General features: G+C 36.3%; 2 protein-coding genes across 3 annotated transcripts; both read left to right on the top strand.

Annotated features, from left to right (window-relative positions):
* Positions 1 to 29,202: 29,202 nt before the first annotated feature.
* On the top strand, positions 29,203 to 54,222 carry LOC149811509 (uncharacterized). The gene is made up of 5 exons (XM_089993797.1): positions 29,203 to 29,787; positions 32,149 to 32,199; positions 53,236 to 53,369; positions 53,642 to 53,742; positions 53,827 to 54,222. The coding sequence occupies exons 1-5, from the start codon at positions 29,353 to 29,355 to the stop codon at positions 54,003 to 54,005; spliced, it is 900 nt and encodes a 299-aa protein (XP_089849923.1). The 5' UTR covers positions 29,203 to 29,352; the 3' UTR covers positions 54,006 to 54,222.
* A 15,567-nt stretch (positions 54,223 to 69,789) lies between these two features.
* On the top strand, positions 69,790 to 71,698 carry LOC149811508 (putative auxin efflux carrier component 1b). Of its 2 annotated transcripts, XM_089993131.1 has the most exons (6): positions 69,790 to 70,471; positions 70,578 to 70,785; positions 70,868 to 70,953; positions 71,048 to 71,205; positions 71,318 to 71,394; positions 71,483 to 71,698. In XM_089993131.1, exons 1-6 carry the CDS (start codon positions 69,790 to 69,792, stop codon positions 71,547 to 71,549), a joined length of 1,278 nt encoding a protein of 425 aa, XP_089849257.1. In that variant the 3' UTR covers positions 71,550 to 71,698. The 2 variants fall into 2 exon arrangements, with proteins under 2 accessions (XP_089849257.1, XP_089849256.1); XM_089993130.1 differs by having other exon boundaries at positions 71,048 to 71,394.
* Positions 71,699 to 72,089: the final 391 nt, after the last annotated feature.

Below are 72,089 nucleotides of genomic sequence, written 5' to 3'. Positions count from 1 at the left end.
ATCAACTGAAATCAGTTGATGGCGTTTGGTACTTTTCTGAAACAACTCTCCAGATATCGAGATCCATGGATTGCAGGAATATTGTCATTCTTACTTTCCAGTATCCATAGTTTGTTCCGTTGAAGAGAGGAGGACGGACAGACGAACTTCCTTCTTTGTGCTGAGATGTTGTAGTTGTCATGCTAGATGATGGTCAAATCAAAGTAATAGCAAACCTGTGCTCTGATACCAAATGAAAGTGCACTAGGATCGAGGCAACGAGCACTAGAGGGGGTGAATAGTGCTTTTAAGACTTTCTGCGGAATATTGAAGGATTTTGCAAATCTCAAAGCAAACACACAAAGAACACAAGATTTTATTCTGGTTCGGTCATACCCGACCTACATCCAGTCCCCAAGCAAAACCCGCTTGAGATTTTCCACTATCAACCTTGTAAACTACAAGATCACACAAACCATAACCAGTCTCACTTTCAGTAACAATCCCACTGAAAGCAAACAACTCCTTTACACCAAGGAGTCCTTCTTTTTACATAAAAAAATAACAACTTACAATACAACCTATGAGCCTTCCTTTTGAATGCAAATGAAATGCAATTGGCTATTGAGGTTGTTGAAACACTCTACTCACGAATTCACTATCTCTCAAAGTGATTTGAGTGAAAAACTGAAGTGAAAATATCACGTGAGTGAGAAAACAAATACTTGAATGGATAGGAGTGAAAAGCAAGAAGTAATTCAATATAATTCTATTGAATTTCATTGTTTTTGAGTGTAGAATGCACTCATATTTATAGTTAAAAGATTCCATGAGTTGAGAGTATGAAAGGGTGTCAAAACTGTCCATTTTGAACGATCAAAACGTTTGAAAAATGAAAAGACACGCCTTTTTGAAGTTTCAGGAAAACGGCAAAATTAGTCGACTGAAACATCAGTTAGTCGACTAATAGTTAGTTATTAGTAGTCTGACAGTTATCGTCGGTCGACTGATCTGTTAATCGAGCCGTTTGAAAATCTGAACTTTTGAAACTTAGTCGACTTGAGAAAAGTTAGTCGACTGATAGTATCATCAGTAGACTGAAAAACCTTTTACTCGACTGCTGCTAAAAACTTCTGAAAAACAAACATTCTGTTCGGTCGACTGATAAAAAGCATTAGTCGACTGCTGCTAAATTTTTCAGAAAACACATGTTCTGTTCAATCGACTGAAAAACCATTAGTCGACTGCTGCTAATTTTTTTGAAAACACATGTTCTGTTCAGTCGACTGAAAAACCATTAGTCGACTGCTGCTAATTTTTCAGAAAACATGCATTCTGTCCAGTCGACTGATAAAACCTTCGATCGACTAATTTGACAAAAATGACTTTTTAGAAAATATGGCGCGAAAGGATTAGTCGACTGATAAGTCTATTGGTCGACTAATAAACATGAAAATTTAATAAAAGAGTTTTCTAAAAAGATTTTCAAAAGAGTTTCTTTTTTAGAAAAGTTTTTCTAAAGACTTTTAAGGTGAAATGCAACCTAAATATGCACTCTAAGTAAGGCTCTTACAAGAATCTAAGACTTTTAATGAATTAAACATTTGCACACTAGTCTTCAAGGATTCTTCACCGAATTGTTCAATTTCTTCATAGCCTTAGCTGAAATGCAGTTGATTCTACTTGCTCATCATCAAAACCTTGTACTTGAAGTATCATGTATGGCTTCATTGTCGTAACAGGATGTGCGTCGCTCATCCGCCAAAAAGGCATTTGGGCTAACCGCTACTAAAATCTGCAAAACCTTTAAAGGCAGTTATGCTAAATTATCGTTCGGCACACAAAAAACATGCACCATCGATTGCTTGTGCAACTCCGGCATGGTGTTCCACTACTGCTTTCGTCTCTCTGTGTGTGTGTGTATATAAGATTTATATTTGGTAAAAAGATTATACCTAAAACCTAGTTTGAATCACACGTTGCAAGTTGTTTTGACACAATTTAACCTCATAAATGTGTTCGGCATGCTCTATTTAGTAGGAATCTACCCTTGAATCATGTTTTATTTGACAAAAAAACATGTTTTTATGAGTTGAAAAAAATAGATGCCTTCATATCCATTGATTTTTTGATTGCCGAAAAAAAACTATATACAAATCAAATTCCGGCGATCTAAAAGCCGCTTTCTACTAAACAAAACAAGTAGATCACATCTATGGTCTTAGATGTGAAAAAACAAACAAACACGGGGTTCCGCTCCATTTGCTAAGTAGTTTGTACATACAAAGAACTGTAACAAATCTTAACCCATATATACATATATATATATATATATATATATATATATATATATATATATATATATATATAGAGAGAGAGAGAGAGAGAGAGAGAGAGAGAGAGAGAGAGAGAGAGAGGAAAGTATTAGCTACACTTTGGAATATGGTAATCTCTAGCTGAATCTCAGTGATTAAAACTTCAGTTGGCTGTTTTGACCCTCCCTATTACTAGGAAATGCACATTGGATTGGGTGGAAAAAATATAATTTTCATAATATCAACATTTGAAAGCAACGTAAACCCTTGAATTTTGTAGTTTTAGAAAAGCAATTTAGACTGATTGGTTGATTTAAAACATGTTTTTGAATCCGAGTATTGAACTGGAATTTTATCGATGTCTTATTTTCCAACTTTTTTTTTTGTTTGAACCTGCTTGTCAAACTTGAGTTGCTTCTCATGTATCTTTATGACATTTCTAAGTTTGATAAGGGCTTTCTTTATTTCTATCTAGTGTTGGGCATTGGTAGGCCAGGCCCATTTATTTATGGGCCGGATTTTGGGGTTCTTAATGAGCTCGGGTTTGAAGAACAGTCCATGACCCGGCCCAACGAGTCAATGTTCAGCAGGTCAGTCTAGCCGGACCCAAACTCATTTTTAAGTTATTTTTTAATGATGTTCATAAATTAATTTCTATAATACCAAAAGCATTGAATGAAATGAAAGATTAATGCACCAATCTAATTGTTTTTTTTATTTTTTATATAATTAATGCAACTAATTAAGCAAATAGTAATAATTATCAAGTTATTATGCAACCAACTACTAAAAACTTAATTAGGTCTCATGCCTACCGGATCAGCCCAGTAGCCCATGGGCCAACCCATATACATATATAACAAGACAAGTTTTGGCCCGGTTGTTAACAGGTTAGGAACTAAAACTTTGACCCAAACCCGGCCCGATCTGGGTGCTAGGCCATGCCCACCCCTACCTACACCTGACCCAACTCCCACACGTTTACATCATTACATTGGCTTCTTCGCCATAACAAATGATTAGGCCAACATTAAATGGGACACACAATGTTGTTAGTATCGTTGTGAATAGATCTGAATCAACTATTCGTATCGTTAAAACAGGAAGCTGACTTGATTCAGCAAGTTTTAAATAAATATGAAAAAATGATTAAAATAGTTTTTTATTAATAATAATCTAAATTTTTTATGACACGTGTTATTATCTAGTTAAAATTTGGCCGATTGAGTTCGATTCTTCCCTGAATCGGAATCGCCTGACTCAGTGTCCGAGACGATTCTTTCAACGTTGGGGATGCACGATTCATTATGGATTTTTTTAATACGTTGGTTGTACCAAATCTCAACAACCAAGGCCAAATCCATGTCACTTTTATTTAATCTCTATATTCGACAGTTTCATATCATAAACCATTGATTTTGTTTTGTTTTTTGAGCATTAGATACTAGGGGTGGCAGTAGATCGGGGAAAAACAGGGGATGCAGGATATGAAACGGGGATGGAGGTTAAAATCAAAACCCGTGGGATAGAGGCGGGGATGGACTTACATTTTCTCCTGCCCCGAACCTGATCCCAATTATTAAAATAACTAAAATGCCTTTAGGGATGGCAGTGGAATAGAGAGACAGGGCCTCACCCCTTTTGAACTGGGGATGGAGGACATGAAACATGAATGGAGATTAAAATCAAAAGCTGTGTGGGGATGGAGGGTAGAATTTTGAGACGGGACGGGGTAGAAACCATATTCCCCGCCTCCGCCCCCGATCCACTGCCATCCTTATTAGATAATTGAATTTGTGACAACTTGTCATTGATCTGGATAGACAAAAAAATCCTAAAAGTTATTCTACTACAACTAATGATGATCACCATGGTCTCTTTCATTCCTTGAAGTCATATATGCAACCAGGACTTTTTGTCCAGGGGTTACAGATTTGTACGAAATTTACCTTCCTTGGCTGAACCACTAAAGACCCGTTTGAATGCCCTGAATTTTGCTGCTTTAGGTTAGATCTAGCGTTGGGCCCACGCCAGAGCCCCACAACCCTGCAAAACGAGAGCAGGGATGCAATCATGCAAACGGGTTGGATTCGATTCACATTAGGGTTCGTTTGATTCACGGATCACATGGACAGAACAATGCTTCCTGTCCTATACTGTCAGTGAACAAGATAGGAAGTACTGTCCATGCACCCTCGAACAAAAAAATTTGCATGTTCGGGTTCTTCTGCCCTCCGTTGTTGCATGGGGGGCACCGAACAGTGGCGGACACCCATTTTGCATCTGCAGGACGTACTCAGTGGACGTCTGTGCATCCAGCATTTGTGTGGGCGTGCGGACGTGCATGAGTCCCACGTGTTGGGCGTCCCGTGGACGTGCATGGACGGTTTTCTATAGTTTTTTAATATTATTTTTACACGTGCCTTTCTGTAGGTAAAAGTTGGGTGATTCAAAATGATTCAACCCTGAATCGGTATCGGTATAGCCTGATTTGCCAGAATCATTTGGAAAACGAATCATGACCCAAGACGATACTGACAACATTGGTGTGTGTGTATTGTAAAAATATCTTATATATTATCAAGCTTTAAAAACACCAAAAAATGGTTTTTAGAAAATGAGTCAGCTCATAATGAGCTGAGGCTCGACTCAGCTTGTGATGAGCTCAAGAGCCAATTCGAGCAGGGGCCAGGGGTATGCCCTTAACTAGTCGAGCCAAAACATCCCAAGCTCAGCTTATCTACCAGTCCTAACAGCCAATATTATCACTACACGAAAAACATCTTTGACTAGTGTGTCTCCGATGGCGGACCAGTAAAAAAGCATTTTCAATGATGCCATTTTTCTTAGAGCAAGTGAAAAAGTTACTTATATTGGTGCTCAGTATAATTTTTTTTTTTTGGACACAACATCATTGTGCCACTGAAGAAACTTTTTCCGACGCAATGAAGAAGTGAGCCAGTAAAAAGTAAGTATTTTTGGCTCACATATAAAGTGTGCCAGTAAAAACCTCGAATTAAGATCTCTCTCTCTCTCTCTCCTGTTTACCCTGATGAACGGGTCAGGACCACTGGCCACAAGTGAACGGCAACCATCAACGCCCATCGGTCACTAAACTCGGCACTCTCTTTAGTTTCGTTGGCCACCGATGCCCTCTCTCTCACTCTCGTTCCACCAGCTAACATTGTGACCCAACCACCAACGCCTTCTCTCTCTCTTGATCTCTCTTATGTGCACGCCTTTGTCTTCACTGTGTCTGACCGCCGGCCACCACCACACTCCTCTCTTCAACGTCCTTCGCTCCCAATGGCATCCTCTCTCGCGTCCTCACCGTATGTGCTCTCTCTTTTCCCACATGTTATTTGGGGTTTTGCATTTTAAATTAGATTTTATAATTTATTAAGTGAATGCATGCTAAATCCAATTTTTTGTCATGTATATTTTAGATTTTAGGTGTTTTATATTTTAATTACTATTTTTGTAATTTAATGATTTAATGCATGTTAAATCCGTTTTTTTTATCATGTATACTTTAGATTTTAGGGGTTTTGCATTTTAATTCTTATTTTTGTAATTTATTGAGTGAATGTGTGCTAAATTCTTTTTTTTGTTATGTATGATTTAAATTTTAGGAGTTTTATATTTTAATTATTATTTTTATAATTTAATGAATGAATGCATGGTAAATCTATTTTTTTGTCATGTATGATTTAGATTTTAAGGATTTTGTATTTAAATTATTATTATTATAATATTTATTTAATAGATACTAAATCTATTTTTTTTTTGCTACAGAGAATTTTAGGGGCTTCATATTTTAATTAAAATTATTACAATATATTTATTAAGTAAATGCATGTTAAATATGTTTTTTTATGTATGGTATAAATTTTAGGGGTTTTATATTTTAATTGCTAATTTAAAATTTTATTTAGTGAATGCATGTTAAATCTTATTTTTTTTAAGTATGAGTTAAATTTTAGGGTTTTGTATTTTAATTCTTAATTTTGTAAATTATTGAGTGAGTGCATGCTAAATCTGATTTGTTTTATCATATATGCTTGAGATTTTAGGGGTTTTGTATTTTAATTGCTAATTTTGAAATTTGTTTAGTGAATGTATATTAAATCTTATTTTTTTCTGCAAATATGATTTAGATTTTAAGGGTTTTGTATTTTAATAGCTAATTTTATAATTTATTGAATAAATGCATGCTAAATCTATTTTTTTCCTCATGTATGCTTTAGATTTTTGGGGGTTTTGTACTTTAATTATTAATTTTATAATTTATTTAGTGAATGCATGCTAAATTCGATTTTTTCCTCAAGTATACTTTAGATTTTAAGAGTTTTGTACTTTAATTGCTATTTTTATAATTTATTTAGTAGACACATGCTTAACCCAATTTTATTTTCAAGTATGATTTAGATTATAGGGGTTTCCTATTTTAATTACTAATTTTGTAACCTATTTTGTAAATGCGTTTTTAATCCGACTTTTTTTTTTGCTTTGCAATTTAGATTTTAGGGGTTTTGCATCACATAAATGACTAATTTAGGGGCTTTGCATTTTAATTCATATGTTTGTAATTAATTATATATATATATGTATGTATATATGTATCTATATATAACTAGATTATCGGGGTTATATATATATATATATATATATATATATGCATATATTACTTTAACATTTTTTACATGATATTTAGTTAAGCAATACTCTTTGAAATTATACATTTCTGGAGAAGTGTGCAGGTATTATGGATGATTGAAGTTGGATCCAAATTGAAAGACAATTTTAAGTATTTTTTTGGGTTGCCTTATATGCAAGTTAAGATTGTATTTAAATGCAATAGTTGATGATATGTCTTCGATAATATTTATTTCATGGGAGTAACCTTCGTCGTTATTTAAAAGGAGTTAAGAGTTTTTTAGAAGTTGCCTAAAATAATAATGTAGTACGCTCGAGAAATCTCAAGTACCATTGTCAAAAGTGTGTTAACATTTTGTGGCAGTCTGTGTATGATGTGTTCGATCATATAATGTGCAATAGATTTCTAGAAAGCTATACCAATTGGCTTTTTTATGGTGAACCAATGATACCATGTGCAAATTATCCGCCAACTGATATGGATGAGTTGATAGTGAATGGATTTGAAGTACATCCAAATTCGACAATCGATGATCATGTAGATGAGGTACCTGCTAGTGAAAGTTTAGAGGGCAATGCATATTTCAAATTGATAAATGATAACACATAAGATTATACCCTGAATGCTCAAAGTTTACTAAGTTATATTTTTTTGTGCATTTGTTTCATCTGAAATGCATTAATGGGTGAAGTAATAAGTCATTTGATATGTTGTTGGAACTATTACATAAAGTTTCTCCTGCTAGTGTACAATTACCTAAAGATTATTAGAAGACAAAAAAAAAACATTGAGAAACTAGGATTGAGTTATGAAAAAAATATATGCATGTCCCAAAAAGTTCATGTTATATTAGAAAGAAGACAAAAAAAAGGATAAATATGTGCACTGAATTTCAAGATGGAGAGAGAGTGAAGGTGATGTAACACATCTTAAAAAAGTTATCAATGTTTCTACGAAGACTTTGCGGTATTTTTCTTTGATTATGAGGTTGCAGAGGTTATTTATGTCAGCTATGTCAGCAAAGACTGCTTAAAAAATAAGATAGCATGATGAAAAGTGCATCAAAGATGACAGTTTAAGGCATCTTGTGGACTCATATTAATAAAAATCTTTTGATCTTTCTCATCCATTGTTTACAACTGACTGTCGTAATGTTAGGCTGAGATTGGCAATTGACGGTTTCAACCACTACAGAACTTTGAGTAGCACTTATAACATATGGTTAGTCGTTGTCATTGCATACAACTTGCCTCCATGAATGTGTATGAAGTAGTCTTACATGATGATGTCGATGCTTATTTTTGGACCATAATCTCGTAAGAAATATATCGATGTATTTTTGCAAACTCTTACTGAGGAGTTGAAGACATTGTGGGTCGATGGTGTTTGCACTTATAGTGCATTAAATAGCGAGTATTTTCAGTTGCATGCAAATTTGATGTGGACTATTAATGATTTTCCTGGGTACGCAAATCCATCAAAATAGAGTACAAAATGAAAGTTAGCATGCTCGTTATGCAATAAGGACACATGTTCGATGCAGCTAAAAAAACAACAATAAAGCGTGTTATATGGGGCATCACAAGTTCTTGCCCACATATCATAGATATCGGTGGGGCAAACATGCATTCGATGGCACAATTGAAATGATTACAACTCCAGGTCCTCTTTCAGGCATGAATGTGTTGCAAAAACTAAATGTTGCACATATTTCAGTCATTGGTGAACTTAATCTTTCATAGAATTAAAAAATGAAAAAAAAATAGTTGCCTTATTGAGAGCAAAAATTGCTTAATCATAACTTGGATGTCATGCAAATTGAGAAAAAACATATGTGATAACATCATTGAAAATTTATTGAACATTGATAAGAAGTCAAAGGATCATCAGAGTAAATATAAGATATGCACTTCATTCATTAAGGCATACTAATTCTACTAGAGTGTTCATACATGTTGCATATTTTTTTATGAACAAGAGGGAGAAAACAATATTTTGTACAATGTTAAAAAATATGAAAGTTTTAGATGGCTATTCAACAAACATGCCACGATGTGTACGCACAAAAGAACGTAAGTTTTTTTTTTAAAAGTCATGATTGTCATGTGTTATTGCATTAATTGATTCCTTTGGCACTAAGAATGACATTACCCAAGAAGGTTAGTGTAGTTATTATTGAGTGTTGCATATTTTTTAAGGATTTGTGCTTGAAGGTTGTGAATGAGGATGAGTTGCAACGTTTTGATATTGTGTTATTTAGAGAAGATTATTTTGTTCTTATTTTTTTTTATATAATGGTGCATTTACCAGTTCATCTAGCATAAGAGGTTCAGTTGGGTGGGCCAGTTGCATTCTAATGAATGTATCCTATCGAAAGATCTAGACAACAATACTTTATAAATGTAATACTATTGTGATTTTTTAATCAGTCATGTATTATCAATGATTACAATTGATGTGTACATATTTTAGGTACTTATGTAAGCTGAATGCATATGTGCATAACAAAATTCTGCCTAAAGGCTCAATTGTTGAGGGATATCTGGCTAAAAAAAGTTTATATTTTGCTTCAGATATTTACATGGTGTGGAGACACGGTTCAATAGGCCAACAAAAAACTATGAAGAAGATGTTAGTGTTGCAGTTGGCAGTAATTCAATATTATGAAGGGAACGTATGTTTGGCATAGGTGAATTGTTTAATCTCTCGCCCTCACCATTAAACCAAGTTCATATATACATTATATTCAATCATGAATTTGTATTGTTGCATGTTTAATAAGATTATGATTGTTTTTATATTCAATTATTATTTACAAATTCTTTAAATAAGTTTATAACATTTGAGCCAAATTTTTAGACTTGTAGGCAATACTTAATATCACCTTAAAGTCAATGCTCAAGAAATCTACTTGAACTTGAGCTCATTCATAAGCCCAAATTTGCATATTGGTTTCAGAACCATGTAAGAAACTACTACATTGTCCTCTCATGCATATTTTTTATTACATATATAAAACAATATGTTTAGTCGCATTTTTAATATAATATATTCATCAACTATGTGATGGACTTACCAACTATAAACTTCAAAATAAGATAATATGACACTCTCATTATCCTCAAAAAGTTACAATGAACTACATAGGTTTTATAATAAATGGTTTTTGGTTTCATACGAAATGACACGAAGAAATAAATAAGTCCCAAAATAATGGTGTTGTTATCAGTGTCCAAACTTCAAGTTATTTAAGTGCAAGAAATAAAAACCTGATAGTTGGTGTTATCTATTATGGATACATTATTGACATCATTAAAGTTGAATATCATGGAGATATATGATTTGTTCTATTTAAGTGTGAATGATGTGGTATTCTCAGTCCTCATGCAAAGGGTATAAAGAAAGATGAATTTGGTTTCACACTTGTCAACATGAACTTGTATTGCATGGAGGATAAACCTTATGTGTTTGCATATTAAGTATAACGAGTCTTTTATGTGCAAGATCATTTGATGCAAATTGACAAGTTGTCATTAGAACAAAACCTCAAGATTTATTTGATATTCATAGTAAACAACTTGGTGAATTGCATGACATGAATAATGATGATTTAAATCCATATTGGACTAGTGAACTATATGCTATTTAAGTTGTCTAAAGTGTGAATGACAATGTTGATATAGATTGGGTCAGGACAAATATTCTTAAAACAAACATTGAAAGCCCAATTGACATACTCATAGATGAATGCCAACATAATAGTGGCAGGTTTTTATTTATTTTGCGATATGTTTGTTTTTTTGTTGTGATATCCATATTTTTGTAATATATTATTTAATACATACTTATTTTGTCATAAATATTGTTCACTTTAAATTTTCAATAGATAATTCATAGACGTGTATCATCAGAAACATCAATGCTTGGACAAAAGCATAAGGTTGACATTAATACATATGACTAACCCATAGGCGAGAGACATAAATGCTAAGTATCTTCTCTAACACCTTCAATTTTTTAGGCTTGTTTCTTGCATTTAATTCGTTTATTTCGAATGTCAAAGTCGCATTTTTTGTATTGGGGTTCTTTGGATCTAGACTAGATCCAAAACTCACTTGTATTGGCCTTGTAGGGGTGTTTAGGTTGTGAGAAATTTGGATTTGGATCGAGAATTAAATCCAAATGGCATATTGGTGAGTAGGGGGCTGCATGAGGGTATTTTGGGTATGATTTGGGGACATAGGGTATTAGTTTGGGTTGAAGGGGTATAGGGGTCTTGTTGCATGGGAATGATACTTGGAGGCTTGCCAAGTGGCAACACTCCCTCTCCCCTTGCCACCTTACTAACCCCATCATTACCTCCCCCCCACCACACACACACACACACACTTTTTCCTTTTCTCCTTTCCTTCTCTCTTCCCCCCTAACACACACCACCCATCTCTCGTTCTCTCTACTCTCTATCTCCCTCCCCCTTACCTCCACTCTCCCAAACGTCCTCTCTCACTCTCTCTATCTTCCATTCTCTCTCTCCCTCATTTTCTTCTTCTTCTTCTTCTTCTTGGTGTTTGACACCTAGGAGTGGACGTGTGTAGATAATTTCAGTGGAGCCAACTCCTAGTGAGAGGTGTTGTGTTTTGTTGGAGTTGGTGTGTCCATTGTGTGTGGGCTCATGTCAAGGCACTAGTTGGGTTGTCTACATATTTTGTTTTGGGGATTTTTAGCATGAGAGGTATGATTTCGAACTAACTTGCATGGGATCTTAGTATAAACGATGCATCTAGCTAGATTTTGGGTTTGATGTTAATTTTTATATGATTTTAGAAAGTATGGTTTTGATGTTCATGATGAATCATAGCATGTTAATGATTTTAAAAATTATGTTTTTGATGTTCATGATGAAGCATGTTAATGATTTTAGAAATTCTGTTTTTTATGTTCATGATGGATCTTAGCATGATAATGATTTTAGAAATTTTGTTTTTGATGTTCATAAGGAATCTTAGCATGTTAATGATTTTAGAAATTTTATTTTTGATGTTTATGACAAATCTTAACATGTTAATTGTAACGCCACAAATATTTAATTCAAAGATTTTGGAATAATTTTTTTTTCTAAAATCACAGCATAAATGTTTTATTAATCCCTCAGTCAAATAATTTGAGCGGGTTACAGGTGATAGCACAGACTCAATAACATTAGGCGAATTAAAATATTGCCTTGGAATCTTACAAACCATAAATGATAAATTTAATGACTTTCTTAAAGTCAAAGTTCCTCAGGACATCCAAAGAAGACATGGTCTCATGGCCTGTCTGCAGGATACTGCAATAGCTCATTTTTATCTATTTTCTGAAAATATTAATTCAGAAGGTGTTAGACTACCCCATCTGAGTAAGAAGCAAAATATCTATATGAATGTGCTCAGTGTCATGTGTACAAGTATACGTGCAACACATAGATATAAGAAATGACAAACATTTAAACAAGTTCTGAATGTACAATGCACTAAATTTCAGCATTTTATGATTTACTACATAACGAAAAGACATCAATGAATGACATATCATATAAATAAATCACATTTAGGTTATCACATTTGAATGTAAAGGAAAACATTGCTAAGCTATGCATCAGATGAGTGAATCACAATCATACTATAACAAATGCAACATCAGGCATTATGTATGAATACTTTCAAAAGTGTACTGACTTTATGTTTCTCTTGTTAATTATCCTGTGGATACACACAGGCATTCGACATCGTATTGGACCGAGACCACACAGGGGGTTTGTTATGCCTTTTTCAATTAATACCCCGTATGACTAGCCATACGGAGGTCCAAATGAGATGGTATGTGACCGAGAGAATAATCCCCAATAGCTAGAACTAGAATTAGGATGCACCCTATAACTTTTGCAGAAGACTTGGATCTACCACCTAGGACACATTGGTAGTCCTATCCCCTTAACTTCGAGGACTGGGGACCAGGTGAAACACTTAGCTTTCACAAAAACGTAATTATCCCACGGAGCTTGTACCATCTACCCTCTCTAAGGTAGATCATGGGTCCGGTAATATACACTGCCTTTCAGGTGTACTCAGAGCCCTGAGAAACCTTAACATATACTGTTATCAGGTATACCTAGCATCTTGAGAAACTGATAACATATACTGTCTTTCAGGTATACCCAGAATCCCATGTTTTAGGTTATGCGTGCATATTTTTCATTCTTGTTTGTTTTTGTGTGCAAGTCATTGCACTACAGGGGATTTCCAAAACCCAAACCCACACTCGGGGTGATCTCAGTGTATGCACATTACCCATCGAATGCCCCATAGGCACCAACAATAATTTCTCAGAATTTTGGCTCAACTCTGAGCCGAGTACTTATACTTACAACATTTTAAAGTTTCATTTCTAAGCTTGGGTGTACATTTCGTACCTCACTGACCATGCACTCATATGGCATGTCTCAAGTACAACTTTTCATAAGTGCTCATATGGCACTACAATGGTCCCGCAATACCGCAAGCTCGGTTTTGAGCTTTCACATGATCATGGCATAGAAAATGCCCTTTATTATGCAAAATTTTTTGCAGAACAAGCATAGATCAACTGGCACAAACCATATCAAAACATTTGCATGCAATCACAACTCAATTTATATGTGAATTAATTAGCATCATAAGTGCCCCTATGGCATCACAAGGGTTCTGCATTCTCAATTTCAATTTTATACTATCATACCCCTATAGTTTTTTTCTTAATTATGCCATTATAACAAAAGTATGCATTTAACAACAGACGGTTCATTCTTTGAACATAGGTCGTAACATTTATGTGTCAACCATCTATAAAACCATGTGCAACATAAATATGTCATTGATATCTCATTCATTGGCCACATTCATCAACACATAATATTCTCTTCATAAGCATTTAATAAAAATCACCATGCTATTTAAACATATGCATTGTAATGAGTTTTGCCATAACCAATGTATGTGCACATTAGTGTGTTTCCTATCTACTCTGAGTATGTGCACAATAGTGAATCTTTGACATAATATATTTTTCACTTTTAGGAAAGTAACAAGTACAATTGTCATTTTCTATACTTTACAAACTCAAGAATGAGATAAACATGTATTTCGAGAATAAATAGTGAAATGTGCAACTTTTGGAAAAGTGTGTCTAAGTATACTATGACGGCCAAAACCATCCAAATTTCTATTTTGCTTTAAATTGATAAATATAACAAGAATACATATACAATTGAGGTTTTGTGAACTAGAGCATTTATCATTTATAAGGCCGTACCGAACCTTTTGTCTTTCAAAATATTTTATCATATATATATTTTATCTTTTGACTGTAGTTGGGCTGCATTGAGCAATAGACAGATCGATGGGCCCTGGCAGCCAACACTAGGCACGATGACAGAGTAGCATACCCTATCAGTCACCATCGGTTGGTGAGGAGCTAAAATCATTTGATCCAGTTTGTTGTACCTGCAAGAGTGTGGTCGCCGCTACCATTTGAAAGAAACGAACAACAGGGCTAAAGCAGTCTCGATGGTTCTGTTTTATATTATTTATTTATTTAAGCTTTGCTGGTTATAGAAGACCCCTATTGGTCTGCAGCTTGCAGCACGCCCACAGCGCCAGCAACAAGCTAGTAACGCCAATAGCATGCTAGTAGCGCCAGCTTCCCTGGGCCACCCCAGATCAACCCGAATTGGGGCTGGGCAGATCAATGAAAAGAACTGGTTCGACCAATCATGAATACACCCAAAAAATGAGACTGGAATCAAGCTGACCCCTACCCGTTTCCACACCAATATGTGCCAACATTTTTTTTTAAAATAAAGTAGCACACTAGTATCGTTTATGTAAAACCCGCAAAATTTCGATAGTTATCAAAATAAATAAGTGTTAAAATTCTTAAAAATAAGTACGGTAATGTGATATGGATTTAATGTAAATGGGTCTTGAATCCAAACAGGATCAAATGGATCTAGTATTTGGATTTAGATACGATGAATGAATTCGGATCCTGGATAGATCCAAAACCCAATTAAAATCCAATTGGATCTTAATAGATCCAAATATGGTTGAATCTTAATCAAGATCCAAAAACATAGTTAGAAAGTTCAGAAGATCTAAAATATAATTTTAGATCTAACTCGTATCTGAGATTTGTCAAGAACCAAAATCGTATATAAAGGAAATAAAGTTGCAAGGTTACACAACGAAGCAAGCAATGGTGCAGTGGTACGATCGTTACCTCGCAAGGAGGAGAACTCCGATTAGAATCCCCCTATGCACCAAGAATTTTGCAAAAAACCGTCATTCTTTTTTTGAAACTAGCCACAAGGCAATATATCTATATCTATATCTATATATATATCTATATATATATATTTATATTTATATATATAAAATTTTGTTGCAAGAGCTTGCAACAAAATGAATCACAATGCACTGGTGGGGCTCGTTACCCCTTAAAGAGGAGAACCCTGGTTCAAATTCTCTGTGCGCCAAAATGAAGCCTTTTTACAAAAAAAACTATATAGGTAACTTTCATTTGGATTTCTTTTTGTTTGAAATTCAAAAGGGCAATAAATGGAGACTTAAACGGAGAGGGGGGCGACTTTCCAAAGAAAGAGGGGTTGAACGGTTGGGCCACCTTGGAAGCCCAACCGTCCAGCATGGTAAAGAGCCTCCCTTCCATATTCTCAAAATGGAAGGGAGTTTCAAAAACGAAAATGGGCAGCCATTTTTTAGGGCTGCAATAAAATCAAGAGAAAAAAAATTAAATCAATATTGAAGGATGTTTTTTTAGAGACCTTACAAAAACCGAAGAGCCTTGAAAACTCCTTCCCTTTCCTCTCCCAACCTTCTCTCTTTTTCCATTCCAGCCGGTCCTCCTCCATTAGAGAGGTGAACCGAGCTTCTTTTTCACATACGGTACGGCCGAACGACGTAAGGGAACGCACGAACCACCATTGATCCCGACAAGGAGTTGGCGCGGGGATACCATACGTCCGAAAGAAAGAACACCATACCTTTGGATTCACCACTTCACGAGGTAAGGACATAATCTCCTTATGCGTGTGCATAGTATTATGCGGTATGTGTATGTGTTGGACCCTCGGTTTACATATACTAAGATACACATAGGTTCGACTAGCAACCTTAGCCAGGATTGATGCAGCGGTCTCCTTAGGTTTCTATAGGTATGTCCACGGAACTCCATAACCATATATATATATATACATATTATTAAGAAATTTTTACATGGCTTCATGAAAACCAACCATAGTATGTATAATACATACAGATCCAAGGGTTTTTGGATCTGTATATTTATAAATACCGTGAAGGCGTAAATCTGTAATTGGGATTCTGGACACACGCTTCAGACGTGTACACCTACATTCAGCCGTAGGTAGTAGTCATGAAGGATTTAAAAAAAACAAATTTATATATGTGTCTTGATTCCTTCCGAACTTTATATGAACACGGTTTTGTTTATGTGGTGTACTGGTGACTTAATCATATAAACAAAATACACTCACAACTGGCACTATCGTCTCTCTTGAAATCTCCCATTTGAGTTTAATATATATATATATATATATATATATATATATATATATATATATATATATATATATATATAGTGTGTGTGTGTGTGTGTGATTATAGTTTTATCCTCTAATTAAGTTTGAGTTTGTATACATTCGGAAATAAATTAGCAATTTTGGACCATACGGTAGTTGACATATTATTAAGAAATTCATCCTAGATCTATATACCAACAGAAAATAAATGTGTATGACCGAGACATAATGGTTCATCATGTATTTTGTAATTTGGGTCAGATCTGGAAAGAACAATATATATATATATATATATATATATATATATATATATATATATATATATATATATATATATGTGTGTGTGTGTGTGTGTGTGTACATAGATATCACAGATTTGAATAAAACGTTATAAACAATGTTTGTAGTATATAGTTTTTACATGATAATGTATGCACACTCGCACTTTACTCAGTTATACACCATGTTTGTAGTATATAGTTTTTACATGATAATGTATGCACACTCGCACTTTACTCAAATCTGATTGCAGATCACTATATATATGAAAAGGAGTTTTTTTTTCATACACATGCATGGGAAATCAGGGACAAACTTTGGATGACTAGATCCCAGTCGATGTCATCTGTTGGCGTCGTAGCTTGGGCTCAACTGGAGACATGGTTTGGTCGGCCTTGTATACCAAACACAGTGTACTCAGCAAAGCACACAACACCCTATCCGGATTATTGTCGTGTTGTCATCACACAAGGGCACGTTGGACGGAGGTCGACATTGACCTCAACCTATTGCTTGGACAGCACCACTGCCATAGTAGCCGACTGGGCCTTCTGATCACAACTTTTTGTTCTATGGGTAGTAGGCTCCTGGCCGCACAGCATGGTAACATGTGCTGGATAGACCAGCCATGCCTGATCAGCCCGACATCAAGACCTGAGGCTCTATCGACCCTACTTGGGTTGTGTGCTGCCATGCTTTTTGGTTCACAACCAGTGTAGGGTGTTATGTTGGCTTGGGCATTGCAAACCGGAACAACACCACGTGTTGTCTCTATAGGGTTTGTTGCGGTACCAACTTGATTTTTAATATATATATATATATAGATATATATATATATATAGATATATATATATATATATATATATATATATATATATATACATTACTTTGGTTTAGTAGGAAACTTTATAATTGATTGATAATCGAATTCGGGTTGTTTATTGAGTTGTGTATTCAAACCCGAACCCAAATCCGACGAAACACTGCTTGACCAAATTAAGTGTAAATTTCAAGTTTTAAGCTAGTCAATTCCTAGATTAGTTTAATTTAGTTTCATCCAAACAGAATTATGAAACCAGGCCAAATTAGCTTATATCTGCTTAAGTCAGACTTAGTAATGCCTAAATCTGACCCGAGTTTGGTTCAATATATATATTATATAGGTTCATACTTGGGACTCTTAGAGACCTTCCTATGCCTAGTCGTAGCTACAACAATATTGCTACATGTCAATGATGCGTTACAACCCGACCACAGTCTCCAGAGTATATATATATATATATATATATATATATATATATATATATATATATATATATATATATATATATATATATATATATATATATATATATATATATATATATAAAATCCTTTTGAGCGACAACGGTTTTGTGCTATCTCTAAATACTGAATGCTTGAATTCGAAAGACCTAAATTTTATACATATCCTCATTTTATTCAATAATCTAAAGAAATATAGAAATTTGAATAGTGTTGGCTATCATCGTGTACACAGACCCACTTTTGCAATAGTTGCATATTGCACTATTCATTCTCTAAAATGAATGTTTCTCTCATTTCGGGGTTTGTATGATGTAGAAAAAGAAAATGGCAATTTCACATGATACTCTCCCTTTTAAATGATATATGTATTTCATTGGGAGTTCACGAATATGCACATACTCACCTTAGATAGACATTGATTATGGCACACCTCACTGCAATGCACATGATTAAATAGCATAATGATTGTATTGTCTACCTAGAGAGAGAAATGTTACGTGTTAATGAATACGGCAATTGAACGAGATAGCAATGAGGTATTCATATTGCATACGGTTTTGTATATGGCCTGTTGTTAAATGCATATGTTTGTTATAACTGTCCAATTAAGGAAAACTACAGTGGCATGGTGGTACAATAGGGAAGCTATGCATACAAAACTCTTGTGATGCCATGTGAGCAATTATGTTATGCATTGATTTCATGATGATTGCGTACAAATGATTATGTCCATGTCTAGTGTCAGTTTGTATGTGCTTATTTGCGAAAAAATAGTAAAGTAAGAGCATTTGACCTGCCATGAGCAGGTGAAAGTTTAAAACTGAGCTTATAGCTTCACAGAATGCGGATGGTGCCATACTAGCACTTATGAAATGTTAAAGTTTGGAATATGCCATGTAGTAGCATAATCAGTGGGGTGTGACACACATACCCTAGCACAATAAACAAAAGCTAAATTAATACATGATCATATAAATGAAAATTCTAGATTCTGGGTATACTTGAAAGATGATATATGTTACCAATTTCTAAATAGGATTCTGGGTATACCTGAAAGATGGTATATGTTACTGGTTTCGTAGGGCTCTGAGTACATCTGAAAGATGGTGTATGTTACTAGACCCAAACAAACAAGAATAAAAAATATGCACATATAAAATAAATAAGGGATTCTGGGTATACCTGAAAGACGGTATATGTTATTGGTTTCCCAGGATACTGGGTATACTTGAAACAATATATGTTACTAGTTTCTCAGGGCTCTAGGTACACCTGAAAGATGGTGTATGTTATTGGACCCATGATCTACCGTGGAGAGGGTAGATGGTACAAACTCCGTGGGACATTCTTGTTTTTGTGAGAGCTAGGCGTCTCACCCGGTCCCCAGTCCTCGGAGTTAGGGGGCCAGGACTACCAATGTGTCCTAGGTGGTAGATTCAAGTCTTCTGCAGAAGTACAGAGTACATCCTAATTCTAGTTCTAGCCATTGGAGAGTACTCTCTCAGTCATGATACGTCCTCTCTGGATATCCGTACGGCTAGTCATATGGGTTATTAAATAATAAACCCCCATGTGGTCTCGATCTGCTACGATGTCGAATGCATGTGCGTACCCACAGGGTAATTAACAAGAGAAAATATAAAGTTAGTGCATTTCTGAAGGGCTTCAAGTAGTCGCATAATACTTGAGGTTTCTATGGTTAGGGTATGATTTTGGTTCACTCGTGTGATGCATAGCTCAGACATGTATTTTCTTTAAATGCAGAAATATGATAACCTAAATATGGTTCATGCATATGATGTATCATGCTTTGATGCTTATGAAATATATCATGAAATACTTGATCTTAGTGAACTGTACATTCATCACTTGTCTAAAAGGTTACTAGTTTTATCTAAACAAGTTGCACATATACTTGTACATATGACATTGTGGACATTCATATGGATATTATGCTTCTTACTCAGACGAGGTAGTCTGACCCCTTCTGAATTAATATTTTTCAGGAAACAGAATGGCGAGCAATTGCGATTGTCGCTGCAGACGGTGCTATGTGACCATATCTTCTTCGGATGTCCTGAAAGATTTTAACTTGTAATAAATCATTAAGCTGTAATTGATAACTTGTAGTATTTCAATGCAAGAGTTTATTTTACTTAATGCCTTATGTTTGTGCTATCACTTGTAACCCGCCCAAATAATTTGATTAAGGATTTAATAAAGCTTTTACGCAGTTGTTTAGTATAAAAAAAACTTTTTATTCCAAAATTTTCAAGTTAATTATTTGAGGCGTTACAGTTTCTATATCACAACTCAAGAGTAAAATAAATTTTGAAATGGTACTTAAACAATCCAACATGTTACATGGAAAGGTATACCCACGGATGATGAAATTTTGTTAATATTTCTAAGAACCATCATGCAGGTCGATCCATATGTTGTTATTAAATTCTTTTAGGGAAATTCGTATACATCAAGGATGTCCATGTATATCCTAACGAATAGTCAAAATGTTTAATATCATATGGTGAGATGTGTATCAACATATAATCGGTCACAAGAACAAAAAAAATCAGAACATGAGAGTATGTCACACCTATATATATTACAATTATTATTTTTTTATTTGTAAAACGTGATGTACAAAGGGTCTATTTCATCTATCTCGGGAATCAAAGTTTGTTTTCTCAATTAACCCATGTTGTTCACAAATGAAAGTCTTAGCCATGTACTACAAACAAAAATGATCAGTAACCACCATTTACTTGTTTTGAATCCAATAATAACATGGCCGTTCAAATTAAAAATTCTAGAGATTTACCATAGGGTGAAAAACCAACAAGCACAACACATAACCAAAATGGTATTTAATAAAACTTTAGAGCTTATAAAGGAAGAATCAACCCAAAATCATGTATGTCATGGTACCCTATCATGCATACATGTTGTATGCGTATAATGATCTACATCAAATTTTAGCATGCGTCTGGAACCATGTTGTCTGTTTTTTTTTTTTATAAACAAAAATTAACGTGCATCCTAAAATGATCACATTGTATTTATACAAACTAAAAAGTAGCGTTCTTTCCAATATAACCAATTTAATAGGCGTGACGCCTAACTTCATCAGTTCATCAACACTGATTCAACGTTCTCCATATGAACCACTCACTATGTGTGAACGCGGTTCTTTATAAACAAGGCAATACAAAAGCCTATTTGCACAGAGTAGATATAAATAGTCAGGCATTTGAATCAAGGTTGTATTATAAATATATATATTTTTGTAACTATGTGCAATAAACCAGTTGTATGCGGCTTAGCACTGGACAACGTGCATACTTATAGGACTACCAAGAGACCTTGCATCCGCCATGGTGAAGGTCGTTGGTTGAACCTCTATGTATCATCCTATATGTAAATAGATGATCCAACACATACATGTGCCTTGTGAAGCTAAGCACAAGCATATGGAGATTGTGCCCTACAACAAAAAATTTTGAAAATTGTTGCAGTGTATTCGTGCTACAGGGCACCGAACACATGCACAAAGATACTATACCCCTTACCTCAACTTGAAGAATCGAGCCTGCGAACGACATCGCTTCCTTCTTGGTTGGAGCTCCACGTAAGGTGAAGAAAGAACTCTCATGTTAACAATGGTGGCTTAGAGAGAGAGAGAGAGAGAGAGAGAGAGAGAGAGAGAGAGAGAGAGAGAGAGAGAGAGAGATGAAAGCCAAAATCGTGGATTCACGACTTTCCAAGGGGCTACTCCCCTACCTTATCTCCCTCAAAAATAGGTTTTCAAAAATCTTTTTGAAAAAAAGTGGAAACCGTGCAATCCATGCACGGTTTTCCTTTTCCTAAGGCTTCTCACTCACCTTCCTAAGTTGCCCCTCCTCCTTAGTTGGATTTTTGCTTTTCTAACTAATTTTGTTTTTTATTTTCGGTACCCTTCCTCCTCTTGTGGTGGGATTTTCCTAAAAACGTGGAAAAGTAAAAAGAGTAGCAACCCTACACATGTTTTTTGTTGGAGATGGCTAAAATGTAGGAGTTATTTGGCCCCACATTTTACCTTTTTTAAAAAGTAAAAACGTGGTTTAGTTTGTGTAAAAAAAAAACCAAGCGCACGGGAGGCTTTGAACGTGGAAAAGTAAAAAGAGTAGCAACTCTACACACGTTTTTTGTTGGAGATGGCTAAAATGTAGGAGTTCTTTGGCCCCACATTTTACCTTTTTTAAAAAGTAAAAACGTGGTTTAGTTTGTGTAAAAAAAAAAACCAAGCGCACGAGAGGCTTTGAACTAAAGACCATCCCCACATAGGCAACAAACCCCACCACTGCACCAATTCACATTTCATTGCAAGTGGTGTGATTTTTATTTTTTTTAAACTCGTCTAGGCCTATTTCCGATTTTTATGTCAAAAAGGAAGATACGTTTCTTCATAACATGCATGTGCGCACGGTGGGTTTTGATCTTGCATCAAACCCTAAGAAGTAACAAGCCTCTCCACTACGCCGCATTCCATTTCATTATAAGTTTTGTCCGAATCAATTTAAATAAACGCTTGTTTGGTGTTTTTCCTAAACGGTTTCACCTTTTCCAAGTGGATTATCCCAACTTTTCTTACACACCTACGAAACTTTGTTAATTGTTCTTTGGTTCTCGAATAGGGACCACAAGATATTTGGATCCATCAGGATCCAATTGCAATTGGGTTGGGATTCGGATCTCAAATTCAAGTTGGATTTAAAATACACTTTAGATCTTCTGAACTCACTAACTAGATTTTTGGATCTTGATTGAGATTCGATCATATTTGGATCCATTGAGATTTGATCATATTTGGATCCATTGAGATCCAATTGAATTGAAATTGGATTTCGGATCCATCAAGGATCTGAATCCACTTGTCCTAAATAAATCCAATTACTGGATTCATTTGATCTTATTCGGATTCAAGATCCATTTGGATCAAATCCATATCATATTATCATATTTATTTTGAAGAATTTTAACATTTATTTATTTCAATAATTACCAAAATTTTGCAGGTTTTACATTAATGATTTTAGAAATTTTATTTTTGATGTTCATGTTCTTAGCATGTTAATGATTTTAGAAATTTTGTTTTTGATGTTTATGATGAATATTAGCATGTTAATGCTTTTAGAAATTTTGTTTTTATGTTCATGATGAATCTTAGCATGTTAATGTAATTTATAATATCTTTTTATGAAAATCATTGTACATATGATTGTGTATGCAGTTTGAAAATCTGTTTTTATGAAAATCACTGCATATATGACTGTGTACAATTAATAATCTATTTTTATGAAAATCATTGCACATATGACTGTCTATGCAGTTTGAAAACCTGTTTGTGTGAAAATTGTTGCACATATGACTGTGTATGCAATTTAGAATATATTTTTTATGAAAATCATTGCACATATAACTGTGTATGCAGTTTGAAAATTTGTTTTTATGAAAATCACTACACATATGATTGTGTATGTAATTTAAAATCTGTTTTTATAAAAATCACTGCACATATGACTGTATATGTAGTTTGAAATTTTGTTTTTATGAAAATCACTGCACCTATGACTGTGTATGCAATTTAGTATATGTTTTTATGAAAATCACTCAACATATGAATGTGTATGCAAATTTAGAATTTGTTTTTATAAAAATCACTACAAATATTTGAACTTTTATTAATTAAAACATTATAAATATTTCACTAAATTCACATATATTATACAAAAAATAATCATACCATATGAATAATTTAACATAATTTCTTAAAACCCCTATAATTTTTTATATAATCCTGATGTCCAAACTTGCAAATTTAACACAAATTCTTAAAGGTCCCTTTTACCCTTCATAACTATAAATTGATGGCTTATTGTGATAAAATTGTACCGCTCATCGGCTAGTGCAAACTCTCACTTAAATCCAGAAACACATGTTTTCTTATGTGGAGTTCACAAACTCGTGTAAATTTATTTGCAAAAAATTGGTGAAACTAAAACCACCAAAATCGCAAATATCATTTCATTTCGCATATACTTCACGATTTCACATAAATGTATTTGTGAACCTTCACTCACAAATATCCTACTTTTTTGCATATACTTCATGAGTCGCATAAATATATGTGTGAAACACTAGAAACCACTAAATTTGCAAATATCTTATTCGCATATACTAAAAAAATACCAAGTGAAGAACATGTACATGTACAAAATAAGTTAACAAACAAATGCAAAGTAATTACTCGTTCTCTTGTTAAGGAATATCCTCTATGGTCTGCGTCGTCCAATCTTTATAACAGTCAAATGAAAATTGCACTAAAAAAATAAACATGTAACACATATGAACGAAAAGGAGATAACAAACATATCCAACAAAATGAGTGTATTATTGAATATGTTATTGTACTAGTTGTTTAAGGTTTTTATATGCTAAATATGTATTCAACGTGGAATTGTACAACCAAAAGTCTTTTTCTTTCATGTCTATTTCCCAAAGAACAAAGTGCTCATTGCCCTAGTTAAAATAAATTAAGAATTGCAAGATAAATCTAGTTTAACGTTATTACGCACGTGAAACCATGTGGTTCCCGATCCTTTGTAGTGATCCATTAATCATGTACAACATCAATATTGTCTATTGTTTGAGATAGTTGGATAATCGGCAAATGACTTGGCTTGATAGATGATGCCTGGGATACATGCACATTCTGCACGGGATTCACATCATTTCTTTCGTCAATTACTCTTTGATTAACTTTGCATATATCCAAGTAAACATCATCATGAAATAACAATGATTCTATATCATCATTATCCAAAACATCTATCCATATTTCTTGATTGTTTAAGTTTGAAGAATAACTATAACGGAAGCTCAATAAGTCTTCTGCATATCTGATTTTATGAGATATTAAAGTCATAAATTCCTTAAAGGTACTAGCTTTTGGAGACCACTATAGATCTCCAATTAGTGTAATGAGACCTATGATAGTGTACTTTAGCCCCTTTTAGACCCATTATTGTCTATCTACAACAACTGCTATAGATCTTCAGTGCTTGTGCACAGTGAACCCTAGCCCCATTACACCAACACAAGACAACAAATATTAACTAAAAGAAAATAATCATAAATCATCTACAACAAAAACAAATATATATATATATATATATATATATATATATATATATATTATGAAAAAATTGTAAACATAGTAAGCTCTACATAAAAAAGAAGAAGTAACGCTTTGCATAAGGACTTGTTCCTTGGGCACTGGATTGGAAACGACATGAGTTGAATGAATCAGAGCTTTTTTGGGGCATAAAAAATTTGGTGGCTGGGGAAGTCGATGACAACATAAGAAAACATATAAAAAACATCCATGGCAACAACCAAATATAAATACGCATGGGGATATTAAATGATCAAGAGTTGGATCTGTTTGCACCCCCTAATTGTAGGCTGACATATTAAACAAAAACACACATGGGGGTACATATGTATATATTGTATGAAACTCATCTTTCAAATTTGTAGATGGAGAAGTCGATGACACCGCAACATCCTCGGAATGCAAAGCCAAATTATATAGAAATTGTTGTAAGGGTTCCATGGAAAAGTTCTTTGCAGGCACAAACAAAAAGAAGAAACCCTAAGTACAAAAACAATTATATATATAATTCAAGAGCTTCATAAATATTAAGAAAAATTGCATATATTAATAAATTCATAAATATTTAAGTAGGATATTTGCGATTTTGTTGTTTCCCTTTAAGTGAAGGTTCGTACATATATTTATGTGATTCATGAAGTATATGCAAAAAAGTAGGATATTTGAGAGTGGAGGTTCGCAAATATATTTATGCAAAAATATAAAGTATATGCAAACTGGAATGATATTTGTGATTTTGGTGGTTTCAGTTTCACCAAATTTTTGCAAATAAATTTATGTGAGTTCGTGAGGTCCACATAAGAAAATGTGTTATTCTTGACTCAAGTGAGAGTTTGTACTAGCTGATGGATGGTATAATTTTATCGCAATAAGCCATCAATTCACAATTGCGAAGGATAACAGGTCCTAACAATGTTGGATATTTGTGAGTTTTAATATTAAAAAAATATAAAAAAATATAGGGTTTTTAGGAAATCATGTCAAATTATCCATACAATACGATCATTTTTTATATATTATACTAAAATAGCATAACCATATCTATAAACTTTCAATAACTGAAACCTAAAGACTTTGCAAATATTTTACTAAATTCGGATATATAGTTTGAAATTTGCATAGGGTTTTGTAGATATCATTTGAGTAAGTGATAATTAGGGAGATTCATAAAAAATGGTAATATATATTGCAAAGTTTGGTGAAATTCACATGCTTTGGATTTGTGTTTTCGTTTGTGTCAACAAGCTAATATTCACTCATGTATAGGGAAAATATTTGCTACTAATGAAGGTAAGAAACTAATGAGCTAGAAATCATAAGTACAAGTTGTATCGACTCAATCTAACCACACAGATGTGTTTGAAACGGTTTGTTTGCTAAGTATCAAGCCTTGAATCATGCTTTTCTGATGTAAAAATGTGAAATTTTGAGTTATTTTCGTCACCTTAAGTCATTGATTTTTGGACTCTTTTAAAAGCTTAATTACTTGTCATAATCACATGATTCAAAACAAGTTTCCTACTAAAAAAACCCATGGAGGTCACGTTCGTAACATTTGATCTAAAAAAATTGATTTTTTTTAAAGAAAATAGTGATTTCTATTCATTATTTTCTTACATTTATTAATAGCCTATATATATATATATATATATATATATAGATAGAGAGAGAGAGAGAGAGAGAGAGAGAGAGAGAGAGAGAGAGAGAGAGAGATGTGAACATGCTAAATGGGCACATTGCTAGATGAAACATACTATTGGATTTCCATTGTAGTGTTCATATTGATTAATTTTGCTAGAAATTGATACACGAATCATACATTTTGGATGAAAAATGGTATTGGAAGTCTTCAAAATTTATGTAAATTGTAGGCCAGTTTTGAAACCTTATAAAAACCTATCAATGGGTCAGAATATTCTTATAAAAACAAGCATATAAATCACATCTGTAAAGTCAGAATTTTGAAAAAACATCAGAAATCCAATAGCGTGTTTCATTTAGCATCATGCCCATTTGACCAGATCTAAAATCCTGAACAAGGGAGGCCAACCTAGCCGATGGTTGAGCGAGCTCTGTATAATTAAGAACCACAACGGTCTTGAATGACAGAACGAAACAACAAATGGAGCAGAAAAGAGACAGGGAGTTTATGCACTTTGAAAAAGGAAAGCTAAAAAATTCATCCATCCAGCAATTGTCACCTCATTCAGGTGGCACTAACCAAATCCAGTTTTCAAAGCAAATACAAATAATACAACTATCAAATATTTCATGCAAAAGTCTCCAACTGCTCTGGCCATGGCAAGGTCTCTGGTTCTTCTTCTAGAGCAAAAACTCTCCCTCCATTTGATTCTTTCTGCATCATCTGATGCAATAATAAGACAAACATTATTTTCGAAAACACACACATACAACCAAGGAAAAAAAAACACTGATCGTTTGGAAGATTACAGCATTCTTGATTATATAAAAACAAACAAAAGAACTAACTTAGAAGATTGGGTTTTAGGTAGGGGTGTCAACGGGTCGGGTTTGGTTTGGACTCAGGTGGAACCAGACTTCGACCCGATTCTCGGGTATGGTATCAGGTTCGTCGGGTCCAATCGGGTTCACTATAAAAAAAACATACTCAGACCCAATAATAACTACATGAACCAGACCGGGACCATACCTTGTAAAACCATATTTTTTATCATTTTTATATTGAAAAATTGCGGGTCTTAATCGAAACTCGGGTCGGGTCTAAGTCTGGTATAAAACTTCTCAAACTAAACCGGTGTTCATATATTAATCAGACCTTGGGTCCGGACCCATGTCTTAATCGGGTTTTCTTGTTTATCACCATACCCGAACCCTATAATATTTGGTTCGGGTAAACCCAACCCGTTGACACCCCTAGTTTTAGGTCTATTGTGAGTTGAACCGGGATTTCCAATAATCGTAGGCACACATATACCCATCAAAAGTAAGATCGATTTCCAATTTCACGAAATTATTCTCACTGAGATCATAATGAAGCAAAAAAGCAGTTAACGAAAAGAAAACAATTTGAAACCCTATCGACTGAGACCATAATTAAGCAAAAAATCAGTAGAGAGAGGGAGACGAGAGGGTTGGAGAGGGAGAGAGAAGGAGGTGAGAGGGTTGGAGAGAGAGAGAGAGAGAGTTGCAGAGTGAGAGAGGGTGGTGAGAGTGATAGAGAGGGCTCGAGAGAGGGAGGGGCGTGATAGAGAGGGCTCGCTCTGCAGGACGAAGGCTTCACTCTACGAGAGACTCAAAAGAGAAACAAGAATCCAAAAACTCCGGCAACATGCGAGGTTCCGGCGTGCTGGTGGGAGAGAGAGGGGCGCGGGTGGGAGAGGGGTGGGAAACGAGAGGGAGGAGACGGGAGATGGGGCACAGGTGGGAGAGGTTAGGGCATGTAAAAGGTTTTTTTTTTTTTAATTTAAATATCATAACTGCTGGTCATTGGATCGAAATAAGATTCAACAGCCAGCGCAATTGAGTTTTGATTGAGGTAGCTAAGGATTAAGCAGCTACGCATTTCTCTCCTTCTCTCCCTTTATATATACGTACCTGATACCGATAATTTTTGAATTTGTTGTGTCCTCTCAAACCCGCACCCTGTACCCATGTGACATAGGCACCCCGTACCCATGTGACATAGTATAGTTTGTATTATTTTCGACTCGATATAATGGTACCATCGTTCGTACCGAATATTGACACCCATCATTCCTCGCTATAGTTCTCTGGTACGTGTGTCGTCCAACTTGCTTCAAAGTGGATGCCAATAGTAGATCGAATCCTCATTAATGAAGCCCGGGGATTCTCTGGTTGCGGGTGTGCCTCACGCATAATCCTCCATGAATCTCCCGTTTCGATCTTGTCACCCTTTTCTCTCTCACTCACCATGCTGATCGAAAACATCCTGTTGTCTGGTTAGCAGTTTTCTGCAAATCTCTCTCTCTCTCTCTCTCTCTCTCTCGATATGCCTTCGTTGGTACCTTGTACACCATCCATATCAGTATCGCCGAGCTACCTCAGCCACCACTCTTCACTATTCCCCTCAAAACGAGATGGGTCTTCGATTTCAGAGAGGCAGAGAAGGGGTCCTCTTCTGATAACAGGTTTCTCGACCGGAATTCTGAGGCATTCAGCCGGAGAATTCGCCGTGAATTCGAGTCGCCGATCGGTAAAGTGGGTGGCTTTTTGTTTTGGGGAGAACCCATCTTCAGATGGCAGAGAAAACGCGGACGTTGACTCGAAGGCGAGCGCCGAAGAGGGACACGAAGAAATCGGCGTTTCTGATGAGAGGAAATTCACTGTGGAGGTCGGCCGCCCCAACGTGCCGGTTTACTTGCGGGCGTCTCGGTTGAGCCTCGGCGATCAGGCGTTCTTTCTCTTGGCTTTTGTTGCCTGCACGGTATATGAGTTCCTTTGCCACTCTTCCTGCTTCTTAAGCCCTTTTTCTATTCTATTTCTTTGCTAAAAATACCTGGGAGTTTTTGAGCTACGATTTTTTTTTTTTTTTTTGCAAAATTTTCTTTTTTTTTTGTGTTGACATCGTGCTTATTTGGAGTGTTGAAAGCTCCCCTTGTCATGTTTTTGGCTTAGTTGGTTCAATACTGTTACATGTTTGCTTTTGATGGGATTTGAGTTTGTGGGATTGTTTAAATCTTCTGTGAATCAGTTATATTTTGGTTACTTCATAGTTGGTAGTTCTCCTTTTCCTTTTTTTTTGGTTCATAGGATTCAATATCATTTTGTTGCAAGCTTTTTGGGAAACGAATTGTGGAGATCTTTGGTCGGGGTGAGGAATTTGTTGTGTATTCTAGTTTTGTTTAGTGGAGGATTGAATTGCATGATAATTGTGGATGTAGTTGCCGTGATTCTTTTCAAATATTGGAGACTTGTTCAGTGAGTTTGTTGAGTTCAATTGTTCATGGTTATGTTTTGCTACCCATGATGGTACCATTGTCAAGAAGCTTCTTGAGATTTGAAGGATGTGGTTGTTGGTGTTTTTCTATTATAGTTAGTTTTCCTTCTATGATTAGGTTGATGTCTAGGATGTTAAGGGAATGACACTTAAATTGGGAGACAGAGGTTAGCTATCTGCTTTGGTACTTCAGTAAGCTGTTGTTCAGAATGTTGGAATATAAGATAGAGGAGTGGAGTAAAAAAGAAGTTGAAACAGAACGGTAAGATGTAATTGCAACGAAATACTGTCAACAAGTTTGGTGACATTGGACTGGCAACATCAGCCAAGGCTTGTTTATTATGAAGCCACAAGGTTGATGTTTGCAATGATTGGTATCTGGTATCAAACTCTTGCAAACTAAAACAACTTTACAGTTCTTATTTCTTAACAAGTTGGAATTTCCTTTTTGAAGCATTGGAGCGAGGATGTCACTGGGAAGACCAAAAAAATTGCAAGAACAAGAAACATTTTCAAAACAAACTTGGTTACTTTAAGAATGAGTTTGTATCGTACATATGTTTAAGCAGGCAATTTTGTTTTGTTTCCATCGTATGTTGACACAAGCACTTCAAAAATCATGGACACAATAAGACTCATTAGATATTAGCCTGATACATGTCCCATCATGTATTTATTCCAGCTATAAAAGTTAGTACATTTACATGTATAGGACCTCCAATATCAACCATGTATTACACTCGGAAAAGCAAATATAACTAGCTGTGTCTGTAAAATTTTTCTTTGTATAAATATCGTATAGTAAAAAATTGCCTTTTAGATTATGAAGCATGTATGTGGAACAGTACTTGGTAATTCACATGGGGCACAACATCTATGCATGATCATTGGATCTCGTAATTCACATGGGGCACAACATCTATGCATGATCATTGGATCTCGTTATCTATGCATTTGCAAATTTTGAACCTTTCTACAAAAAGTGTGTTTTTTCCCAACTATTTGTATGGAGAATATAGAAGTTTATTTCAAAAGATTGTTTAGGGATATAATCCATTACTATCAGCTTTAGTTTAAGATTTTTGCTGTTATAACTAAGCTTTACTTGAAAAAGATTGATGGCTGAACAGGAGAGGAAGACTGTTTTTTTATGCATTTAGTTTGCAAGGTCACTTTTCTTGATTAATCATTCCTTACTGACTTGCATCATCTTTTCTGTTGTAGAACTTCATGTCATTTGTCTCATTAGATGCAATTGCTTGTGTGATTTTTATAAATTTCCATGAATTTCTATATCCTCAATTAATTTTGGCCAGCTGTATTAATTCCCCTTTGATGTCATCCTGCTTTGATAGGAACAGAGAGTGGGGATGATCCATGAATTGATATAATGAATTGCCTGAATATCCTTTTTCACATATTCTTCCATTATTTATGAAACTGTATGATAATCGCTATTGCTTCTCACTCTGGACCATATTATGTTTTCGTATCCTTTTGAGAAAATGTATGTACATAATATGGCTACTGAATCTCCTCCTTCTAACTAATTTCTTTTTTATATTAGAATGGGGATTGAATTTGATACCTATATGACCTGTACGTTGTGGCTTTACAAGTGCTGAAGACAGAATCCCATAAATTTAAATTTAAATTCTACTTAACATATTACTGGATGTGGATTGAATATTTTTAAATTTGTTTGCATATTATGCGGTGTATGTGGATCTCTCTCTCTCTCTCTCTCTGTGTGTGTGTGTGTGTGTGTGTGTGTGTGTGTGTGTGTACATATGTATGTTTAGCCCTATAAACTGAATGCTGATTGCTCTACTTTTTCTTTTCTTGCAGACATCTATAGCATTTACAAGCTTGGTAGTTGCAACGATTCCAACATTATATGTAAGTTTGAAGGACCAACTTCTTGCTCAGAGTTGTAGTTGTATAGCTCTCTCTCTCTCTCTCAATGGCATTGACATAAAATATAATTTAGATGGAGGGGCTATGCTAAAAAAGAATGCTCCATAATTTTCTCAACCCAGTTTTATGCAGAAAACATGTTTAAAAATATAATTTAAATGCTATTTAGTATATGTTAAGACATGTGGAATGAATCAGATCATTAGGATCCAAGATCCGTACGTGGGCTGTTATGTTTTAAGTTGTAAAATTCCTTGACATATTTACCTTTTCATTGTAATATTGTTGTAACCCCTAATGAGGGGCATATATGTCCAATATAAAATATAAGAAGTTATAAAACAAGAGGGCACAATTTTCAATGTGTGCAACCTCTATTCTTTGAAGAAAAGTTCCCTTCTTCTCTCAAGTTCTCTCTCTCTTGGATGATTGAGTTAGGGTTCGATTCACATTGATGCACTAATTTTTTGCATGGTTAAGGGATAGATTCAGCTACGAGTGTCCCTCAAGATCTTCCTCTTCAATCTAAAGGTGTTTCTTGGTTTCTAAATCAGATCCACACCCTTTTTCTTTCTTCTATCTATCCCTATTCCTTGTTTTATGGATCATCTATCTATTTCTTGAAAACCCAATATCTCTCTTTCTTGATTTCTGAAAATATTTTCTTATCTGCAGTAAAATCCTGATTTATTATAGAAACATCTGGTCTGCATCTGTTCTTTACCTTTTGGATTCTCTTAGGACACGTCCCACTTTGGGAAACGTGCCCTAATTGACCCAAACTAATTTGGGGTTATTGTATCTCTTGAAAATCGTGAAATAGAGTTCAGATCTCAGATCCGATGCGTTCTATCAGATCGGCAAAAGCTACTCAGTCTGTAAAAAAGGTGTTTATATTGCAGAGTTAATTTTCCTCCAACCTTCCAAAAAAAACGGTGATCTTTAGAAATCAAAGTATTCCTTTTCCTTTTCCTTTTGGATCTGTTTCCTCTTATTTTGATATCTTTCCCTTTGCGTTTAAGATTAACATTTAATAGATGGATATTAACACAAATCTGACCTTATCTTCCAACTTTCTTCCTCAATTAGTGTTTGAAAAACTTTCTAACTCCAATTATTTGATTTGGAAAAGACAAATTATACTTTTTATTTGGAGTCGGGATCTTGCAAGACATCTAAATTGTCCATGAATGAAAAGATGATAAAGGAGTGGTAACTTCTTCTTTAGTCAAGAATCCTGACTATGTGTCTTGGATGCGGTGTGACCAAGCCTTGGTAGCGTACATTACCTCCACCCTATCACAAGAGGTATTAATTGGTGTTCCAAATGATTGCACAGTCAGTCAGCTATGGAACTTGCTTGCACTCACATACTCTCATATTTCAAAGTCAAGAGTGTTGTTTTTTAAGAGAGAGTTCTAGAATCTGAAGAAAGGGGCCCTAAGTGTAATGGAGTACCTCAACAAGATGAAGAATATTACGAATCAACTTGCTATGATCGGGCATGAAGTATCCGATAAAGATAAAGTATTTTAGACTCTGAATGGATTGGGTGCCGAGTTCCATGTCTTATCCACTACTCTTATATGTCAGCTCGAGCTTCTCACTTTTGATGTATTCAGGCCAAAACTGCTTCAGTATGAGATGAGCATGAAGAGCCTAACTGAGAGTACTAGAGACAATTTTGGAGAAAATCAACATGTATTGATTGTATGGACTTATTGTTGAAGAACAGTGGTGCATATGGTAGAGGTAGAGGGGGGAGAGACATTCTTTCTCGTCCTTCTAATGCTCAACCTTTTAAGGCTGGAAATCGAAATGTGCCCACCTGTTTCATTTGTAAAAAGAAGGGGCACATCAAGGTGAACTGCTAATTTAAAGACGATCCTAGATATAATTCAGATGACAAGAATTCTAGCCAGGCGAAGAGTCCAACTAGTTCATCTAAGGGATCAAATGAAAAAGAATTATTGATTGCTGCATTATCCAATTTGAGTTTCAGGGGCAGCCAATTATACTACAGGCGATGCAAGTAAATTTTCTACTTTGATTCCATATTCTAGGCAAGGTCGGGTCATTACTGGAGATGGTGTTAATCACCCAATACTGTTTTTGTTCCCTTGTTGAATTCTAAGTCATTAAATTTGAATAATGTTATATGTGTTCTTAATATCAAGAAAAATCTCATTTTTGTCTCTCAACTTGTTGATGACATGTCATGCGTTGTATTTACACCCTCTTCTGTTCACATAAAGAAGATGTTCGTTGAGGGTGAGCGACGTGGGAGGATGTATGTCTTCAACGAGGATCCGTTGGCTGCTACTCGAGGAAACCAGGAAGCTCCACATAAAGAGTCATCATCTAGTCTTTCAGAATCAAAGTCTTTGCTTCATAGTGATCATAAAGTTTTGGGTTGTAATAAGCCAAATTTGTGGCATCTTAGACTTGGTCATTATAATCAGAATTTTCTTCATCATCTAGAGTTTGAAGGCTTGATTTTCAAATTAAATGTGGATTCGGCCTTATGTCCAAGTTGTCAGGTCTGCAAGAGTCATGTGTTACCTATTATTTCTTGGAATAACAAAGCTTCCAAATCCGTTGAGATTACTCATTCTATTGTTTAGGGTATTGCGTCGTACCTTCATTATCTAGGAGTTGACATTATGTTTCTTTCATTGATGATTATTCTCAATACACTTAGATTTATTTTATGAAAAATAAATATAAAGTCTTTGGGTTATTCCGAAAATTTCAGGTCATGGTTCAAACTCAGTTTTCATCCTCGATAGTTAAGTACCAAAGTAATGGGAGTGGTGAGTGTACATCAAAAGAATTTTCTGATTTCTTGCAAGAAAATGGAATTAAACGTAAATTATCTTGACCTCATACTCCCCAATAAAATGGCATTGTCGAGAGAAAGTATCGCCACATTGTTGAGAGTGCTTTGTTTATGATGCATGCAGGACATGTTCCTTTCTATCTATGGACAAAGGCTTTTCACGCTGCTGTATATATCATTAATTGGCTTCCCATGAACATTCTTGATCACAAATCTCTATATTTTGTCTTGAATGGATCTCACCTAAAATATGGTGTTTTGAAGGCATATGGGTGTATATGCTATGTTCACATTGATAAAGACATGTGAAACAAGTTTGCAAACAAGGCACTAGGCTGCAAACTTGTACGATATGCTGATGATTATGATGGATATAGGTGCTTTGATGTTGAAAACAAGTGCATTCATAGTTCCAAAAATGTTGTCTTCGATGAGCACTCTTTTCAGAAATTCTCTAAAACAGTTAAGAAACATAGTACAACAACAACAACAACAACAACAACAACAACAACAACTACGCCTTCATCCCAAAACAATTGGGGTCAGCGATATGAACCAAAAAAGAAATTCATTTTGGGTCTTCCACATGAATCCTTTTCCTCCAATCATTTCTATCCAACGCCATGTCCTCGGTGAGGTTCAAAGCATTCATATCCTTTCCTATCATCTCCATCCAAGTCTTCCTAGGCCTACCCCGACCTCTTTTAACTAATATATTTTCCCATTTCTCCAACCTTCTAACTGGAGCATCATTAGGCCTTCGCCGAATATGTCCAAACCACCGTAAACGATTCTCTCGCATCTTATTTTCAATGGGTGCAACACCTACCTTCTTACGTATCTCTTCGTTCCGAATCTTATCTTTTATTGTATTTCCACACATTCATCTAAGCATCCGCATCTCAGCTACACTCATTTTTTGAATATGATGTCTCTTGGCAGCCCAACATTCCATACCATATAGTAAAGCGGGTCTAATAGTCGTCCTATAAAACTTTCCCTTCAACCGCAATGGCATTCTACGATCGCACAGCACTCCAGTAGCACTTTTCCATTTCATCCACCCAACCTTTATCCTATGATTTACATCTCCATCAATTTCTCCATACTTTTGAATGATGGATCCCAAATATTTGAAATAATCATTCACCGGTATATCTTGCTCACCAAGCTTCACTACACTCCCATCACTACTTCGTTGCTTACTAAACCGACATTCCATATATTCAGTCTTACTCTTACTCAACTTAAAACCTCTAGCTTCCAATGTCTGTCTCCATAATTCTAACTTAGCATTAACCCCAGCTCTAGACTCATCAATCAAAACAATATCATCAGCAAACAACATACACCACGGTACATTTTCTTGAATTGATCTCGTAAGCTCATCCATCACTATCGCAAATAGGAAAGGGCTTAAAGCAGATCCTTGATGTAACCCAACCGTTATCGAAAAATTGGTTGTCACCCCTCTACAAGTGCGGACATTGGTTACTACTCCTTCATACATATCTTTAATTATACTAATGTACTTGAGAGAAACACCTTTCTTCATCATTGCCCACCAGAGAACGTCCCTAGGTACTCTATCGTATGCCTTCTCTAAATCAATAAAAACCATATGCAAATCTTTGTTCCTCTCTCTATATCTTTCAATAAGTTGTCTAAGAAGATGTATAGCTTCCATAGTTGATCTTCCAGGCATAAAACCAAATTGATTCTCCGATATCATGACAACCTTCCTCAACCTAGACTCAATCACCCTCTCCCAAAGTTTCATAGTATGACTCATGAGTTTTATACCACGATAGTTTGTGCAATCTTGTATATCACGCTTATTCTTATATAAAGGCACCAAAGTACTCTTCCTCCACTCATTAGGCATCTTATTTGTTCGCCAAATCAAGTTAAAAAGATTTGTCAACCATTCTAAACCTTTCTCTCCCAAGCATTTCCAAGCCTCGATAGGTATACCATCTGGGCCAACTGCCCTTCTTGATTTCATTTTCTTCAAAGCCTCTGCAATTTCTTTCTTTTGAATCTTGCGCATGAAGTCACGATTTATCTCATGAAAAGGAATGGAGAAGTCTCCAAGATCTTGAGCATGACTATCATTAAATAGCTTATCAAAATAATCTTTCCATCTCTCCTTAATCTCCTCATCTTTGACTAAAACCCTTTGCGTTTCATCTTTGATACATCTAACCATACCCAAATCCTTCGATTTCCTATCTCTCATCTTTGCAAGCCTATAAATATCCTTCTCGCCTTCTTTGGTATCCAACTTGTCATAAACCTCCTTATATACCTTAGCCCTCGCGTTTCGAACAACTTTTTTAGCTTCCTTCTTTGCTATCATATACTTCTCCAAATTCTCATTATCACGACTCTTACTTAGATTTCTATAACACTCTCTTTTAACCTTAATAGCTAATTTGACATCCTCGTTCCACCATGATGTATCCTTACCTAGTGGTGCACCGCCTTTAGACTCACCCAATACCTCCTTAGCTACTTTTCTCATACCACCCGCTATCTTATTCCACATTGATTCTGAATCCTCCTCGAGACACCAATCAACTTCCTTAACTACCTGCTCTACAAACATTCCTTGTTTAGCTCCTTTCAGTGCCCACCACTTAATTCTAGGATCTATCCTATGTCTATCCCTTTTGCGGCATAGTACAACAACAAGGCCAAATATTTATTCACCTTGGTTGAGTGATCAACTTATTTCATCAGTACCAGCAACATTACATACCGTCAGACTTCCCATTGATAGATGGGTAAGTTATGATAACTTCTCACTTGATCATCAACTCTTCTTGGGAAAAATAGAGAAATATTCTGAGCCAAGGACATTTGTAGAAGCCAAGTCAGACCAAAGATAGTTGCTGAACATGGGATATTGTGAAAAAACCAAGTGACAAGAATGTAGTGGGATCAAAATGGGTATATAAAGTCAAATTCAAATTGATTTAAAGCAAGAATTGTTGCAAAGGGCTTCACGTAGGAATATAGTCTGGACTATAATGAAACTTTCAATCCGATGGTCAAAATGGGAAGCATCAAAGTAGTGTTATCTCTTGCCTTGCAACATGAATGGGTTTTAAATCAATTAGATGTCAAAAATGCGTTCTTACATGGGGATTTGAAAGAAGAGATATATATGGAGCAACCTCAAGGGTATTGTGAGCATGATAGTCAAGAATATGTTTGCAGATTGAAAAGGTCGATATATGGCCTGAAACAAGCATCAAGGTCATGGTTCAAAAGTTTCTCAATTCAGGTTTAAAAGTGTGGATTTAAACAACCAGCCCTACCAAGAATGTATCACCAAAAAAACATGTTTTTTGAGTCGGAAAAAATCAGTGAATTTATAACCATTGATTTTTGCATCTCCAGAAAAACCTGTACACAGGTCAGATTTTGGCGATTCAAAGCTGGTTCCCACTCCCACTAAAAGCATGTAGATCACAACCATGGGGTCACTTGGACAGAAAAATAAAACAAATGGAAGTTGCTTAGTCGTTTGTACATACAAACGATTGTAGCAACTGTTAACCCATATATATATATATATATATATGAGAATGGGGATTTTGCTGCCCCTTTTTTCTGTTAGGTCACGTTAGGACCCTCCAAATATCATAGTTTTAGGTAGTTTATGCTAGATCTGAACCTTTAGTTGTGTTTATCATTGTTTATTCAATATAAAACATGCTTTTTCTTAAGCATCTTTATGCTCAGATGTGTATTTTAAAGAGGTAAAAAAATCAATGGTTGATATTGCACTAAAATTTGATGATAAAATATTCACATTTTTACATCAAATCAATTCAAAATAAAACTTGTTTATTAGTTTATAAGCAATGATAAACACATCTAATGGTTCAGATCTATCATAAAACACCTAAAACTATAAATTTTAAAGGGTCCTAACGTGACCTAACGAAAAAAGGGGCAGCATAATCTCTCTCTCTCTCTCTCTCTCTCTATATATATATATATATATATATATATATATATATATATATATATATATATATATAGACGCACATACACACACTAAAATCTATGTCAAAATGATATGGGTACATACGCGTGTGCGACACGAGTTCAAAAAAAATTTCAGAAGTAAAATACTGCGACACATGTATATATATATATATTCTATTATTGCTTCTTTAAAAAGGCTTTTTCATCTAATACTTATGAAAGCATATTGATATTAATAAAAAAAATATATTGACAATGATTGAGATGACTCTTTTTCTTTCTCTTTCTCTCTCATAAATCATATTGTAGATTTTGTAAAAAAACATTAGTGAAAAGAATGATGTCATTTACTTTTTTGACTTTCTCTTTCTCTCTCTCCACATCATTTCCCTTTTTACTCTCTCTCTCTCTCCAAGTATCACATAGACCTTTTTTTTTTCAAAAAATCTATTTTTAATCTGTAGTGCTTAAGACACGAGTTTGACATGTTTTGGAGTGTGCCATCAATGTCTCGTGCCTCAAAATATGTTGAACATCATGTCTGCATGTGTCATCAGTGACACAGGCCCATTTGGGTGTGTCACTCTGGCATAGACTAGAATATGTGAACTATAGTATGGACCGAAATTTTCATGGGTTTTTTTATTTTTATTATTTTCTTAAAATTTACCATACGGATGTGATCTAGATGCTTGGTTATATAGAAAGAGACTCTTGTATCATCCGATTATGATGCATAAGAAGGATCTTTTAAGGCTTGAAAAAACAATGACTCAAAAATTTTGTAAATATTCAAGCATACAAAAATCGCATTTTTCCATCGAAAATACATGATCCAATAGTTAATTCCTAGCAAATGGACCATGCCGAATACATTTGCAGGCTATGTCACATGGGTGCGGGGGTGCGGCACTTTAAAAAACCTAGGGTGTGGGGGTGCGGCAGGGGCAAAAATGTAAAAAAAAAATATATATATATATATATAATTTTGAAGCTTTAACAATTAACATTGTCATAATATCATTCATCAATCATTATTCATGCAATATATCAACCTAAATATCAATCAAATAAGTAAAGCAATTACATAAATCAACCTAAATATCAATCAAATAAGTAAAGCAGAAAAGAACTAAATTACATACCAAAGTATATCCTGACGAAGTAAATGATCTTAATAATTTTCTTCTTTATTATCAAATGCATCATTAAAAGGAATACTGGGCTCAGCTAAATCCATGTTTGTTATGTTGAAATCATGCTCTCCCTCAAAGTCACACTCTTCTGGGTTTACGTCCCAAAATTTGGATGTTCCTTGTCTGCGTTACAAACCCAATTTGAAAATGTTAAATACAATACAAGTATATTTAAATAAAAAACTAAGAAATAATCAAATAACTAAGAGAGCAAATTAGTACCTGTATTCATCATTGGTTCGCGAAAGTAATCGAAGATTTGAATGAACATATACTAAATCCTCTGCACGCTTGCTGGTGAATTTGTTTATCTTCATGTTGTGGATTTGAGAATATGTGCTCCAATTTCTTTCACAACAAGATGAACTAGCAGGCTGCGATAACAATCTTAATGCAAGACGTTGAAGAAGAGGTATTTCTGATCCAAATGTTGACCACCATGTGATAGGATCTATATTATCCTCTTCTCTCGCGAATAATGTCGGTTCATATAATCTCGAAGATGAAAATTTTCCAAACTCTTGTGTGACTTGATGTAGAAGATATGCTTCTGAAAAAAGTCTTGTTATACACATATTTCTATGTCTTGATAGCTCTGGGTCTAAATTTGGAGGGACATGACCAATACCACTAGCCCGCCACTTATTTGCATAATATTTTGGATTAAGAGAATATGTCATGCAATGCAAAGGAGTGTTGCTCTTATCCCATCTTCTAACTAAAATTGAATGAATATGATTAAAAAAAATTGAATCGTCCAATGCAGGATTTTTTTTCTTCATGCTTGAAAACTATAGCTTGTATTTTTTCAATCATATTATCCCACATTTCATAAACTCTGTGAAACATGGGTTCATCCTTATCAACTTCTCTTAATATTTCCCAAATAGGTTGCGTAAATTGAAAGAAGTATACCACTCTGTCACAAAACTCATCATCAAGAATGAATTTTTTAATTTCTTGAGCCTTGATATCATCATCAACACGATAGAATGTCCAATTTTCATCAGTCACCATGTTAATCAAAGCATTCTTTACTCTTTTAATCATTTTCACCATCACAATGATGGACGCAAAACGTGTTTCAGCGACCTTCAATAATTTCAGGTCAGAATGCCTATTAAATATAGCATTAGCACGATGGTGGTTAACAACAAAATTTCTAATGCTTTTGACATTTCTTTCTAAATCTTCAATCCATGAACATAAAGCATATGCTTGTGAATTTTCTTCTTCTTTGGGGTTGCAGATGCTCTTTAGGGTCAGATTTAAGCTGTGTGCTACATAGGGAGTCTAAAAAATATGAGGGTACTCACTCTCCAAACTGAACACTACACTTTTACAAACTGATGCGTTGTCTGTAATGATTTATATCACTTTCTGATCACCCTCTTCTTTTATGACTTCTATAAACAATCCCTTCAAATACTCTGCATTTTTATATTCCCCAGATGCATCAACTGCTTTCAAGAATATTGGGCCACTAGCGAACAAGCAATGGAATTGATCAGTGAACGCCTTTGAATATTTGTCCATCCATCAGACACAATAGAAACTTTATTTTGCTCCCATGAATATTTTTTAATCTCCAGCAACCTCTCCACATTTGCCCTCTCTTCTGCAAGAAGTGTGGTTCGTATTTTTCCTAAATTTGGAGGCACATAGCCACTCAAATTACAATTTGCCAAGGATGTTACTAAATCCTTCCAATAAGGATTTCTAGCCGCATTAAATGAGAGTGAACTAGAATAAAAATATCTCCCAACTTTTCTATTTAATTATTCTCTTCCATATGTATTGAATGCTGCTTGTATCATTCCTCTACCTCCTATATTGACTTTTCTTTTCTTTTCAGCATCTTCTTGGTGGCTTGCAAATGGCACACTAACTGCACAAGAATCGACCATTGTTTTTCTCTTCTCATATTCTTCTTGTATTTTCTTGTATTGTCTTCGGATTGCCTCATCAACTTTTTTGCATCTTGAAATGCCATGTCCTGATATCTTCAACAAATGAGCCTTCACTCTTGTGTAAGACCCAACAAAATCTCTTTCGCAGATCTTGCATCGAAATCTCTTGTTTCCACCACCTCCTTCTCCAGTTTTTGCAAGTTTATCTACATGTACCCATAGTGGCCCCACATCATCAATCCCACTACAACTATCAGCAAAACTAGCAGCAGAACTCACATGTTGGAATGAGGATGACACAAGTCCTTTCCCTTTATCCGTCATTTTTATCCTGAAAACACAAAAAAAATACATTTAAAATTTCAAATCAATTATACAGACATTATCTTGATATAAATAAATAAATAAATAAATATATATATAAAATCAGGAGCAAGGAGGGGGGATCTGCCCCTCCCCTGCCAAAAACAGGGAGGGACTCAACCCCTCCCCTGAAATAAGAGGGAGCAGGGACGGGGGCTCGACCCCCTCCCCTGCCGAAAATAGAGGGAGCAGGGGGGCTCAGCCCCTCCCCTGCCGACCCAACAAGAGAGCGAGAGGGGGGAGGGGCTCCCCTGCCAACCCAACAAGACAGCGAGAGGGGGGGCTCGACCCCTCCCCTACCAAAAACAGAGGGAGCAGGGGGGGGCTCAACCCCTCCCCTGCCTACCCAACAAGAGAGCGAGAGGGGGGGCTCGGCCCCTCCCCTGTCGACCCAACAAGAGAGCGAGAATGGGGAGGGGCTCGGCCCTTCCCCTGCCGACCTAACAAGAGAGCGAGAGGGGGGGGGGGGCTCGGCCCCTCCCCTGCCGACCCAACAAGAGAGCGAGAGGGGGGGGCTCGGCCCCTTCCCTGTCGACCCAACAAGAGAGCGAGAGGGGGGGGCTCGGCCCCTTCCCTGCCGACCCAACAAGAGAGCGAGAAGGGAAAGGGGGGGCTCGGCCCCTCCCCTGCCGACCCAACAAGAGAGTGAGAGGGGGGGGCTCGGCCCCGCCCCTGCCGACACAAGAAGAGAGCGAGAGAGGGTACGTACCTGCGAAAGGAGAGGAGGAGCCTAGGAGGTGGCGTCGGTAGGAGAGAGCTCGAGTTGAGCGGGAGAGGAGAGATTAGGGCAAAATTTTTTTTTTGCCCTAATCCTCCTTTTCATCGTGGATTTTTTTTTTTAATGTCGAAAAGTGGACGAAAATGACACTGGGTGCGTTGACCGCACGCGCACCCGTGTCGCGTCGCGTCGATGCGGGTGCGGCACCTGTTTTGCCGAGTCCCTGTGACTTAGTTTGCAGGGTTGGATTTGCAAAAAAAGTGTTAAAAATTCCTAGTTCATACTCCATTCACATATTTCCAATTAACATATCCTAGTGGCCCTATATATATGTGTGTGGAAAAGATTGGCAATGGCTACACTCTGGTGTACCATACTCTAGCTAAAACCCACAAGTGCAAGTTTTATTTCATTAATTTGACCCCACGGATGCATCCAGCATGGTTGTTTACTTTGAAGCCTTTATAAATCCACTTATACAATGTGATTGGATGATTTAAAAACATGTTTTTGACCAAACAAACAGGATAGATCACATCTGTAGACTTGATCCACAAAAAATTCAAGAAAATGTGATGGAATAGGCTATTTCTACTAGAGGATACCGTACACTTGAGGGTAGCCACAATCATGAACTTTTTACAAATTGTGGACCACTGAATTTTGAAGCCTTTAAAAATCCATTTATACAATGTGATTGGACGATCTAAAACATGTTTTGACCAAACAAACAGGATAGATCATATCTGCAGGCATGATCCACAAAAAAATCAAGAAAAAGTGATGGAATAGGCTATTTCTACTAGAGGATACCGTACACTTGAGGGTAGCCAATATTTTACCATATAAATAAATATATATATGCCACTAGAATATGAGAACTAGAGTGTGAACTAGGCATTTCTGATACTTTTTTCTGTAAATCCGACCTTGCAAATGTGTTCAGCATGACCCATTTGCTAGAAATTGACTATTGGATCATGCTTTTTTGATGAAAAAAATGATTTTTGGATGCTTGAATATTTACAAAAATTATGAACCATCGTTTTTCATGCCTTAAAACTAAACATGTATATCACATTTGTATGTTCAGATTTAAGAAAAAACACAAAAGAAAAAAATCATGAAAATCTCGGTTCACACTCTAGTTCTCATATTCTAGTACGTGTGTATATGTATGCCAATTGTAGGTACAATCTAGTTGGAATCTCACGATGCAAGTTGTTTTGACTCAATCTCACCTCGTAGATGTGTTCAACATACTAGATTTAGTGGGAAACAACCAGAGTTACCGGAAGCATCTTAGATAGGCAAGAAGCTTTGTGATATCGCGTATTTTTCCATGATTTTAAAATTCAAAAAAAAAATTTATATTATATATTTATTTAAATCAATAAAATCATGAAAATATATATTATTTTTAGGTGATGTCAGTTGGGTTTGGGCGTGGCCTAGAGCCCACTGACAAGGCCTAGTTGAGATCATTATAATTTGAGAAAATTTTGGTTTTTAACCTTTAAATTCAAACAAAATTCAGGTTAAATTGAGGCAAAATTCGGAAGCGAAAATCAGGTATGACGTTAGATCCGTCTTGAAATACTGATAGCGTTGGCGACCTATTTTTCCAAAATCGGATTACGGTTGGCCTGAAAATCACATTTTTCAAAATTGATCGGCCTCTATTTTTGACAATTTTCTAGATTGGATCAAACTGGATTCACTCTGTTTGATCCAAGTTAATATGGATCTGGATCCAACCAAAGATCTATATTGACTAGGATTTGGTCTAGGTAGGATCCAAGTGGATTTAGATCTTGGATCAAGATCTGGATCTGAAATCTATCTATGTCTATTTTAAAACCTTAAAATCAATTTTAAATTCAAAATAGGATTTGGTAGAGCTCTACCTGGGGTAAAACTCTACCCTATAGAGGCTTTCCAGAAGGGGGTGACACCCTCTGGAATATTCTCTAGAATATTAAATAAAATAATTAAATAAAATTTTAATTAATTGAAATATCTAGAAAAGGTAGAGTTCCACATTGTAGAACTCTACTCTCTAAGGTGTTCTAGAGGGGACATCACCCCTATCTAGAAACTATTAAAGAAAATAAAAATAAATAAATAAAATATTAGAAACAATATATAAAAAGAGGGTTAGTCTCTCCTTTTCTCTAGAACTTGTGTTCTAAAGAGAAAGAGAGTTAGAGAGAGAGTGAGATAGAGAAGAGCAAGAGAGAAGGAAAAATTGTATTGAGAGAGACATAGAGAAAATTTAAGAGAGAGAAGAAAATAAAGGAAGAAAAGGAGAAGAAAAAGAAAAGAATAGTTTTTCTAAGGCATCCATCAATTTTTTCGATCTTTTCTCCGAACTTCGATCAAGGTATGGGTTTCTCTCTAAATTCTTACGGGCTAGAAAGTACGTATAAATTGGTTTATGTATAGGTATTAGAGGGAAAAGAGAAATCTGATTTCATTTATGTATATGAATATGTAGATTTATTTGTATGAATGGCGATTTCTCTTATGCATAAAAACAAGTTGAAATTATACACGTCGATTTCTTGGTTTATGCATCTAAATATATATATATGCTTATACATATTTAGATTTGATGATTTTTGTACTCAAGGATAGGCATATCGATTTTCAAATTTCGTTGCATATGCATATGACTGCATACATTCAGATTTATTGATTTTTATTCGTTCACGCCATTGAATATATGTTGGCGATTTTTTTTGTAATGATCATACATGCTGAATATATATAAATAAATATATATAGGTCTGTCAACCTTCTTGATCATATATTTGAATATGTATGTACAGTCCATGTGCAATGGTATTTTTTAGCCAGTCTCGAAAAATATAATATGGTTCAGATTTGTTGAATCTCGTTTTTGCCAATACATACCGTATATATACACATATGTTCAAATCTGATAGTCTTTTTTACATGCATACAACTGAATATATTTTACTGTTTCAAACGTAACGTGTGCATACATATGCATCTGAGTAGGCTTTACTGTTTCAGACTATATAAGTTGCATACATATACATCTAAAAATTATGCATCTTAAAAAAATATGTTTTTATTCAGATTTTTCGAGTATATGCATGCAGATCTGATCAGATCTACCGAGTTTACATACCCTCTGATATGGATCAGATCTGTCGAGTTCTTGCTCATACCGTTTTGACTTAGATCTGATTCAGATCCGCTGTGTCACATGTCTGCACTTTATTGGATCAAATTTGTCGACATGTTCCGGATCAGATCTGCCGAACAGCAGGACCAGATCTGCCGAACAACATGTGTGTTGTTCTGGATCTGATATGAACCAGAACAACATGTACATGTTCTGTTTTCAGATTTGCCAAACACTGGTAAGTGTTGTTTCAGTTTAGATTTGCCGAACACATGTACGTGTTGTTTCGTTCAAATATGTCGAATCATATGTTAACTGTATTATTTTCTTTCAGATCTGCCGAGTACATGTTCATGTTGTTTCGATTCATATATGTTCTAGTTACATGTTTATGCATTGAATCATTTTGTTTTGATTCGAATTTGTCCTTGACTCCTGATAATGTATGCGCATATGTTTATGTTCAGCTTTTTAGCGAGTTTAGCACATATTTGCAGACAAGTGTGTATAGCAGTGTAGACAGGTTTGGCCGACCCATGTACATGTTTGTGAACATGTACATGGATCAGCCAGCAGGCTGGTCCACGTGTGCTTTTGGTTTGGCCGACCCATGTCCATGTATGTGAACATGTACATGGATCAGTCAGCAAGGCTGGTACATGCTGGATTGTGGTTTGGCCTACTCATGTACATGGTTTCAATCATGTACATGGATCAGCCAACATGTTGAAAACATATGTTTTTCAGCGTAGCCGACCCATGTACATGATTTTGATCGTGTACATGGATCAATCCCAATTGTTGGCTTGGTAGAAATTTCTGCATAGTTGATTACTATGTCACATGGGTGCGGGTGCGGGGATTCGGCACTTCCAAAAAACCCGGGTGCGGGGGTGCGGCAGGGGCAAAAATGTAAATATATATATATATATATATATAAGGGGGTGGACACCCATTTTGCGTCCCCAGGACGCACTGAAAGGGCTTCCGCGCATCTATCGTTTGTGTGGACGCCTCCAAGGATTTTTCAGGACTAGGGAAAAAACCATCTCTATGCCAGGTTGGCTAGGCTCAATAGTGTTCAGTCCTAGGTCTGGTACCAGTCAAGCTTGAGCCCCAAATCCGTCAAATCAATATATGCACTCTGTCTTCGAGCCACGCCCAACTGAAAAGGATAAAAAAAAAACATGTGCCCTCTACGTCATTGCACCGTACCCAACTTAAACGTTGTTGGACAATTTGCTAGGCCCATGTCCATTAAGCTAGTTCAATCCCAAGTCTACATATCACAACCATCATTGGTGGTTAGGGGTGTCAATCCGTCGGACTTGGTTTGGACACAAATATTTGTGCACGAAGTACTTGATCATCCTCTATCTTAGGGACAGGGCCTGTCAGTTGTGGGGCCCAAGGCAATCAGTGCTTAATGCACAAATTTTGTGCCATGTGATTGCAGCCGATCCGGACCCAACCTGCATGGGATTGGGATATGCAAACCTTTGAGACAGATGGCAATGAATACTTTCACTCAGAGAATCTCCAATAATTCTTCGTGCCATTATTATTAGCTCTTCACAAAAAGATGTTGAGGGGAAGAACTTCAGGTCGTTCCAAGAGATTTTGCGCGTTGGTTGGGCTGCTAAAAGATAGCCATCATCAATTACACTTGAAAATAAATCTGGGTTGTCAGTCTTTTTATATCTGACACCAACAAGAGAATGCCACGGTGCCTCTACGAATAAGTAAAGAATCAAATCAATGATGACTGCTTGGTGTGGTCTTTGTCCATGAAAGGCCGAGTCCAATTCGATCTTAACCGTTGGTTTTGAAGATGGGTGGCCGAGATGGTGGTCTCATCTAAGACGCATGAGCAGTGAGGCTTTTGTAGTCCAACTTTGTTGAGTAAGACAAGGGTGGTAGATTTTAGTTTGAACGCCTGGCCGGTATGAATTTTTACCCAAAGAAGTAGTCTTGTAAATCGTGATGTTTCTGATTCCAACAATATTTTCTTGCCCTAGAAAAATAGAAAGAGAGAAAAAGACCAACAGTATTTTCTTATTCCAACAGTATTTCATAGGGCAATTTTTTTTTTAAAAAAAAAATCCAAAAAAAATTGGACCGAAATGACCCTGGGTGCGGTCAATGCACCCAGGGTCGGGTTGACCGCACCCGCTTCGAGTCGCGTCGACGCGGGTGCGACACCCTGCTAGCCGAATCCCTGTTACATAGGTTGATTGAGTACATGAGTTTGGTCATGTATATGTTTAAGATTGATGTATGTATTCTTTCTGAGATGATACATAATCTTGATCCTGATTTGATCAGTCTGCAATTGTGTATATTATATGCATGAATCTAAAATTTATTTAATGTTTGCATGACTATGATCATATGTATGTATGGTTGATTATGCATGGAATTGATCATGAATAGTGTGTTTTGCAAACATCGTATTCACATGCGTATGCTTTTGTTTTAATGTGCATTCATTTTGTGTGTTTTGCATATGCATTGTGAACATGTTTGGAAACAATGTATGTTGCATGTTCACTGAAATTTTGCAAAGATGTGGTCAAATGTGAAACGCTACAGTCTATGTAGGCCAAGAACGTGTGTCGCTCAAATTGTTGTTGATTTTATTTAGGCATTGTAAAATTTATTTATGAAAATTAATTGGTTTTCCAAAGTTAATTGCACTATTAAATTATGAGGGTCAGGGCCCGAAGTTGGTTTTGCATGTTGATTTGCAAAACGGTTCTTATGTAAAGAACTTAAAATTATTTAAAAGGTAAAAGAGACCAAACAGCGTAATCAATCTCTTCCTTGATGTCCCTTCTACAGTGTGAGAATCTTGGATGGTGGTCATAGAAGATCGTGAGGATACTAAAACTTTGTGTACGATTGTGTCCCTAAACTCGATATGATGGTTCACCTCCTGACCACGGTTTTAAGGAGATTCAATCACTTTACCTTGGGGTGTTGTTGAATCAGTTGTAGTTATTGGTATACCAAGAAATCGACGTCAGTGAATGTTGATTTTCTTGATGTCTCGGCATTAGATGTTGATTTTTAATATTTCGATGGATGGTGTTGATTTTTTATATCGGCCGAGAAACAAGTGTGGAACCCAGTAATAAAATACAAATTATGTGTCAAGCTACAACTGAAAACTTAACTTGGACTTCAAGAATTTGTGCCCGTTTTGAGTATATGAGGGTTTACAGAAAAATGAAAATTAAATTTGTGTGCATTTAATAGAGACATGCATGCAAAAGCAACTTTGAAAAATAACTTAATAAGTTATTCATGCATATCATTGAATCATGCATATTTTTATTGTTCAGCATTAGTTCATGCATTATGCATATTTGGTTTTGTATAATATTTGTTTCTGCATGATATTTGGTTAAATGCTTGGATGGTAAGTTGATTGTAGTAAGTTAATTGTTTGTGGTATTCCTATAAAATTTATGCATGAATTTATTTATACTATTTTCTTATTGTTTGGATTTTTAGAGGGATTCGTACAAAGGATTACGGTTTATACCCGTTTTCTTAAAACTGTTTTACTGGCACAGATGCTTAGTGATGTCCTGACTAGCTAGCTGGAGACTGCGAGCCTTATGACTGGTTTCTGGTTTTTAACAAGGTAGCTCTATTGATATAGACGATTTTGATGTTATAGTCTGTTTGACTCTTTGATATAAATAAATAAAGTTTGATTTATTCTTCAGTTGATTCAATGCACTGTATGATTTGTGGTTTGGTATATTGGATCCTTGGGTAGGTTTCTACAATTGTTTAAAAAAAAAATCACTTTTTTTACGAGGGTCAGTCAAGGTCGTTACAAGCTTGCTTCATGGAAACTCACTTCGGAAGCGTGATATTCCTTGCTTTCGAAACTTAACGAGAATATTGATTCTCCCACGCTTCTATGCTTTCCACACGCTTCATCTATTCTTTTTATATGTTTTTCACTCTACTTTTCATGTTTTTTATGTGTGTGTTTTCACGCTTCTCACTCACTTCCATGTGCTTTCTCTAAATTGGAAGTCATCATTTTTAGATTTTGTTAAAAATTTAATTCTTACACTAAAAAATTATAAAATTTAAGAAGTCACTTTTATTTTAGTTTTTATTTGTGTTTCATTTTTATTCTCATTCAATTCTTATATTGTTTTTTTATTCTTCGCTTCCTGCTTCCTAAATGCACACTTTCACTTCCCGTATCGTTTCCTGCTTCTGCTTCCTAGTCTGACAACCTTGAAAACAACCCTTGAATCATGTTTTTTCATCGAAAAAACATTTTTTTTAGTCAGAAAAAATCAATGCATTTACAACCATCCATTTTTGCATCACTAAAAAACCCCGTACACAGGTCGGATTCCGGCAGTTCAAAAGTTGCTTCCCACTAAAAACAGTATTTAGATCATATCCATGGGGTCACTTGGACAAAAAAAAAGAGTTTGCTAAGTCGTTTGCATATACAAACTATTTTAGCAAACTTTAACCCATATATATATATATATATATATATATATATATATATATATATATATATATATAAGGTTAATATTTGGTGCTATTGAGCTAGAAGTCATAGGTTCAAGCTCTATCAACTCAATCTGATCACATAGATGTCTTCAACATGGTTTTTTTTCTAAGGGTCAAACCTTGGATCATGTTATTTCAATCTAAAAATACAATTGTTTGAATTGTGAAATTTTAGTACATTATGGGCTGTTGATATTTGAATCCCTTAAAAAACCTGCTTACATGTGACAATTACATGATTCAAACATTTTCTATAAAAACAAACCTTGTAGATCACATCCATAAGGTTTGATCAACCAAAAAACATCTAAAAAATATGAAAAGAAGCTGATTTATACCAGAGTTGTCAGTTTGGAAAGCGGGAGCGGGAAGTGATTTTGGAAGCAGAAGCGGAAAGCGAGGTACATCAAAAATTTTAGAAAACGGGAAATGCGAGACGACTTAGAAGCGAGCCATGCGTCATCTCGGAAGTGAGAAGAGAAGCGAACTGAAAGTGAACAAGGATTTGAAGGTAAAGTGAGTAGGAATTGAAAGGAAAATGAAAAATCACATAAATAAGACTAAAATTCTCCCAAGAAATATAACCCAGAAACAGTTATCCAGAAATATAAGTTATATAACTCGAAAATATATCTCGAAAATAGTCAACCAGAAATATAACTCAGAAATAGACAACCAGAAATATAAGTTATATAACTCAGAAACAGACAACCAGAAATATAAATTATATAACTCAGGAATATAACTCAGAAACAGTCAACCAAAAATATAACTTAAAAACAGTCAAACAGATTATATATTCATTACAAACACAGAAGAATATACATATTATAATAACTAAAATACAAAATATATAATATAACTGAAAAACATAAACTATAGCAAAATCAGGAAGACCGAGAGAGAGAAACATGAGTAAGAAGAAAAAAAACAAGGAAAAGCAGGAAGAAGAAGTAAAAAGGGAAAAAAAAGAGAAGGAAAAAATCGGAAGAAGAAGAAAAAAAGGAAAAAACATAAAAGTGACCTTCCCCTAAATGGGAGCATGCTTCCCATTTAAATATGGCGCTTCCCAGCATGTTTCACGCTTCTCCGGGTCCTATAGTACTTCCGGTAACCCTGATTTATACTCAATAGTTATGTGCCTTCAATAGCACCAATATATATATATATATATATATATATATATATATATATATATATATATATATATATTTAATGTCCACTTGTCCAGTCTTCTGATTTAGTTTGGAAAGTTTATCTTGTTTTGGTGATGCAAATTGATAAATTCCTATCTGCATAATACATCCTATCTTTGGATGATGATGAGTATGTCTACTATTACGTGTGCTTCTCGGTTTTTCATTCAGATGCCTGTCTTTTGTCATTATTTTTCAGAGCGAGTTATAATTGCATGAACTCATTATTTTTCCGTGGAAAATGGGAAGTGAAGACCAAAAGGATACCTTGCTTCAACTGGCTTGTCATTCTAAGGCCCATACGGACAAATTGGTTCACTTCATTATGGTCAGAACTCAGAAGATGCATTATCTTGAGATTAGTTGGCTTTTTAAATTATTTTGTGACAATTGGTTGTTTATTGAGCTTTTGAGGTATCTGTTTATTATTAACTGTTATTGAAAATTTCAACTCTCAATACAAGTAGCTGATGGTCTTGGTGATTTCAATATCACCGTAGTCCTCCATGGATGTGGGTTTCTGATCATGAGGATCCAAGGGCCTTGTAAGCTGGCTTGAACCATTTGCATTATAAAAACATCATTATGCTCTGTCATAGTTCATGAATCACATTCCTATAAAGAACATAAGTATTTAAAAAATTCAGTTCTGTTATATTCAGTGGTCTAATTTCACTATGCTTATGTGACCATGGTTATCATCAGTTTTTACTTTTTACTGTGCTGTGAGTGCTCATACTGACCTTGTTCTGTTCACTTCTTGTTCTGTTGTTGATATCTCGATTTCTTCAAATCTTTTTATTAGGTTATTTCTTTTTTCGCTTCCCTCAAAATGTACACAATTGCCATCAAGTAACTAAAAGTCTGGTTCCCAAGGTGGGGGATCATAACTATGGGTTCTCATGTTGAAATCCCTGGTGCAATCAATCTAGTAAAAATAATTCTTAAAAGCCATGGTATCGAATGGATCGAAGGAATGCATCCAAAATGATCTATCAAACTTGCAGTATTGCTACATTTTAATGCTCTCTCTCTCTCTCTCTGCCTATTACTAATTACAGCCAAAAGCTGACAGCGTTTCCCTTCTAGGCAATGGGGAGAGCTGCAACATCTCTAGCAAAGCTGGCAGACGCGGCTCGTGAGGAGCTACCCAGTACTATGGCTGCTATCAGGCTTTCAGGGTTGGAAATCAGTGATCTTACTCTTGAATTGAGTGATCTAAGGTACGAAAGTGAAACTAATGGCTTGGGCTTATGTGGTTGGCACTTTCCTTCTTTTGATGTGAAAAATCACCAACCCATCTTGTTGTTTCTCTTTCCTTTTCCTTAATAGTATACTGTTGTTTGTATTGGATAATTCAAATAACCTTGCATTTAGCTATTTGGCACTTATACAATGAGAGAAAACAATGCAACATGTCATCAACACCATTTACATTTTTCTTGATTAATTTTCATATTGCATCTGATAAATGTATTTTTTGGGGGGTGCGTAGTCGAGAGATCGCCGACGGTGTGACAAAGTCAGCACAGGCAGTGCAAGCTGCAGAAGCTGGAATACGGCAGATTGGTGCTTTGGCACGGGACCGAACTTTTTGTATGTCAAAGGGTTTTGAGTGCCTCCACTTTTGCATCCTCTCTTTCTCTCATTACAATAGCTGATTTCATTTGTGCAATGCAGCTATAATACAAGAACATGCAAGCTTTCCCATCAATTCCCTGCAGCCTGTGGTTGCAGGAGCAGCAAAGAGAACATCTCGAGCAGTTGGTCATGCCCGGCGTACATTTATGAATATGATTTCCAGGCGAGAACTCAGCTCTGATGATGAAGACAATGCAGCTGATAGGATAGAAGTTTGATCCACGTGAGCATTCACAATAGCTTTAGTTGGAGGCTAAAGAAAAGAAGAAATATGATTGAATTTTGTTGAAAAGCAAAATCGTACAGCAACTGGAAAATCAATTTCCGTATAAATTATTCATACAAGAGGAAGTTTTGTTGTTCATGTGAATGATTTGAAGGTTCAGAGGTTTCATGTTCATTGTTATGAATGTATGAGTGATAAGGCTTCAATCTTAATTTGAGTTCAGGCAAAACTAAACTGGGGTCAAGCAACTACAGCCTGACCTAAAATTTGCCCGTCATAGTAGGAACAAGTATCATCAATTCTTCGTCGTCATCGATCTTTGTCCGAAGAAAGTCTCTTACAAGTTTGAATTGGTCTACATATATATATATATATATATATATATATATATATATATATATATATATATATATATATATATATATATATATATAGAGAGAGAGAGAGAGAGAGAGAGAGAGAGAGAGAGAGAGAGAGAGGCATCAGTGTGCAGTCTGTCGCACGGACTAACCAGTGTTAGCCTGCACGAGTTTGCACCAAACCGTCTTCGTACCTACCAAGAAAAAAAAATAGCATTACCATATTACTGATTAAAAAGGCAGTTGCATTTACTCGATCAGACCTTGTAAATGTGTTCACTATGATTTTTTTTCTTAAAAACATGTTTTTTGAGGGTTAATATTTGGTGCTATTGAAGGCATGGAACTATTGAGTACAAATCACCTTTTTCATATTTTTTTTAACTTTATTTTGTTGTAGATCATACTTTATGGATGGATGTGATTTACAAGGTTTGTTTAGTAGAAAGTGAGTTTTGAATAATGTGTTTGTGATGTAAGCAGGTTTTTTAAGAGCTTCAAAAATCATCGGCCTATAATGCATTCACGGCTCAAATAATCATACTTTTAATTCAAAATAACATAATCCAAGGTTTGATCCTTAGCAGACAAACCATGCTGAACACATCTATGTGGTCAAATTGAATTGATAAAGCTTGAACCTGTGATTTTCAGGTCAATAGTTATATGCCTTAAATAGCACAAAATATTAACCCCAAAATTCATGTATTGTGGATCATTTATTTTTTTAGTTTGCATTCATATATGTCCCTAGAAAAACGACCATGAAGATCACGTGACAGTGGTCAGATCCATAAAACAATAAATTCAAGTAGCAGAAAATGAAAGGCACTCCTAGTTTAATTAGACTCCATAGATATGCCCATTATGATTCATTTCCTTGGAGACATGCTTGGGATTGAGTTATTTGGATATAAAATGCTACATTTTTTTTGTCATTTAATGTAGGTATATTATAGACTATTGATTTATATTATTCTTGAGAACCCTATTTAAACATGAAAATGATGTAATGTCAACGTGTGTATACTAAATGAACTACAAAAGAACTACACATGCATGCACAAACATATGCACACACACACACACACACACACACACACACTATATATATATATATATATATATATATATATAGAGAGAGAGAGAGAGAGAGAGAGAGAGAGAGAGAGAGAGAGAGAGAGAGAGAGAGAGAATGTTCAATGAGTGTTATCTAGTTCTTGTCAGATCCGGGTATGGTTTCTCTTATAATATACCCGATTAGACCTGGGTCCAGACCAGATACCATACCCGAAAATCTAGTCCAAGTCTGGTTCCACCTAGGTTTGAACCAAACCTGACCCATTGACATTCCTACTTCCATGTCTTTTGCCTTCCCTGGGCTATTTAGTGGTTGACCTCAGCAGATTCAGAGTTGACTGGATCCTCATGTCTCAACTGGATCTGGATATTATATATTCAATCAGCTTAAAACCATCATTTAGGTGTGTATCTGGCCAAAAATGTTCAATGTCTGTTCAGGCTAGGGATGCAAATGGGTCAGAGTCTGTTCAGATCTAGTTATTACTGAATCCTACCTAATCTGATCTAGCCTAATCAGATTCGGATTCGGAGTTGGATGAAAAATGGAAATGCTATACCCAGATCCGATTTGGTAATTGAATATGTTTTATAATTAACTGGGCTTGATTATACATTGAATTTGGGTTAAATCTGCACACTGAATTCAAATCTGATTATTAATAGGATTATATTTGTTTAACCGAATCCAACTGACAATTGGACATGGATTCAGTTAGATATCCGACTCAAACCTGGGCTGACATCCGTAATTCAGACCCAAAATACAAATCTAAATTTTGGATTGTGGCAGTGTGATCAATCCATATCCGGTCTACCCTTATTATTTGGATAAGTCTATCAAAGAGTTAAAAGCTTACTATGGTGATCAATGAGCTTCTAGAAGCTTCTGTCGGCAAGAATAACATTACTATTGAAAAAAATTAAATACTATATTCTCCACAGACTTTGTTTGGCTTTATCAAGAATCAGTAAACCTATTCCTTCAAAGCATCTTGGCCAGCCAGAACTTTCAAAGCTATGGGAGTAAAATGCAGAAACTATATTCTATAACCACTTTTGGTTCAAGACTGTTGGCCCATTTGCTGAACAGGCATTTGGGGCAGAAAGGTTAATGGTGCAAGTATTGATGCTCCACTAACAAACAAATGGGCCACCAATTGGCTTCCCCCATAGACAAGTCGAACCTTCTATACGACTCAATAGATTTGGACTTTTAGGTAGGGGTGTCAATGGGTCGGGTTTACCTGGACCCGACACGACCCGAACAAAACCCTATAGGGTCCGAGTATGGTGATGAATAAGAACACCCGATTAAGACCCGGGTCCAGACCCAAAGCTCTGATTAATACATGGACCCGGGTATAGTTTGTGAAATTTTATACCAGACCTGAACCCGAACCGAGTTCCGATTAAGACTCGCAAATTTTTAAATTTAAAATGATAAATATTATGGTTTTACTGGGTATGGTCCTGTGATTCATATAGTTTTTATCGGGTCCGGGTATGGTTTTTCTTATAATGGACCTGATTAAACCTGGGTCCGGACCTGATACCATACCTGAAAATCAGGTCCAAGTCTGGTTCCACCTTGGTCCGAACCAAACCCGACTTGTTGACACCCTTACTTTTAGGGTAGTGACATGTGAGCTTCGCGAGAAATTGCCCGAATGTTTAAAACGGCAATTTCTCGTGAGATTTTCAAAATATCGCAAGATTTATGAAAAAACATAAATACCACGATTTAAACACGATATTTACGTTTTAAATGGCTATTTATCATGAAAAAACATGTATTTTTATTTTTAAATAATTGTTATTAATATTTTTTATAAAAATATTTTTCATATTTTTAAAATTATTTTTTATTGCCGAGATTTTGCCAAAAATGTAAGATTTATGAAAAAAACAACCTAAATTATTGGTTACTTGTAAAAGGGCACCAATGTTTGAGTTATTACGTTCAACAACTGCCAATTTTATGTGAATGCATTTCAAAACCCGTTTGAGGTATAAAAATAACAAATTTGTTTTTTTATTTTATTTCCGAACAACTCATTTTATGTTATTCTTATGTTTTTTTGTTTTTTTTTTTTTGTGGGGGTGGGGGGGGGGGGGGGGTGGGTTAAACTTAATCAACAGTGAGGGCATTTTCTGGAAGTTTAGAGGGTGACCATATGTATAATATGCTAAGACCAGTGATTCCTAGTGCAGTTTCTCTATGTAACAAATGAAAATTTTTGTCAATTAAACGATTTGAAGACCAAACATCTCTTTGAAAATAAATTATAAAAGGATAGTTGATTAGTTAGGCAACTTTTGTTAAATTACTCATTTTTTTATGTGATACAAAGCCAGTGAAGTGAGAACTAACAAAAAGGTAGCACCTTTTTATATCTGGTAGTAGATCATTGTGGGCGCTTTTTTCCACAAACAATTGGATTGTCATGTGATCATTTTTCATAGTTTTAACATTTCTTGATTTTGGGGCCTGACATATCACAATCTCAATAAAAATACTGTTCATTTCAGGATCTAACCAGCACATAAAGATCTTTTTTGCTTTTTTGCTTGTGATCATTTCTTACCTAAAATTCACATGTAAAATAGTAACTTTTCCTGCTGAAATTAATGCAAATCCTTACTTTCTCTGATATAGACCCTCCATTAGAAAGGTGGCTTTAGCTAGTAAAATACTATGATCAAGAGATGATGGCTATAGAACACCCCAGTAGTTACACATGTGGTCAGCGGGGTCTTGTGTCAAACTGAAGGCCCAGGATCGAATATCGCTGGTGCATGGGCGGCTGTTGCTTTATTATGGTTGGGGCACGTAAGGTTGGGTGGTTGTCTTCGCAACCCCGAATTTTAACTCGCATGTAGGCAGGCCCATTAAGTGACCCGGTTCTCGATGAGGGTTTTCCTATTAAGTGACCCTGTTCTCCATGAGGGTTTTCCTTGGCCATAAAAAAAAAAAGAGAGAGATGATGACTATATGATCATTCGTTAGGTTGTTTTTTTCTTTTTCAGAGAGAAACCACTAGTATCATCCATTCATTTGGAGAGATAGAGAGTGTGTGGTTTTTGTCTAATAATTAGATTGAACCTTTATAGGGTAACTCACACAGTGGTAACTCACACAGTGCTTCTAATTCTCTCAAATTCTCTATAAGCAAGACACCACTAATTAACCAACTTCCCATGGGCGTCACCCCACCCCTCTGCGTAAGCCGAAGCTTGGTGACTCTCCCTAACATCGAGGGGTAAGCCCTCGGAGTTTTACGCTGACAGGATTGCGATCATAAGCATGGCAGGCTGAGCTTGCGCGGCTAGGTCTCTGCACCTGGGGGTGAAGGAGGACATGTACAGAGATGCTATGTGAAGGAGGACATCTACAGAGATGTTATTTGAAGGGGCATGGTTTTATGTGCATAATCATTCATTCGTTTTGTTGGCAGTTGGGATTGCAGCAGGGAGCTGCATATCACGTAGGGGTGGCAATCGGGTGGGGTTGGGGTGTCAGCATACCTCAACCCAAACCCAACCCGTTTATTAAACGGGTCGGCTGTGGCAAACACTAACCCGACCCATTTAATAAACGGGTAACCCGACATGACCCGCCAACCCGTTTAATAAATGGGTTGGGTCGGGAAAACGGGTTGGTGGACGGGTAGCGGGTCGGGTTGGGGGGTTGGTGGACGGGTCGGTGGGTCGGGTTGGGGGGTTGAACCGTCCGCCTAACCCGTTTATTAAACGGGTCAGCCGGGTAGGCGGGTTGGCATACCCCAACCCGAACCCAACCTGTTTAATAAACGGGTTAGGGGGGTCGACCCGTTTATTAAACGGGTTGGCTTAAGCCCAACCCGAACCCACCTAAGAGGCGGGTTGGCGGGTAGGGTCAGGTTTTGCCACCCCTAATATCACGTGTTGGGGCATCATGCATGTTGTTGTCCGTTCACATGTGGCCGGCTTAGACTTTTGAGGCCTTCATCATCCCCCCTCTTCCTTTTCAATGGGGAACAGATTCTTCTTTTTCTCAACAGAATCCAACAACCTCTTTTCTGTGTCTCCCTACTTGCTCACAATCAGAGTGTGCTTGTCTTCTTCTCCTATATTCACATGCGTCCCCAAACAATCTTACACTTTAAATTTGGAGAGAGAGAAGAGAGAGAGTCCCTAAGATCTCAAATCCATGTGTTTGGTTAGGTAATGTGGTTGAGATCATTCATACACACAATACGCTCATTAAGTTAATAATAAGGTGATCTAACTGGAAATCACAGATGCAAACTGCTAATAACAATGGGGTGCTTTTGGAGCCCACAAGGGCTTAGCTCATCTGGTAAGGGTGACTTGTGAACGTCACCAAGTTGATGGGATGTCACAAAGTTTCTAAATTTATGAGTGGCATATCTTACCCCAAGGTCGAAGTTGGGTGTACACTCTGGTAAGCAGGAAAGAGCTCAAGGGTTTTACCAACTAGAGGCCAGCCAATGTGAGGTCGGTGATAAGGGATTTTCCCCTTGGATTATAAAAAAAAGGGGGTGCTTTTGGAGCTCTTACTTTTGGCTAGTTTATTAATTAAACATAAATTGTTTAGTAGAAAATGTTTTGAATAATGTGATTATGACGTGCATATAGGTTTTTCAAGAGTTTCAAAAAATCAACAGTTGACAATGTACTAAAATTTCATGAATAAAAATTATGTTTCTACATCTAAAAAAGCACAATCCAAAGTATGTTCTTTAGCAAAGAAACTATGTTGAATACATCCATGAGGTTATACCGTTGTATTGAACCCATCTCAAATCCATCTGTTTGGTTAGGTAATATGGTTGATATCATGCACACACACAATCAAAGAGTTAATAATAGGAGAGCAGATCAGGTGATCTTGATTTGGCATTTTCACGGTCTACAATTTGCATAAAGATCGTGGGGTCCTCGTGATTTGATGAAACAATGGACGGTGAAGATGTCAAATCACTTAAAGTGATTTGATGATTTGTGCTCCTTTTTGAACCCACAAGGGCTTCACTCATCTGGAAAAGGTGACTTGTCAATGTCGCCAAGTTGATGGGATGTCACAAGTTTCTAAACCTATGGGTGGCAACCCTAGCCCAACTATGGGCGGAAGAGAGCTCAAAGGTTTTACCAACTAGAGGCTAGCCAATGTGCGGCCGGTGATGTTTTTTTTTTTTCTTAGATTTCTATAAGATTAAACCCACACAAAATAATAGAAAAACATACAATTTTTAACGTGGTACAATCTTATGAGGAAGTGAGGTCCTACATCCACGAGTTACCTCTTTCTCTCTCAACACACACGAAGCGAGGTTTTTCATTAATATATAAAGCTAACAAAAGCTTAGAGGGGAAGAGTTTCACATTCCTACTCCCAATGATGGAATGCATATCCCAAAACATATACATACATATATTTCTCTATATGAGTAATGAGTTTATGCTAAATGAAATATGTTAAATGTTCATGTTTTTTCATTTTATTTTTAAATTTTGACCGTACAGATGTGATCTATGTACTTGATTTTATAGGGATCAGCTCTTGAAGTGTTCTATTCCTACACATGGGTAGGTTTTTATAATGTTCAAAAAATCATTGGTCTAAAATCTTTATAAAATTTTGGGGTTCCAAATATCATTTTTTCATCAAAAGCACATATCCAGGTGTGGATTTCTTATAAATCCACCATGCCCAATACATTTATGGGGTCAAAATTGCGAAAACAAGAAAGAGCAAAAAAACACATTTAATATGTTTCATTTAGCATATTTCATTAATTAATATATATATATATATATATATATATATATATATATATATATATATATATATATATATATATATATATATATATATATATATATATATATATATATATATGGAATGTATGGACGGAAGGAGGGAGAAGGATAATTTTGTATTACGATTGGAGCAAATGTATTTGACTTGATAAAACATTAATGAAAACAAGTTGGATTCTACCACCGATATCACACCAATTGAATCTTATTAGAGAATATAAAAAAAATCCTTCCTCTATTGCAATTACAATTTTGATGGTAAGTTCCCTTGCCTACATTAGACAACTCATTCTTTATCATCTTTCGGTAGGGATGACAGTGGACTGGGGTGGGGATTGGGGACAAGGTCTCCACCCTCGCCCCATTTCAAAATCCGAACCTTCATAACGCCTTCATCCCCGCACGGGGATGGATTTCAACCTCCACCCCCGCCTCCATCCCCGGTTCAAACGGGGGCGAGGCGGGGCCCCGTTTCCCCTTAATCTATAGTCATCCCTTGAAGGATCGAGGACGGGGCAGGGCTAGGTGGGGATTGAGATGGGGACGGGGTGGGGCAGGGCAAGGAAAAGCTTAAATCCATCCCCGCACGAGGATAGATTTTAACCTTCATCCCCGCTTCCATCCCCGTTTCATGCCCTTCATCCTCGGTCCAAACGGGGCGAGGCGGGGGGAGCCCCGTTGTTCCCCGGTCCACTGCCATCCCTATCTTTAGGTAAGTTATTGTAGCCATCCAATTTTAATGCAGGGGGAGATGCTAACCCCGCTTGAAAAATGGGCTCTTCGGTGTTAGGGACATCAAAGGGAAAAACTCTAGAAAGACCCCATTAATGGATGACAATTCATCTTGTCATTCTTCCTTGGGATCACAAGCAACTTGATTGTCATCCTTCTCTTAGACGACAAATGTGTTTGTCGTCTTGCTATGGGACGGTGAACATGTTTGTCGTCCTGCCTTGGGACGACACGCCTTTCGTCTGCCATCCAACTCTAGGAGGATGTTTCCCTTTGTCGTCTTACCCTGGGATGGCATGCAAGTTTGTCGTCCTATCCTGGGACGACATTCACCTTTGCCATCCCGCTTTTGGACCCTTTAGGGGTGAGCCTTATCTCTCATGGGGATAAGGATGGATCCATTTAGGTTGAATCTGAATCCTTAAAACTCATTATCCATATTTTATTTTAGACTCCTGTAAATAGGAGTTAACTCCTGGAGTTTAGGGGAACAAAAAATTTCAAAAATCATCATTGCACTGAAATTTCACCACTCAAAAAATCATATTTTTATATTGAAATAACATGATCAAGGTTTGATGATCTCTAGCAAACAAGCCATGATGAACACACCAGTGGTTAGATTGACTTGATAAAGCTAGAATCTTTGATTTCCAGCTCAATAGTTTTGTACCTTCAATAGCACCAAATATTAACTCGTAAAATACTAATAACTGAATAACTGAGCATGCATAAGAAACATGAATTTAATCCATTCCCCTCTATCAAAATGCAGTGAATAAAATGGTTCGACTTGTGAGCTAGCCGGTGGGTTCAACCATGTATTAACAGCCTAAGTTAGGCTCTGTTGGGAGTCTGAGATGAGAGGGGAGATGGTATTTAATGAGGATTTAATAAATACCACCTACTCTCCTCCAGTGTTTTGTTTAGAATGATGTTGGGAGTGGGGATGAATCATTCTCAACTGTTTCCTTATAAGGATGTTGTTGACAACTCCAACCTCATTTTCATTTTCTTCTCTACTCTCACCTCTCATTTCCTCCTCAACACCAGCTCCCAAACAGGGATTTAATATATCCATCAGACAGGTTGGTGTGTGTTTTTATCTATACTTATATTTTTATAGTTTTGATATATAAAATATATATGAAAAAGGAGCAGTCCATTTTTCCAATAATGGGAAAAACTACCTCACTCACCCACGAGCTCATTGGTGTAAATACACCAAGAATCCACTTGCTTAACCCCTAGTTTTAGCATTGCAGCAAGGGATGCACAACTGTTCATTTTGAACTCATGGTGCCCCTTCATTTTAGTGACATTCATAAGTCACTCCTACAGGATGAGCAAAGCCCTCATGCAAAAAAATTGCCTATCATTATCATGTTACAAACTATAATTTTTGCCCACAAGGGCTCTGCACATCAGGTATGTGCAACTTGTAAATGTCACCAAGTGAACAGGGTGTCACAAACTCTAAACCTATGGATGGTGTCCTTTGCCACAAGGTAGAAGCTGGTACGCTCCAGTGGACAGGAGATACCTCAAAGTTTTTACCAACCAGAGGCCAGCAAAGCCCTCAGTGATGGGAGTTTTTCTTTTGGATCATCCAAAAAAAAAATTATATTTCTTTGGCAAAAAATTAATTATTGGTAGTGTCACCTTACGAGTAAACTTGATAGGTAAGACATACCAACCTTCTATTCAAGTATTTTCATTTGGTTTTCTCTATCCAAATGTCATCAGCATCGATTTACATGGGGATCGCCCCTCTGCGCAAGCCAACGCATAGCATAGGCTCCGATGGCAGGGGTCCTAGCCTCGGAGTTTTACACTGACGGCACTGTAGGTATGGCACACTGAGGACCAGGTTTTCATGCCTGAGTGTGGTTTCTTAGGGTTATAAATCCAAAAAAAAATATCATTAGCTCATTGATCTAAAATATATCATCCACTTGTTATTTACACATTAAAGTGGGAAGAATAATGATGTGCTTTTACTCTTGTGACTTGTGAGTCCCCACTTGAGGTTATGTTTCCATTATTTTGGATATGAAAAACACAGAAACAGTTTATTTGAGTTATCTTTTCAACTGCTGTCATGTTTCAATTCTTTTGGAATGAATAAAAATGACACTTTATGAGAAACAAGCAGGGCTGTCAATGGTTCGGGTTTGTGTTAGGTACCCGACCCGATCAAGCGGTTATGGGAATAAAAATTCTGCCTGAAACGTGATTTGGTTCATACCAAACCTGACCCGGGTAATATATGGGTGGTGTTTAAGGTTTGCTTTTTGCCGGATACTTGACCCAACCCGGACAACCCGAGTACCATGTATCTATTTTTAAGCAGATACTTTTTATATTTTATCAGTCAGGTTTGAGATTCTTTTTGTTGACCTGATATAACCCGAACCTGACTGCAAGTTATTTGGGTACTGTGTTCACAAGTGCACCCTGATGGGTCTAATACCCGATCCATTGATAGCCCTACCAACAAGGGGCAATTTTCCTTTTCATAAAGACAACAACATTAAATGCATAATTGCAGTAGTCTGTCAACTTTGATATGTACTAAGCAAGCAAGGTCCCATAGTGCTACGTACCCCAAGGGCCCGTTTGGAAGAGCCTCTTAAGAAAAAAAAAGTTTTGCCTATGAGAGTTTTTTTATATGAGAAGTTCTTCAAAAAGAAAGTTTTTTGGTTGTTTGTGTAGCATGAGAAAAACAAAGTGGAAATTTGTGAAAAAAATGAGAGAGGAGGATGAGGGTGGAAGGTGGAAGGTGGAGGGTGGTGGTGGTGGCAAGATGGGTGGTGGAAGTGTAAAAATAAATTTTCTCTTGGTAGGAAACATTTCTCCACCCCCCATAAAAGAATGTTTTGCTATCAAAAAGTGTAGTTTTTAGAAAAGCACTCTCAGCGGTTTGGAAGGGTCAGGTTTCCCTTGGACTAAAAAAAAACAGCAATTAACACAAAGCAGTAATTTAATTGTTATTGATTAAAGGAATTGTGAGAAAAAGAAGACTATTAAAAACTCGAAAGGAGGTAATTAATGAGTTAAGCAAACATGTAGACATGAAAGGAGATATATTGACCAATAAATTTACGTGTAATTTATTTGAGGAAAAGAATGGAATATTAGCCTGTCCTAAGCCATTCGCAACTAGGATATGATAGGACCAGAAATAACGTGTCACAAGGACACGTCAGTTTTTACCTCATGTCTAGTGACATGACACGACATGTAACACACCGATGACACATATGGATGATACTTTATTATTTTTTAATAATGTATACTAATTAATTTTGAATAATATTTTCAATAATATACATATTTTTATATTAGAATATCATATAATGTTTTTGATGAATTAAATAATGAAAAAAATCAGTGTCCTCGTGTCCTGTTTTGGAAAAAATTGCAGACTCAACATCTTGAAGCCATGTGGTCAGCAGGGTCTTGTGTCAAGCTGAAGGCCCATGATTGAATCCCACTGATGCATGGGTGCTGCCATTGCTTTATCACAGTTGTGGCATGTATGGCTGGGTGGTCTTGTCCTAAACCCAGAGTTTTACCTCGCAGCGAGGCAGGCCCATCAAGTGACCCGATTTTCGGTAGGGGGTTTTCCGTCGTCATAAAAAAAAAACATCTCCAACTCTTATAGAGTCAGTATTCATGTCCGTGTCTTTGTGACATAGGAAATAACTGAATCCAATTCCCCCAACCCACTTGCAGCCTTATTTAGGGGATCTAGAGAGATGCCTAATTAGCTTCTAAACCACATGTGTGAGGTTCTCAATTCAGAGGACATGATCATGCAACATGCCTCCAGCATTGATTTTCCTTGTCCCCTACACATGGTATGCCTAGGCATGCATGGTGAAGCTAGTCAAGTATAGTCATGGACTCATGGTTAGTCTAAGACCCAGTGGGTCATTGTGACTCATAAAGTCATCAACTCTGCCCTTTCACCGTTTAGAAGACTTAAAACAAGTCTTCTAGGTTTATGTTTAACTTGCTAAGCAATTAAATCCAAGATCTTACAGACGGGAGCTCCGCTTGTCTGGTAGGAGCAGCTAGTGCACGCCACCTTGTGTCGAGACGTTGCAAGTTCAAATCCCAATGGTATCGTTGTATAACTGGTAGGGGGTCTGCCTAACCCCAGCTTGCCTTTCAAAAAAAAAAAATTTAATCCAAGATCTTGATGTGCACTCGCAGCCATGTAAGCTTAGTTTAAGTCAATTGGTTATGAAGTCAATGAGACTATACAGTTTAGATTGAATGAGCTAACATGTAGTTCAACTTGAAGGGTAAAGATTGCCTGTAAGGGCTCTGCAGGACTACCTAGGTGAGTCAACTTAAGACCTTCAGATTGAAGGACATCAAGAGTTTGATATCCAGAGTGATTTTGGATCACGTGCAATCACATTGCACAAAGTGCATAATCTCGTGATAATATCGCGAGAAATTACCTGAAAGTTAGAAATGGCAATTTCTTGTGATATATTCAAAATATCATGATTGTTCAGCAGAACATAAATATCACGATTTAAACATGATATTTACGTTTTTAATGGCTATTTACCATGAAAAAATGTGGTTTTTATTTTTAAATAATTTCTAAAAAAATGTATTACTGCGATTTTGCCAAAAAATGTGAGATTTTAAAAAAAATTCAAATCTCGCAAGCTTTTTACTGCAAAAAAAAATCGTGTTTTTAACTTTTGTCACTATGGGAGGGGTATATCGAGGTTTTGAAAAGGAATAGCTGAGGTTGTGAATCCTTCTTCGATCGCCCTGCATGAGTGGTTTTCTTCATTAAAAAAAAACTTGAATGGTCAAGATTGAAGTTGTTGGAGATCCATTGCTTTGTTGTTGAAAATGAAAGTTTTCTAAAACAAGATGGATCAATATGAATTTCAAACATTGGAATTGATTTAGATGAACCAAGTCCTAAGCACCATCCAAGGGTCAGTTGGCTTGGACCAAAGTCTATGTTGGCTTGGTCCAAGTCAAGCAACATTTATCATAGGCAATATAACATGTTTGGCAGAGGGCCCATTCCTGTTTGATTGAAGTCAACCTGTCTGAGTTCAATAAACTTGTTTAGTGGTACTGGCAGGGAAGGATATTTATTGTTCAAAGATGTATTTATGATTTTTGCCACAGAGTAGTGTTCACTGGGGATGTGCATACCAAATATTAATTTTTGGTTTCAATGACCAAAATCTTTCATTTTTTTTAGTGATCTACTTAACAATAACTCAGTAGGTCAGATTCCACTCGTTGATAGCCTAAAAAGAAAAAAAAAATTATACTCACTGATGCCAATTTTGTTGGACTTGTGGTAACGCTCAGCTCTCTAGCCACCCCTATTTGACAGGTGACGGGCGAAGTCTCTAACGTATCAATCTACCCTTGTGTGATTCTTGTTGAAACATATACTCGCTCGGTTGGTGGGTGCAGGGTGGATGATTTCAAAACGGACTCCTCCATTCATTAGACAGAGAAGATCGCAAATCTTTCGTGATCCGCTGCTGAACCTATTCCAACAACTCGGATCGTGAGGATCGCCGAAAGACTTCCTATCAATAGAAAGTGCGAAAGACCTTTTTTCAATTTATAACCTGAATAAACTGCACACGGCACCAAGACCTGGTCATGCTGGTTCATACCAAGGTTGTTAAATGCGATGAGGCGAAGCGAGGCGTTGAGCATGTTATGAAGCGAGGCGTAAGCCTCGAGGCGTTGAAGTGTAAGCTTCATGATCAAAAAATAAAATATATAATATTAATAAAATAGCACTGGTAAATGGTTTTTTAATATAAATATACACATATGAGTTTGTTATATACATATATGAGTTTGTTTGATGGTTGATTTAGTAAATATAAGGTTTTTGAAGGACTTGAAAAATAAATAGCTCCTAATTTTTTTAAATTATAACCTTGAATTTGTTTCCATCAAAAACCGCCTAAACAAAAAAAAAATCTTAGTGATGCATATAAATATTTTTTCTTGGACATATCAAATGCATACATGCAATAGAACTATCATGAAACTATAGTTTTTCAGCAATGCACTTTTGCGCACGATCTCTTATATACAGGTATATGTAAATTTAAGTTAGTTATACTAATGAAAGATTTTTAGTGGTTTACCACACGCAATTAATCGGGAGCTATTAATGCTATTGAAACTTGCATCAAACATTTAACTGAAATCATAGTGAGGGCAATCCAAACAGTGTTATATTTGAAATTATTTTAGATAATTATGTATTCAAAGCAATTCCAGAACGCTTCAGGTACTGAGGGTGCGCCTCAGTACCTTGAGCGTGTGCCTCGCCTGTGAGGCGTACGCTTCAAGTACTGAGGCGTACGCCTCTCACAACACTGGTTCATACTGCCATACCTACTGTGGTCGTGCTGATGGCGTAAAACTCCGAGGTTAGGACTCCACCCCGGATGCCTATGCTGTGTATCAGCTTGCAAAGAAGATATGACTACGAGAATCGAACCTTGACCTCCCATCTAACAGCCAAAAAACCCCACCCTATTACGCCGACCTTCCCTCGGGCTCTATGCCAAAGAGACCATGTGTGTGTGCACGCCTGTTGTTTTGGTAATGTTTCTGCTGCATGCAACAAACTGACTGCTAATGCATGCAACAAACTGACTGCTAATGCATGCATTTGAAGTTAAAGACTCCAATATGTCAACAGTGGCCCTTAGTTACTATGATGGCATTCTTATAACTGTTATAAAAGATTTGTGAGCTGATCTGTTCATCCCTCCAACTTTCACGCAGTGCAGAAAGCCGTGGTAGGTGTGACTCTCAAGTTATGTCACAAAGACACGGACACGAATCATGACAGTAAGAGAATGAGAAGCAAGTATGCAAATTTTTTGAAAGATAAGACATGAGGGCATAGATTTTTGTTTAAGTTTGATTGGTAAAAATAAGTTTTGTTATTTTAGTATACAAAAAGTTATTGAAGTACCACCCAAAACTGTTAGTCTATTAAAAATAATAAATACTATACATACCTGTCATAACGTGTCACGTTGCGTGTGCACTTCTCACATGTATCTGGGGCCCTATTCTAAATGAAATATCTCACCCCAAAAGGGTTTGACACAATGGGATGGAGCCTAGGCCGTTAGGCAGGTGGTGTATCTCATGAACCTCACTCTTTGCACAAGCCCAGGTGACTCTTTGAGAGTTTTACGCTGTCAGGACAGTGATTAAGTAGGTCTCTGATCCTGGGAGCAGTCTATACTGTAAATATAAGGACCTTATTGGAATCTCGGTGCTGGGACAGGCGTTTATACATTTGGTGTTTCCGAGGCAAAATCTTGGTCAAACGCTCATGGTGGTCTCATTTGGAATCTCGACATGGGCGTTTATGCATTTGGGATGGGAAGCGAGGCCCTTTCTCCTTTGTATTTACACCAAAGGATGGATTCGGCAGAGCTGTCACTTCCTTAAATGCATAAACTCCATGAACGCCCATCCCAGCTACCGATCCCAAACGGGCACTAAAAAAAATGAAATACCTCTAAAGTCTCGATCGTATAGTCAGACATTGTAAGAAATCTCCCTCTCTCTCTCTCTCTCTCTCTCTCTCTCTAACGAGAAATGAACCCATAAAAGATCATAAATTGGCTTCAAACAAGCACAAAACAAGAAATCTCTCTCTAGCGAGAGAAAAGCCGTGCATTCCAAGGAAAAACATAGCAGCATCAGAAGTAGTAGTATATCGCAGAAGAAGAGATGATAGGCTTGAAAGATTTATACAATGTCCTGAGTGCAGTGATTCCTCTCTACGTGACCATGTTCCTGGCTTATGCCTCTGTCAAATGGTTGAGCATCTTCACCCCCCAACAGTGTGCAGGGATCAACAGATTTGTGGCAGTGTTTGCTGTCCCTCTCCTCTCATTCGAGTTCATCTCGAGGATGAATCCATACTCCATGAACCTCCTCTTCATGGCATCAGATACCATCTCAAAGGTCATCATACTGTTGCTTCTCTCCTCATGGGCTAAGTTCACCTCCAAAGGCAGCCTAGACTGGGCCATCACCATGTTTTCTCTCTCTACACTCCCCAACACACTGGTCATGGGGATACCACTCTTGAAAGCCATGTATGGTAATGACAAGGAAAAGCTGATGATCCAAACTGTGGTGTTGCAGTGTATCATTTGGTACACCCTGTTGTTGTTTCTGTTTGAGTATAGAGCTGCCAGAGAGTCTATTGTGCAGAGGCTTGGTGACAATTGTGAAACAGTTGGGACAAGTATGAAAAAAATGGGAGATGAAAAGGTTGGTCAAGAAGGTGATGAGGAGGTTGTTCATGTTGTTGTTGCCAAGCCTTCAAGCAAAGTAGCAGATGAAGATGGTAAAGGGATCCATAAGTTTATATGGAGCTGTGGTTGCTGTAGTTCTCAAGGAAAGAGTGAGTTTAAACAATTCATACCACTTTTTTTTGTGTTTTTCCTTTATGTGGGAATTTGGTGAAGACGTGAATATTACCATTCTTGTTTGGTTATTTCTTGTGGCAGGTTTCCGTGAGCAGTCTGTGCAAGTATGCGGGACAGAAGTAGAGAATTTTGCAGTTAAAACAGAGAACAATGAGGAGGTTCCAGAAAAATCTTCCCTTTCACCCCAGATGATGAGATTGATATTGAAGATGGTGTGGTTTAAACTTATCAGAAATCCAAATTCATACTCAAGCCTGCTGGGTTTAAGTTGGGCTCTGGCTTCTTATAGGTAATTCATATTTTTTCCTCACCAATGCAAAAGTATTTGATTTCAGCTCTTCTAGCAGCTCATCTTAAAATTATATTTTCAGGTGGGGTTTTCACAAGCCCAAGATCATGGAAAACTCTATAACAATCTTGTCAAATGCTGGTCTTGGGATGGCCATGTTCAGCCTTGGTATGGTTCCCTGCATTTTGTTCTCCTTTTAACTAAATTATGTGTGCATCATTGAATTAAAATTCTCATCTGGCTTTGATTATTTCTGACTCAGGTTTGTTCATGGCTCTTCAACCAAGGATCATAGCATGTGGGACAAGACTTGCTATATATGGCATGTTAGCAAGGTTTCTTGCAGGACCTGCTGTAGTGGCAATTGCTTCCTTGGTAGTTGGGCTAAAGGGAGATGTTCTAAGGGTTTCCATTGTTCAAGTCCAGTTCTTTACACCATTTACTCATTTTATCTTGCATCTTTCTTTTCTTTTGTTTCTCATATTACTCTGTCAGAGAAAGACTACTAATTGCAGTTATGAAAATGTACCAGGCTGCCCTGCCACAAGGAATTGTGCCATTTGTATTTGCTAGGGAATATAACTTGCACCCAGATGTATTAAGCACAGGGTGAGGTCAAAAAAGCCAATAAGCATTCTTGTTTGAATAATTGATGATAGATTTGAAATCTCTGAAATTTTTTCTTCTTCCTTTGCAGGGTTATATTTGGGATGATTATTTCTCTGCCCATCACAATATTGTATTATATATTTTTGGGTTTGTGAGTTGTTAATATGAATAATGTAAACCCAGATTACAAGGAAAAATATGCAGATGAGATTATCTGCTTAAAGATGCAACCATCTTGGCTGCTAAAGCACATGTGAAGGTATACACAGAGGGGCTGCAATTCTGCATGTCTGCCCACCATAAATAGGCTGAAGTATTGAGTTCTAGGAGTAGTTCTCTTGCATTAAGCATTTTTTTGAGTAAATAAACAGGGAACAATACATGAATTTGATCATGGTGGTACTTTAAGTTTACTGGTTCTCAGTGAGGCTTGAAGAGTTCAGTAATGTTCCCAGTTTGCTGTCACTTCCACATTTTGAAAAGTAGTGATGGGGAAAGGTGTTGATGACTTGGAATTAAAATTTTGTTATTTCGTTGAAGCAATCCTTTCATCCTTGGTATTCATGTGTGGCACTAACCGGCATGATACTGATGTAATGAAAATGTATGTTGGGTGCAGTCCTTTTGTGTCGGCAAAACTAAATCTGATCCTAATGTAAGTTGTGGCTTCTAATTAGAGAGAGAGAGAGAGAGAG

Source organism: Nuphar pumila, chromosome 17, assembly GCF_984573655.1.
Source record: "Nuphar pumila chromosome 17, dmNupPumi1.hap1.1, whole genome shotgun sequence".
Lineage (NCBI taxonomy): Eukaryota > Viridiplantae > Streptophyta > Magnoliopsida > Nymphaeales > Nymphaeaceae > Nuphar > Nuphar pumila.
Note: the sequence above shows the minus strand (reverse complement) of the source record. Positions and strands in the feature narration are given on the sequence as shown.

What these genes read in the sequence shown, in the direction of transcription:
- LOC149811509 (XM_089993797.1), top strand. Translation starts at nt 29,353, where the DNA reads ATGCCTTCGTTGGTACCTTGTACACCATCCATATCAGTATCGCCGAGC. An exon ending in CAACGATTCCAACATTATAT is followed by an intron (nt 32,200 to 53,235) that starts GTAAGTTTGAAG and finishes TTTCCCTTCTAG; the next exon opens with GCAATGGGGAGAGCTGCAAC. An exon ending in GGCACGGGACCGAACTTTTT is followed by an intron (nt 53,743 to 53,826) that starts GTATGTCAAAGG and finishes TGTGCAATGCAG; the next exon opens with CTATAATACAAGAACATGCA.
- LOC149811508 (XM_089993130.1), top strand. Translation starts at nt 69,790, where the DNA reads ATGATAGGCTTGAAAGATTTATACAATGTCCTGAGTGCAGTGATTCCT. An exon ending in CTGTAGTTCTCAAGGAAAGA is followed by an intron (nt 70,472 to 70,577) that starts GTGAGTTTAAAC and finishes TTCTTGTGGCAG; the next exon opens with GTTTCCGTGAGCAGTCTGTG. An exon ending in TGGGCTCTGGCTTCTTATAG is followed by an intron (nt 70,786 to 70,867) that starts GTAATTCATATT and finishes TTATATTTTCAG; the next exon opens with GTGGGGTTTTCACAAGCCCA.